This window comes from Lathyrus oleraceus, chromosome 5 (genome assembly GCF_024323335.1).
Source record: "Lathyrus oleraceus cultivar Zhongwan6 chromosome 5, CAAS_Psat_ZW6_1.0, whole genome shotgun sequence".
NCBI classification, from domain to species: Eukaryota; Viridiplantae; Streptophyta; class Magnoliopsida; order Fabales; family Fabaceae; genus Lathyrus; species Lathyrus oleraceus.
The window spans coordinates 460,733,895-460,805,983 of NC_066583.1; the positions used below are offsets into that span (position 1 = coordinate 460,733,895).

At 36.4% G+C, this 72,089-nt stretch overlaps 1 long non-coding RNA gene and 2 other non-coding genes across 3 annotated transcripts in view; all 3 read right to left on the reverse strand.

Annotated features, from left to right (window-relative positions):
• Positions 1–26,612: 26,612 nt before the first annotated feature.
• On the reverse strand, positions 26,613–26,684 carry TRNAQ-UUG (transfer RNA glutamine (anticodon UUG)). Its single transcript has one exon. It is a non-coding gene; the product is annotated as a tRNA-Gln (tRNA).
• A 2,616-nt stretch (positions 26,685–29,300) lies between these two features.
• TRNAQ-UUG (transfer RNA glutamine (anticodon UUG)) lies at positions 29,301–29,372 on the reverse strand. Its single transcript has one exon. It is a non-coding gene; the product is annotated as a tRNA-Gln (tRNA).
• A 40,355-nt stretch (positions 29,373–69,727) lies between these two features.
• The window catches only part of LOC127085437 (uncharacterized), an 8,894-nt gene continuing 6,532 nt past the window's right edge, over positions 69,728–72,089 (reverse strand). Inside the window, exon 3 of the long non-coding RNA XR_007789137.1 lies at positions 69,728–70,510. This is a non-coding gene — a long non-coding RNA (uncharacterized LOC127085437). The remainder of the gene's footprint in view (positions 70,511–72,089) is intronic.

Genomic DNA, 72,089 nt, shown 5'->3' on the forward strand with positions numbered 1-72,089 from the left:
GTTGTACTTTGAATTCATTATGGATTGTATTTTATTTTCACTTCATGCTACTTTATCGTGTATTTCGACGTTATTTATATATGACATTTTTGGACCATCTGGATTTATATACGTCATTTTTCTCATGTCGATTGTATGGTTTAAATCTCGTCACATAACGTTTATAAATCATCATCTGAATAAACATAAACAAAACATAACATGCATTGTTATGGTGTGTTACGGAGATGCGTCTCCGTAAAATAACCAGCGATGCATCTACTGTATAATATGCATGTCAAATGTCTTTTAAAGTTAATGCACATTGTATGACTTTTAAAATATTACAGATATGCATCTCTGGATCATTTAACATTTCAAGGTGCGTCCAGAGATGCATCTCCAGAATCTTGAGGCATTTAAGTATTTTTCACATGGTGTACTAGTAAGATATATGGTGCATTAAGAAATTCCCAAAAATAATAGGCGTAAATGCACTTTTGGCCCCCCTAATTTGGACATTTTAAACAATTGGTCTATCTATTATAAAATAAGATAGTGTGGTCTCTTAATTTTGATGGCATTTGAATTTTTGTGATCCCCTATCCAATTTTACTTATGTATCATCTTCATTAATGAAGTGACAGCTTGGCTTTGGATCCGTTTCAATAAATTTTACTTTTTTTTAATAAAATTAAATCATTATTTTATTTAAAAATACATTTAATAATTGTTTTTTATATTTATCAATTTATGTAAGATTATTAAATTTTGAAAGAAAAACAAACATTCTTCATTCACGTCCAGGTTTACCTTCATCTCTCCTCAAGAATCATAATTATCTTTTGTTCATCTCTCCTCAATCTCATAAGATTTTATTAACAACTTCATTATCTTCATTTTCACAACTCAAAAAACCCAGAAAACACAAATAAAATCAACGATACTATTTCATGACACTTCAACTAATGTAGCAGCGGTCATATGCCACTCATAAGAAATACGAGTTTCTGGTACTAGAACGATGCTAAGTTTGTAATTTCTGGGTTGATGATTGGAAAGAATGGAAGAGAGCAGGTTTTGGTGAAAGTTGGAAAGAATGGAAGAGATAATGGAAGGTTGGAAATTGTATTTGTCCATATGAAGGTTGTAATTATATTTGGTTGCTTGATTTTAACAACAGGATAATTGCAGGCTGTAATTATGAAAAGTTCTGGAAATAAAAAAAGTTCTGGAAACAAAAATAGTACTTCTAATAATGAGGATATTTAACATATATATTTTTATTTTCTTTAATTTTTCTTGTATTCTTTGCCTGCATTATTGCTACAACATTCAATTCACAAGTGATAGTGGCTAAATGAAAAACATTTTAAAATTAATTAAAGAAGATTAAAAGAATCATCTTCTCCATTATAAACTAAGATTCAAAGTTTCATGAAAAAAAGTCTATGTTTAATATTAAAAAGCATATATGGTGTCTCATCTTAATATCATATCACCATCGTTTACGACCATCATAAAAAATCTAATCTAACAAAGATCATGTCATTGTCACCATAAAAACTTGCACACATTCAATTGTGACGTAGATTCTCTAAATTGTTAGTAGAGAAATAATTTGAATAAAACTGAAGTGTGAAAAATTATATTTAATGTATTATAATTATATTCATTTTTAGTTTGGCAATATTAAAAAATAATAATTTTAATTAATTCTTTAGTCACAAACATTTATTCTATATTATTTTTTATAATAAATTAAAAAATATATAATAATAAATAAATTAATTGATTATGACAAACAATTTTTTTTAATATATGACTAGTTAAAAATTTCTTTAATGAGTAATTTTTAAATAAAAAGCTTACAAAAATATGAAAAAATAATAGTTGATATTTTTTAAGTTTTTTTTTTCATTTTTATGTTGACCATATGAAAAATAAAGACACTGGTTTTATTTTTTAGCCACATATAGGTATTCTGTATATAATTTTTATATTATATTATAATTTTTCTTATTTTTATTTAAAGAAAAGAAAAAAAATTAAAAGTAACTAATTAAATTAATGACAAATAATTTTTTCTATATAAATTGTAGGCTTTAACATTCATTTTTGGCGAGACAATAAAGTATGGTAAATTATAGTTGATTAAGTATAATTATTTTCTTATGTTGATAATATTATAAAATATTAAATTTAAGCTTTTTTATTTACATATATATTTTGTATTGGTCACAAAATACATGTGTGCGTGTTTCCCATACACGAACATGGAGACTCGGAGGTCTTAGTAGGTTTATAACAAAGTATGGTAATTAGAGCTTGTCCACGACGGCGAGAAGCCATGTACAGTGATGCTTTGAGGTGATTTATGAGACATCTTCACGTGAGGTGATAGGCTCTACTAATGGTTAGTGATGCTTAGTAGCAAGCGTATGATTACTTGTGGTCGTATGTTAAGCAACAATGAGAATTATGCTCTTTAGAGTATTAAGAATGTGTATTACTTGGGTTATGTCCCTTCTCTTTGAGAGGAGGTGTATTTATAGAGATCTCTAGGATCTAGGTTTTGAGTCACCCTAGTGGCGTCAACCCATCCCTTCTTCTCCGGGAGAGTTATTTGTGATGCCTCATACTGCTTTCAGGATTATCGACTGACCTCATAAACTAACACAGATCTTTCTAGCATGCTTTGTCCTTACTCACACGCTTTCCGAAAAACTTCCTAGAATGTCACCCATCCAAATACTACTCCAAGTCAATCATGCTTAACTATGGAGTTCATATTTGTCAGGCTACCGAAAAGAAGCTGCATCTTGTTGGTATAGGTAGTACCAATCAATCCTTATAAGAATCCCTTCAACCATGCGGTCTCAGACCTGCACAACCTCATGATTCCTCTCATTCCGATGTGAATCCGGGTGATCACTTCACATCCTCTTCGGCCTCGGGTGTTACAACCAATATCAACCCTCTTCGGTCTCGGGTGTTACAACCAATATCCACCATTTTCGGCCTCGGGTGTTACAACCAATATCTGCCCTCTTCGGCCTCGGGTGTTACATGTCCACCAGGTTCTGCTTGACCATATAGTATTGGGAGAGGTCTACTCTGATATGATTTGTAATCAGTCTGCTTTCAGGATTACCGACCGAACCCACAAACCAACACGGATCTTTTCAGCATGATTTTCCTCACTCACCCGTTTTCTGGTAAACTTCCCAGAAGGTCACTCATCCAAATACTACTCCAAGTCAAGCACGATTAACTATGGAGTTATTATTTGTTATGCTACTGAAAAGAAGATGCATCTTGTTGGTATATATAGTATCAATCAATCCTTATAAGTCCTCCTTCAATCATGCAGTCTTTATACCTACACAACCTCAAGATTCCTCTCATTCCGATGTAAATTCGGGCGATCACTCCATGCCCTCTTTGGCCTGGGGTGTTATAACCATTATCCGTCCTCTTCGGCCTCGGGTGTTACATGCCCATCAGGTTCCTCTTGGTTCGTCCCCGAACCATATCATAATGGGAGAGGTATACTCTAATACTATTTGTGACACCTCAGACTGCTTTCAGGATTATCGATTGACCCCACAAACCAACACGGGTCTTTCTAGCATGTTTTGTCCTTGCTCACACACTTTTTGGTAAACTTCCCAGAAGGTCACTAATCCAAATAATACTCCAAGTCAAGCGTATCTAACTATGGAGTTCTTATTTGTTAGGCTACCGAAAAAAAGGTGCATCTTGTTGGTATAGGTAGTACCAATCAATCCTTATAAGTCTTCCTTCAACCATGCAGTCTCATACCTATACAACCTCAGTATTCCTCTCATTTCGATGTGAATTCGGGTGACCACACCATGCCCTCTTCGGCCTCGGGTGTTACAACCACTCTTCGCCCTATTCGGCCTCAGGTGTTACATTATTGACCTCCTATATTTCAGGAGTTAGCGAATGCTCCAAATTTCTTGGTACGCACGTTAGGGTTTCCTCTGGGTTGGTTTTCGGTTCATCGCTCGGGCGATGTGAATCCTAGGCAAGGGAGGCATGGTTTAGGGCATCCGTAAAATATAACATTATACAATTCCTCAAGAATGAGGGATTTTCTAAGGGTGAAGTGTTTTTAAACTTTTGTAGCGCGCCTCTCCCCCTGTCACTAATTTCTCAATGCAAGGATAACTATGCTCATTTGGCGAGTCCATCAACTAGAGGCGCCTATTTACCATGGCCCTACATTGACAAGTCAACTTCCATATGTCCCATGTTAGCTAGAAAATTTTGGTCATAGATGTCAATCAATCCCCTTGTGTGTGCGTTTACCTTTATTTAATGTGATCAGTGATGGCCTATTTATTGAAACCTTAAACACTAGTGGCACCTGTCAGAAACGTGTTGAATTTTTCTAAAACATTGGGGGGATTCAGAGAGTATTTTATTCATTTCATTATAAAAGCCTTCTCTCTTAATTAACATTTACTCCATTTTACCCCTTTATCTGCAAGTTTGTCCAAATTATCTTTCTTTTTCATCTCTTTGCTCACAACCTTCTCTCAGGTATGAGTTCCTTCTTTTATTTTTTGTGTGATGTATTTTGTAAAGGTATGCCGGAGAAGAAACTTTTACGCTAGATGTAGAGCTTTAGGTAAATAGTCCCTTTTTGACGACTACGACGGTGGTGGTGACTTCTTTTTGTTCTAGTGTTTTCTCATAAACAAAATGTCCTCATTCTCCGTCGTGTCCAAGGATGCTGGCAACTTGTATCTAGTTCCTCTGAAGAATAAATTCATCTTTTTCTATCAAGAATAAATGTTTCTTCCTTAAAGGGTGAGGATCTGGTTGTCCTAAAGATTTGTTCGTCGTCGAAGAGGACGGTCTTGCCCGTTTCCTCAAAACCTCTTTCATCGTACCTATTCTTTTACCTCCCTGTTATCAAAGACATGAGAGTCCTTTTACCTCTTTCTCCCCTTTCTACGGAGATCTTAAGGATTCTTACTGTTGCTCCTTGACGATGATTTCACCTCACATATTGAAAAACGGAGGTAAAATTAGTGGACGCACCCTATTTTTTTTATAAAAAGATATACAATATATTTTGTCGGTTATTTGGAAAACCGAGGGGTAAACCTATTCAGTGTACATGTTTCGAATCCTAACAGTCTCAATTTATATTTTTATCTCATTAAAAGTGGCGCATTCTCGAATATTTTATTTTTAATTTAAAAGTATGCTACTTTTCACCTCGGTTTTCTTACCAACCAAGGTGAATATGTTTCTTTGATATATATATATATATATATATATATATATATATATATAACTTTAGCTTGTAGCATTTAGTTTCATTTATCTAAACAACACATACAGAACCCCTAACGAAGAGCCCTAAACAACGAGAGCCATAAACATCTTCAATACCAAGATGTTATGTGTTTAAGGCTCTCGTTTCTTCTTCAGATATCCAAATCATTTTCTTTTACTTCTTCTTCAGATATCTAGTACGTCAAACATCACTACTAATATTTTTTTCACATTGTTGTTGTTGTTATTGTAGCTATTGTTGTTGTTGTTGTTGTTGTTGTTGTTATTGTTGTTGTTGTTGTTGTATGAAATCCTATAGTTTTTGTTTTTGTTGTTGTTGTTAATGTTGTTTTTGTCGATGTTGTTGTTCTTGTTGTTGAGACCTTAAATCCTAGAAGTTGTTTATTGACGTTGTTGTTATTGATATTGTTGTTTTTATTGATGTTGTTGTGCTTGATATTGTGTTTTATGTTGTTGTTGTTTTCTTGTTTTTTTTTTTTGTTGATATTGATATTTAGATTATGTTTTTTATGATTTTTTGTGCATCTCTCATCTTGTTTCGTCTAGTTGAATTTATTATATCTAATATTGATTGTTCATTTCACTAACCCCTCTTTGAACATATAACCTAGTAAATTTATTTTGGAAATAATCATATGCAAAATTATGTCGTATCTGAAACTTATCTTACACTGATTAATGATTTTCTAGCATTCTGTAACTCATCATTCATCTCATGTTGTTTTATTGTTAAAATATCTCTAATACTTCTAGTTTTCGTTCAACTTTCTTCCATATTTATTCATTTTCCAAAGCATTAAATTTTATGCTTTCAAGAATGAATTAGTAGAAAAGACAGTGTTGAATAAAGAACTTGAAACATTGGAGAGATTTTAACCATAAAACAGTGTGAGAAGAATGATGAATCGCACAATGCTTCAAAATCATAATCAATGTAAGTTGTTATTCAAATATAACACAATTGTTCACATAATTATTTTCCTAATCAATTTTTAGAAGTTATATGTTCAGTATAAGGTTTAGTGAAATAAGCAATCCACATTAGATTTAATAAACTGGAAATTATTTTACCCCTCGGTTTTATGAGATAACCGAGATGAAAATATGGTATATCCGTTGGTGAAATTACAAAACTGAGGAGACATGTGTTTTCGCAATTTCATAATTCCAAAAAGATCTTCCTAGGGATCGAACCCAAGACCTTTTCACATACGCGTCGATTTTTTAAAAACCGAGTGGTAAAGTTTGCACATTTCATGACGTCTTTCGTTACCTCGCCTCTGTAGCCAAGGTTAAATGCATTTCGTGTAGGTTAAATTTTATTTTTCTAGTAGTGTTCCCAACTGTTTCCTAATAGTTTGAGCTATATTAGGGCCTTCGAGATGGTGTGTGAGGAGTTGGATATTACCCTGACTGCGGGGATCTTTTTCTCTGTACTTACCACCAACCCATCGAATGGTACTTGGGTGTCCCTAGGTAGTTAGTCGATAAGAAATACTTATCACTTCTCATTCCTGTCATTATAAGTATTGGAATGACAACTTTGTTCGGGTGATGGGGTGAGACGGTTCTATCGAGATGCTAGGATCTGATGGCGCCCCTTATTTCCTTTGTAATGGACAGATGAATTAGTGATAATCACGGGATATGGCCCATAGTTCCTTTCACTCGAGGAGAAGAGGATTATTTACTTCTTACTACAGTTCAATATTATAGACTGTTGAGAGGTGATTAATCTCTGGCGGGGGTGGCAGGCACTTTGTTGCCAATATATGTAAACGACTTTTTATCTCCTTTTGTTTGCAGACTTTTGTATTCCTTTTATGATCCGTGTACTGTTTTATAGATCAAATGGCAAGAACTCTAGCTGAGGAACATGTGCAAAGGTGGGAGAAACTCAAATCTGTCGAGGCATATATCATTAGTCCAAATATTCATCTTGAGGGCTTCATCCTCAAAATGCAAAAAAATATGTCGAGGAGACAACTTTGGATTCTCCAGATGCCAAGGCTCAGAAGTTGGAAGAGGGATAATCTTCTATTACCAACAAGATAGAGATAACGGTGCCCCTGGAAGTCGGGGTTCCTTCGGTCCCTATGACATGGTAGAATGATGTTGGTATTGACACCTTCCGATTACAATGCTCTTATCTCCCCTTCTCCAAAGAGTTTCCTGGTGTTTATCAAGCCCTATGCTCTAAGCCATTTTTGGCCATTGTGAACATGAAGGAAACCCTTATGCCGAGGGCACTCATGTTGCAGGAGGTAGACCAGGGAAGATGTGACAAAGTGGTAAAAATTCTAGAGGAGAAACTCAAAGAGCAGAGGATGCCTACAACGAGAGCCAAAGGTTGTTGGACTCACTCCAACAAGATTAGAAAAAATGGGAGAAATGGTTGGCGGACGTTCACGCAAAGGCAAAGGAAGTCTTTGTTGAGAAGAACTCTTTGCAAGATTCTTTGAATGTTACTCTCCTTCGCCGGAAATATTTGGAAAAGGATGTGTTGAAGCTAACCGACAAGGTCGTGTCTGCTTCTGGTGTCTAATTCAAGTGTGCTAAGGAGCAACTTCTATTCCTCTATCCCAACTTGGGTTTGAGTCTATTGGGTGTGAAGCGTGCTAAGGATGTGAAGGTTCTATTTTTATATTTTAATTTAAAATATAAAATATAATATAATAATAATAATGCAAAATTATATCAAAGGTCCTTTAAGTTTTTTTTTTGTAACAGGTTGATCTTTTAAGTTTTTTTTTTGTAACAGGTTGATCTTTTAAGTTTTTTTTGTAAGCACTTGGTCATTTAAGTTATCAAACCTGTGCACTGTTATCCTTTTTTAAAAGAGTGAATGTGCTAATTGTGGATGCACTTATTTTGAGTGGTATGAAAATGATGAAGTGCAACTAGAACTATAACAGTCAGACATTTCTAAATGTTTAAAATGTGAGAAAAAGGCAGAGAAATCACTCTAAAGGACCAAATTGCTACAAAAAGAACTCAAATGATCAACATATACAAAAAAAACTAATTTGAATAACCTCTAATATAATTTTATCTAATAATAATAATAATAATAATAATAATAATAATAATAATAATAATATTCATATTTATTTAAATATATCGATTTGGCAGACTTAAAAAAAAGTATGCTTACAATTTTGTAACTAAATAAACTTATAAAAAACTTAAATCTTTGTTATTTAAGAAAACAATCGATCTTACCTAAATCTATGTATACTAAAGTGTATTATTCTCATTCTTATAAATAGTTAAAACAAAATGATCAATTTGACAATTTAATTTAATTGAGAGGGAAATCTTTTCAAAATATTTATAATCTCGCTTATCTATTTGAAAGTGCAAATTACTTGAATGAAAATTATATTTTTTAGTTAAATGTGATTTTGTTTAAATACATTTTGGTGTTCCTATTTTATATAAAAATAATAATTTTAACCCTTTTATTTTAAACTTAGGATTTTAATCCATAATTTTACAATTATAGTTGTTTTAATCTCGACTCATATAATTAAATGATTATTGAACCAAAAGTGACAATTTTTTATCCCAAGAATGATAATGTTTTCTACTTTTTCTTCAAATTCAAAGTTAAAGTTAAAATTCCACACTATTGAACAACAACTCACCATAATAAAAGATGTCTCAAAATAATTGTGACTATTCTTTTAATTAGGAATGATAATGAGTATTTATCCGTAAATGCTTATGATTTCTTTCTTTTGATGTTTTTTTTTTTTTTTAGTCTTTCTATTTTAAAAATTACATTTCAAGTGGAGCATAGAAATGTTATGCGCAATGTTGTTTCTTATACTGATTGAATAAAGTATTGGTTGATGCAATAAATTACTGTTGTGGTGAAGTTCCCAAAAGTGGATAACAAAACGTGATAATGCTACTAATTAACTATAATAAGATTTAGAGGACATTTGTTACCTTCAGGATATGACCTTCTTTTTCTTACTGTTTGCCACCTGTAGCGTCCTTGTCTTTACCCACTGTTTGTATTCCACTTCGTTCTACTTCCTTTATCCACTATTTGAATTCCTCTTCAAGTGGAGAAGTGTACTGTGGCTTTGATTATTTAATTTTCAGTGTGTTTGTTGAGTTTCTTTAAAATGAAAGAGTTTTTTTTAAGAAAAACTGCATGTTGTGTTTGTTCAGAATGAAAGAGTCTCAAATCGGTATTGTTAAAGTTATATTTATGTTTTAAATAGTTTATAATACTCATCATTGTCAACTTATCAAAAATATTTTTTTGTCTCAATTATCATTGTCATGTATGTAAAATTGAAGGGGACCATCAATCTTAAGTGATGTAAAGTTTAGAGACCAAAAAATTGGTTTTTAAAATGGATTGACTAAAAGTTAAAAAATATCAAAATAGGTGGATCGAAAGTGCATTTAAGCCATAATATAATATGTATGATCCAGACTTATGCAAATATGCACCAAATGGGTGTAGCTAGATTTTGAGATATTAGTGAATATTTTCAAACATCTATGATAACGTAGCTTTTTTATAAAAAAATATTTATATGAAAAAAATTATAATTATCTAAAATTTATTTATCCTCTTTAAAATACGGGTAAAAATATTTTTTAAAAAATAATAAAATTTATTCTTTTTAATAAGCTAAAATTATAAACTAAAATACATCATATTTATTTAACTCAATAGCTCAAAGAAGCTCTCTATTCTTTTCAAGAACTTTTTGGATTGATCGTCTCAACCTGGTTCAACCGCTTATTTTCCTTCCTACTTGATGATCGTTCCACCTCGCTAGAAGTAGAGTTGTCAAATGGGATGGTATGTCCCAACCCGCTTTGGTCTGGTGGACCAACACATCAAAATGGGCTGGAGCGGTTCGGTCCGATTATTTTATGGGTTGTCAAAAATGAGTTCGGTCTCATTTCTAATGGGTTATGTGTCCTGATGGACCAGGTCGGTCCATATTTTAATATTATAGTTTTAATTTTATAAAAAGAAATGCAACAGACAAAAATCTATATAACATAAGTAGAGAGTAGTCATAAATTTAATCAAGTGTTGCTTAAATTATTCATTTAATCAACATCCATATAAATATGAATACCAAAAAAAAAGTCTATGTTAAAATAGAGAGTAACTCAATATTATCTCTAATATTTATAAAAAAATTCCTTCATCTCACCCATAACTTTGATTGTGTCATCTTGAAAACATATCTTCATCCTCTTTATCTTTTCTTTTTCACTTGAAAACGCTCTTATACAATCATATCTTAACTCAATTTTTTTTTCCTAAAATTAACTAACATTATTTTATAACTTTTTAATGGGTCAACATGAAGCCCGCTTGGACGGCCCCACCCAACCCATGAAAACGAAAGGCCCGATGGGCTGCACCAAAAAATATAGGGTTGTGTTTTTTTGAAGCTTTTTTGTGGCCTGACCCACACTAAAATATAAAGCTTGTGGGTGGCCCAATGGATTAGACCGATTTTGACATCTCTAGCTATAAGCAGTGTTGTCGTCGTTCGACATCTTAGTTGTTCCATTTTGGTGGTAGGAGTGTTCATCCCCTTATGGGCATGACTCGTTCTTCCTCCTCAGAAACACTGAGTGAACGCCCTGGTTTTCCACGTTGCAGGTGTTGTTGAGATCCTAATGTTTCATCCTTGAGTCTTTCAGGTGTCTTCGTTTCTAGGTTGCCTTATTCGTCTGATTACGATGAGTCTATTCATTTTTGTTGACCATTCTCCCATTGTTTTCCTATATTCTTGGTGCAATATATAATGTATGGATATTCCTACATCACCCGAAAATTCCAATAGGCAAAGATCTGCAGTCACTATACACCATTTACCTCATCTCTAAATACCCAATAACTCATATCTTGAAGATGATTCAGAAGATACCCATCAAGACTTGTAAAAAAGAGATACACAGAACTAGAAAAATCAATATCAACAGTAAAACATCATAAAATCAAGATGAGAACGGTGATGCGAGATTTTGTTTTTTGGACGATCAAGATGTAAAAAAATATTTCAAAGGCAATAACAATACGATTATCGGAAAAATCCTATCAGCTAAACCCATTCAGAAAAACTATCTCAATTTAGCCCTAGACAACATATGGTTTGATCCAACAGGGATCACTATATTAGAGTTTAAACCAAGCCTCTTCATAATTACTATGGACAATCCAGTGCGTAGAACTATGTGCTTGCAGGTTTAATTAGGAAGATATCAAAGTTCATAGACAAGCAAGATATGCATAGTCTTGATAACATCATGGTTTTGATGATGACAACACTTGAAGTAGTTGAAGTGTTTTATATGACAACATCTAAAGTTGTAACAACTCCTGAAGAGATTTTGATGACAAAGCATAAAGACAAGCAAACTAGTTCAAGAGGTCAAAGATGCTCTAAGTGGTTGATGAAGTTGTTCCTCCAAATCAAGCTATAGGATCAGGGTTTTATGATCACCGGTGATATTCTATGATGATGGCGCCTAACTTGAAGATATCTCAAGCCTCGTCTCTAAGAAGATTCAAGTGAAATGCTTATGTGATTGATTTATCCAGCAAATGACTTGAAAGAGAGGAAGTGTAAAAACATGTCTGATAGTGTTTGAGAAATCAATATTTTTCAAAAACACAATGGAGTTTTTGTAAAGTAGCATGGCTAAATCACACACTCACTAAAAAAAATTTAAGCCTCTATTTCTAAAAAAAAAATCACCTAAAATATTTTTGGAGCCTAGTCAGATGATTCGAGAACTGACAGATTGAGTAGGGCAAGTTTTTGAATTGTTTAATCGATAAGACCAGATGCCTAATCGAGTAGATAAGAAAAAATGAGTCTATAATCAATTATAATAGTGTCTTAATGAATAGTAATGTCTCTCTATAAAAACTTCTCAAATTGGGCACAAATAATCGATTATTTATGGTACCTAATCGATTAACCTTAGGGCCCTATCGACCAGGCAATCAATTTTGCGCATGGATCGTTTCCTTTTCAAACCATAAATTGATGTATAAGTAGAGGTTTTCCCCTTCACTTGTTCACATCTAAAAACATGAGATATCTTGCATTCCTCTCTCTTTCTCTTTCTGAAGTCACACATATTATTGATTGTGTTTTTTGTTATTGGCTATGTAACTTTTCTACATTGATAATGTGTAAAAATTGTTAGATATAATTCATTTTCATTTGAGTTCCATTTAGAGTTAATTTGAATTACGTTTCAGATTTAGAACTTGTATTTAAACTGAATGTTAGTTTCAGTTTCCAATTCACAGTGTAATCATTTTTAGTTAGAAGTTAGTTACAACTTTTTTCTCTTATCTTTCTTCCATCTTCATCTTCTTCCTCTTGTGCACTAACAATTGGTATCTAGAGCTCCGATTCATATCCATGGGAAACACCAAGAGAAACACGAGTGAACGTGAGGCGTGTGTGATTGATTTTAGTTCTGAAATTCACAGTGAACTAAAGTTCGAAATCATAATAGAATCACATTTCTTGATTCTGAGGGATCGAGAAACACAAATGTTTTGTGAGATATGAGTGAATTCTTGCATAAGATTGAAGATGAATGGTGGAAACGGTACCTTGAGTATGAAGCTTTCAGTCTTTGATGGAGAGAATTGGAATCGATGGATGATTCATATGTGTGTGTTATTTGGAGCTTAAGATGTTCTTGATCTTGTCAATGACAATTATGCAGTTGTTGCAGCAGATGCAACTGAAGCACATAGGAACATACATAGAAAGGTGAGGAAGAAGGATCATAAAGCTTTGGTCTACATACATCGATGTATGGATGTGAATGTGTTTGTGAAGATCGCTTAGCCGACGATGTCAAAGGTTATGTGGGACACACTGGTATGGTGCTATGACGGTGATGCATTAGTGAAGAAGGTGAAGCTTCAGTATCTACGTAAGCAGTATGAGAATCTCAACATGAAGAATAAGGAAAAGGTCCCATATTACATCTCTAGAGTGATTCTGATCACAAATGTGATGAAATCTTGTGGAGATACTCTCTCTAAACAAGTAATCATTGAAAAGGTACTGAAATCACTTACTCCTTAGTTTAATTACATTTTTGTAGGAATTGAAAACTCTAAGGACCTTAGCACCATGAGAATTGAAGAGCTTTATAGTAGTCTAAAGGCACAAGAGTTGCATCTGACTGAGAGAAACTCTAAAATAAAGGTAGAGCAGGCTCTGAAAGCATCTTCTAGAAATAAGAGTCAGAAGCATTCTTGGTCAGAGGCCAAGAAGATACATGGTGGTGGTTATCAGAAGTCATAAGTCTCTAACTTTTATGAGAAGAAACATCAGAAGGGAAATGAGAAGTTTGACAAGAATAAGGTTCAATGCTACTGTTGTAAGAAGTTTGGTCACTTTGTTGCTAACTGTTGGTCATATAAGGAAAGGAAATTAGAACAAGCAAATATAGCCAGAGAAGAGTATAATGATGAACTTGTATTATTGATGGCTTCTAAATTTAATGGTGGATATTTGGTAGATTGGTGGTATATGGACACTGACTACTCAAATCACCTAACTGGAAACAAACAATGGATGATTAATTTTGACTCTTGAAAGAGGAAAAAAATCATATATGGTGATGATAAGTATTTGAATGCTAAAGGAATGGGAAATGTCAAGGTCAGAGTGAAGAATGGCAAAACTTTCTGATCAAAGATGTTTGGTATGTTCCTGGCATGAAGAGAAATCTAATGAATGCATGTCAGCTAATTAAGAAAGGTTTATTAATTACTATGAAGGACAATCTCTTGAAGTTGTATGATTCTGATAAGAAGTCGATTATGCAGTCTTAACAAAGAAGTAACGGAACATTCAGGGTGAATAGGGAAACAATTGAAACTAAATGCCTTAGTGAAGAAGGTATTGAAGGTGATAGCGAGTTATGGCACAAGAGATTGGGGAATTTGAACTTCAGAAGCTTATGGCAACTGAGTTCTAAGAAACTGGTACATGGCATTCCTAATATTGTGAAGCCTAAGAGGTCATTTGTGGTAAGCAACCTAGATTTCCATTTACATCAAAAGTGGCTCCAAGAGCAAAATATGTTTTAGGAGTAGTGTATTCTAATGTATGTGGACCATTTGAAGTACCTCACTTGGAGGAAATAATTTCTTTGTTTCATTTATGGATGAGTTCACAAGAATGACATAGGTAACACTCATTAAGTTTAAGCATGAGGTGTTTTTTAGAAGTTCAAGGTGAAGGCTGAAAAACAAAATGGTCAGAAGCTGAAAATTCTCAGAACTGATGGTGGAGGTGAGTACAACTCTACATAGTTCAAGAAATTATTTGAGGAGAATGGAATTAATCATGAAGTTACTACACTCCTTAACACAATGGTCTTGCTTAAAGAAAAAATAGACATTTACTTGATATGACAAGGAGCATGCTGAAGGAGAAGAAGCTCCCTCACACCTTGTGGGGAGAAGTTGTTGCTACTGCAGCATATGTGCCCAACAAATGTCCAATTAAGAAGCTGAAGGAAATAGTTCCTTTTGAGAAGTGGATTGGAGATAAGAAAAGTGTGATCCATCTACTGGTGTTTGGTTCTATTTGTTATAAACATGTACCAGATGCTAAGAGAAGGAAGTTGGATGATAGAAGCATAGTCATGTTGCTTGTAGGGTACTACAGCACAAGTGCTTATAAGCTTTATTGTTCTGTCACTAACAAAGTTGAATTCATCATTGATGTCATTGTGAAATAATTTGAAGAGTGGGATTGAAACAAGTCTCAATCCAACTCTGGTGCAGTGTTAACACCTGAGTTAACTTCTGAAGATATTTCATCTCTGAAGAAGATTCTGAGTCTGAAGATGAGTCAAATTCTGAAGGTGACTCTAATGTTGAAGAAGAGTGTGACTCTGAAGGTGAAACTGATTCCAGTCCAGGTTATGGTGTTGATCTTGGATATGATGGTAATCATGCCTCTGAAGGTGGCCATGCCTCTAAAGGTGGACCAGACTCTGAAGGTAGCTCAACATCTGATATTGTTCCAGCATCTGAAGAAAATTTTGAACAAGTTTAGAGACCACAAAGAATCATACAAATACCAAGAAGATTTGAAGAGTTTGACATGTTACAAGATACTGAGATAGACCCTGAAGGGAAGTCATTCAGTGTGCCATATTGGTAGACTCTGAACAAGTAAGTACTAAAGAGGCTGTCAAGAAGAAAGTGTGCCCGATGGCCATGAAATAAGAACTTGAAGCTATAGAAAGAAACAAGACTTGGGATTTGAATGAGCTTTTAGATAACAAGAAATACATTAGTGTGAGATGGTTTTACAAGGTGAAACTAAAGCGAGATGGATCAATTGGTAAACACAAAGTAGAGCTAGTAGCTAGAGGATTTCTACAGAAATCTGGACTAGATTACTTTGAGGTGTTTGCTCATGTAGCTAGACATGAAACAATTAGATTGGTGATTGCTATAGCTGCTAACAGGAATTGGCCTCTGATGCATTTAGATGTGAAGTCTGCATTTCTGAATGGTCCTTTACAAGAGAAAGTTTATGTTGGTGTAAGCCCTAGAGGCCAATACTTTTGGTACTTGTATTGAATTATTTATTAATAATAAAAGGCTTTTTCTTTATTATGTTTGTTTAATAAAGTCCCTAGAATAGCTAGCTCGTTTAATGTATCAAGTGTGACTTAATCATGAGATCCCATTAAACATAAGGACACTATTCCTAAAGTATTTGTAGTCGAGCTTTATTGTGAAGTGGGATAACATTAAAGCGTTAGGACTATTATGTATATAGAGTGATGATCATATCTCATGGATCATGGATAAGGAGTTATCAAGTCTTAAACATAGGTATGAATATTACGAGTAATATTTATACGGGATTGACCCGCTATGAGAATACTATATAGAATGTTATGCAAAGTGTCATAAGTTATTCTCAGGGTGATAATGGTGTATACCACCCTTCGACCTGAAACCACTATGGACCCTAGATGTAGAGTCGAGTGCCTTATTGTTGATCAAACATTATCCGTAACTGGATGACCATAAAGACAACTGATGGGTACTCCACGAAGCATGCTGAAGGACATGAGTGACCTAGATAGAATTTGCCCATCCTGCGTAACAGGATAAATGTCTATGGGCCCAATATTGAACTGGACAAGGATGACACGGTTTATGCCTTGTGTTCAATATAGACATAAGGGCAAAAGGGTAATTGTACACATAAGTATTATCCCAAAAGGATTTGTCATATCACATGACATTTTCGTGTCTTGGGTAGCAGTGATGTGTAGCTAGTTACCGCTCACTCTTTATTATGTTAAATACGTGATTTAATATAATTGCCAATGCTGCGAAAACCTACAGGGTCACACACAAAAGGACGGATTGATGAGAGATAGAGTAACTAAGGAACACCGTAAGGTACGATGCACTTAAGTGAATTGTAGAACATCGTAAGGTACGATGTACTTAAGTAGAATATGAAATATGGTAAGGTACCATGCGCTTAAGTGATTTTGGCATATTATAAGATATGGGCCACATACACTTAACTGGGTTTTTTAGCTTGCAGCCCACACAAGTGGTTCTAATAATAGAACCCTTGTGCAGAAGCATTTGTGTAGTTGTAATTTCGTTTCTCTCTCTCTCTCTCTCTCTCTCTCTCTCTCTCTTTCTCTCTCTCTCTCTCTCTCTCTCTCTCTCTCTCTCTCTCACTCACTCAAAGCCTTCATTCGTAGCAGCTAGCACTGAGATTGAAGGAATCCGTTCGTGTGGACTGAGTAAAGGTGTTGTCACCATTCAACGTTCGTGATCACTCTGTAGATCTGCATCAAAGGTTTCAATCGTCACAAGAGGTAACGATTCTATCACTGATCATGTCCATTCGTAAGGATCACTAAAGGAGAATTTTTTTAAATTCCCATGCATTTTAGATCGCTCTTCTCCATCAGTGGTATCAGAGCCGCTTACGAAACCATGCATCTGATAGCTGTTTATTTTCTATATTAATATGATTAAAAGACAAAATGAATCAAAGAATAAACGAGTAATTAAATTTGGCATCATGTGTGTACGATTTGGATGATTGATGTTGACTATACTTCGGAATCTAATGTTAGTATGGTGAAGCAGCGATACATTGATCATCCATAGGTTACGCAATTGAGATCGATCAAATTATATATATGATATAAGTAATCCTAATGCAAAATACGGTATATATGATATACTATTTCTGTTTCGTTCATTCAAACACTTAATGGTTGTTTTCCTTTGAGCGATCAATGGTTATTTGCTTCTTGATCCGACATTAGTATGGTGAAGCAATGTCGTGTTGATCAATCATACTGAATTAACAATCAAGGTGTGTTTGACAGTCTGAAATTAGTGCATTAGGGTTCATGACAGCACAAGGGTTGTGTTGTCAAAGAGTTATGTGATTAGGGTTGTGACTATGCAAGAGTTGTGCTTTAAAGTATCAAGTGTTGATGCGAAAAACAACGTCGATTTCAAATGACCGGTCAACAGAACCACCATCTGCTGACCGGGTAGCGGAACCCCCGTTCGTTGACCGGGCAGCGGACCCCCGACTAACTCTGCATAGTGTGATCGATCGCCGAAATTTAATTTGGTTTTAATTAATTAACAAAATTTAAATTAATAATAATAATAATGTGTTTATTGTTATTGTCTTGTGGTGATCGGTTATGGCTTTAGTTTTCCTTTATTTTGTTTTGGGATTTTAAAATACGACATGCGTGTCGTGCCTCTCTTTTAATCTCTTAATGTAACTTCTTTTCTCATCTCACTCCCTCGTATGTAAAACGAGTTTCTTTTATATAATGTAATGTTATGAAGAAAGAGAAGAATACAATATCAAAGGAGGACAACCTTGAAGATCTTGCTTGGAGAAGCTTAGATCGTTATTAGGTTAGCTTAGGTTATCTCATTGGCTTGGGAGAACAATTGCGCTAGGGGCCATAACTGTTTCATTATGTATGTTGATGCATGTGAATGTATGTTGATGCATGTGAGATACGATTTATATGATAAATAAGCCGGTGAGATCAGAATAATTGCAAATTCCCTCAAATTAAATATTAAGTTTATGCTTTCCAAGTTTTAGCACTCATTAAGACTAATATCGAATAATGTAGGTTTCGCCTACGCGAGGTGCATATTCTATATTAGTAAGGTGCGATGGGATAATTGTAATATCCAATTGCTAAAACAATGGGTCAAACTTAACTAAATAAATTATAATAAGATTATATATGTTTAGAAGCAAGAGTTGGGAATGATCCATGTGATGGATTGGAATAAGGAGTTATTCACCCAACTAAAATATTCGAGAGTTGTATTAGATACAATTGGAAGGAGTTCCTACCTAAATAATCTAGTTTTGTGTAATCCGCCTACGTGGACTTAAAACAAATTGAAATGTGTATCTCGATCCACTAGAAAATCTTCCAACGGGATTTTCCGAATCAAATGGTGAGGGTCATTTATTTTGAGTAAAATAGTGGGAGAATATTTAATTAACGGCCTAATTAAATATGTTATTGATACTTATATTTTCATTATTTCATGTAGATTACCATGACAACAAACACCTCTAACAACATTTTGCGATCAATCCTTGACAAGGAAAAATTGTCTAGGACAAATTTTTTGGATTGGCACCGAAATCTGAGGATTATCCTCAAACATGATAGAAAGTTGTATGTCTTGGAGAAACCTGTTCCTGAAGAGGAACCTCCTAGTTTTGCACCTAAGGCAGAAAGAGATGCTTATAATAAACATGTCGATGATGCCAATGAAACTACTTGCCTCATGCTAGCTACCATGAACTCAGAGTTGCAAAAGCAACATGAGAACATGGCAGCGTTTGATATGATCGAACACCTGAAGATGGTCTATCAAGAGCAAGCAAGGCATGAAAGGTTTGAAGTTTAAAAAGCCCTTTTTCAAGGCAAGTTAGCTGAGGGAGCCCCTGTAGGTCCCCATGTGCTCAAGATGATTGGGTATGTGGACAAACTTGAGAGGTTGGGTTTTCCCCTAGGAAAGGAACTTGCGATTGATTTGATCTTGCAATCATTGTCAGATAGATTCAGTCAATTTATCCTTAATTTCAATATGAATGATATGGATAAATCTCTTCCTGAACTGCTAGCCATGTTAAAAACTGCTGAGTAGAATCTGAAGTCAAAAGGGAAGTTCATTCTGATGATCAGAAATGGAAAAAGACGGAACAAAAGACCCACCAAGCAGGGTGATAAAGGGAAAGGCAAGGAAGTTGCCAAACCCAAACCCATTGTTGCTGCTTTGAAGCCTAGTGGAGGCATAGCAAAGGAAGGCACCTGCTTCCATTGCGGTAAGACCGGACACTGGAAGAGAAACTGCCCAAAGTACCTGAAAGATAAGAAGAATGGAGTAGAGACTTCAACTTCAGGTATTTTTGTTATTGAAATTAATTTATCTACTTCTGCATCATGGGTATTAGATACTGGATGTGCTTCTCACATTTGTATTAATGTGCAGGGGCTAAAAAGGAGTAGAGATTTGGCAAAAGGTGAAGTTGGCCTACGAGTTGGAAATGGAGCAAAGGTTGCTGCTTTAGCCGTAGGAACTTATGTATTGACTTTACCTAATGGTTTAATAATTCAGTTAGAGAATTGTTATTATGTACCTGCAATTAGCAGAAATATTATTTCTGTTTCTTGTTTAGACAAGTTTGGTTTTTCATTTATAATAAAGAACAATTGTTGCTCCATTTATTTGAATGGTATATTCTATGCTACTGCGCAAATGAACAATGGATTATACGTCCTTGATCTTGAAATGTCAATTTATAACATTAATACTAAAAGGGTGAAACCTAATGAGTTAAATCTAACTTACCTTTGGCATTGTCGATTAGGCCACATAAATGAGAAACGCATTTTCAAACTCCATAAAGATGGATTCTTTGACTCTTTTGATTATGAATCATATGAGACATGCAGATCTTGTTTAATTGGAAAGATGACAAAGTCTCCATTCACAGGAAAAGGTGAAAGAGCTAATGATATTTTGTCCCTCATACATACTGATGTATGTGGACCATTGAACATACCAGTCAAAGGAGGTTTTCAGTACTTCATCACATTTGCTGATGATTTCAGTATATATGGTTATGTGTATTTAATGAAACACAAATCAGAGTCCTTTGAAAAGTTCAAGGAATTCAAGAATGAAGTACAAAACCAAATAGGTAAGAATATTAAAACTCTTCGATCAGATCGAGGTGGTGAGTATTTAAGCCTAGGGTTTAATGACCATCTGAAAGAGTGTGGGATCCTATCCCAACTTACTCCTCCTAGAACACCTCAATGGAACGGTGTATCTGAGAGAAGAAATTGAACCTTGTTAGACATGGTCCGATCCATGATGAGTCACGCCGATCTTCCAAACTCCTTTTGGAGACATGCACTATTGATAGCAGCTTATACACTTAACTGTGTTCCATCCAAAAAGGTTGAGAAGACACCATATGAGTTATGGAGTGGTAAGAAACCACATATGTCTTACATGAAGATTTGGGGTTGCGAAGTTTATGTGAAACGACAAATTTCAACTAAGCTTGAGCCCAAATCTGACAAATGCTTATTTGTGGGGTGTCCTAAAGAAACAAGAGGGTATTACTTCTACAATTCTTCTGAGGGCAAAGTGTTTGTCGCTTGAACTGGAGTTTTCCTAGAAAAGGATTTTATTTCCAAAGGAATCAGTGGGAGGAAAGTAGAGCTTGAAGAAATTCAAGAATCACAAATCATTGATACACCTATGGAGGAATTAGAGAAGGAAACACAAGTAGTTGTGGAAGAGCAACCTGCTCAAGTAGAACAAGACCAACGTAGGTCAAGCAGGATATGTCACCTACCTAAGAGATATGCATATCTCATAACTGATCAAGGTGATGTATTACTCATGGATCAAGATGAGCTTGTGACCTACCAAGAGGCCATAACTGGTCCCGAGTTTGAGAAGTGGCTAGAAGCCATGAAATCTGAAATGGATTCCACGTACGCAAACCAAGTTTGGACCTTGGTAGAGCCTCTTGTAGGAGTTAACCCTATAGGATGCAAGTGCGTCTTCAAAAAGAAGACTGGCATGAATGGTAAGGTACATACCTATAAGGCAAGACTGGTTACAAAAGGATATAAACAAATTCATGGGGTTGACTATGATGAAACCTTTTCACCAGTTGCAATGCTTAAATCTGTTCGGATTTTACTTGCTATCGCTGCATATCATGATTATGAAATATGGAAAATAGATGTCAAAACTGCTTTCCTTAATGGGAATCTTCTTGAGGATATGTACATGACACAACTTGAAGGATTTGACATACCAGAAGAAGCCCAAAAGATATGTAAGTTACAAAGATCAATCTATGGATTGAAGCAAGCTTCCAGAAGCTGGAATCTTCGTTTTGATGAAACAACAAAACAATATGGATTCATCAAGAATGAAGATGAGCCTTGTGTCTACAAGAAGGTTAGTGGGAGCATGATCGTCTTCCTAGTATTATATGTAGATGTCATATTACTCATTGGAAACGATGTCCCTACCATACAACAAGTAAAGTCTTGGTTGGAGAAATGCTTTTCTATGAAGGACCTGGGTGAAGCAGCCTATATATTAGGAATCAGGATCTATAGAGATAGATCACAAAAACTGCTTGGCCTAAGTTAGAGTACATACATTGACAAAGTGCTAAGATGCTTTAATATGCATGATTCCAAGAAAAGATTCATACCTATGCAACATGGCTTGTGTCTATCAAAAACATAATCCCTTTTAACTAAGGAAGAAAGGGATCACAGGAATAAGATTCCATATGCATCTGCAATAGGATTTATCATGTATGCCATGTTATGTACTCGATCAAATGTCTCGTATGCTTTAAGTGCAATGAGTAGGTACCAATCTGATCCCGTTGATGCTCATTGGGTAGCTGTCAAGAATATCATTAAGTATTTAAGAAGGACTAAGGATTCATTCTTGATATATGGAGGTCAGGAAGAGCTTGTTGTAATTGGATACACCGATGCTAGCTTCCAGGCAAATAAGGATGACTTTAGATCGCAATCTGGTTATGTGTTTTGCTTAAATGGTGGCGCTGTAAGCTGGAAAAGTTCAAAGCAAGACACAGTTGCTGATTCTACAACCGAGGTTGAGTATATTGCTGCCTCAAGTGCAGTAAAGGAAGTTGTTTGGATCAAAAAGTTCATTAGTGAACATGGCATAGTTCCTAGAATTGTGGATCCCATTGATTTTTATTGTGATAACAATGGTGCTATCGCACAAGCTAAGGAGTCTAGATCTCACCAATGATCCAAACACATACTTAGGCGTTATCACCTTATTCGAGAGATAATAGATAGAGGAGATGTGAAAGTATGCAGAGTACCTACACTTGACAATATTGTTGACCCACTGACAAAGCCTCTTGCGCAGCAGAAGAATGATGGCCATACTAGATCTATGGGCATTAGGGGTATGCCTGATTGGCTCTAGTGCTAGTGGGATATTGTTGGTGTAAGCCCTAGAGGCCAATACTTTTGGTACTTGTATCGAATTATTTATTAATAATAAAAGGCTTTTTCTTTATTATGTTTGTTTAATAAAGTCCCTAGAATAGCTAGTCTGTTTAATGTATCAAGTGTGACTTAATCATGAGATCCCATTAAACATAAGGACACTATTCTTAAAGTATCCGTAGTCGAGTTTATTGTGAAGTGGGATAACATTAAAGCATTAAGACTATTATGTATATAGACTGATGATCACATCTCATGGATCATGGATAAGGAGTTATCAAGTCTTAAACATAGGTATGAATATTAAGAGTAATATTTATACTGGATTGACCCTCTATGAGAATACTATATAGAATGTTATGCAAAGTGTCATAAGTTATTCTCATGGTGATAATGGTGTATACCACCCTTCGACCTGAAACCACTATAGACCCTAGATGTAGAGTCGAGTGCCTTATTATTGATCAAACGTTGTCCGTAACTGGATGACCATAAAGATAGTTGAGGGGTACTCCACGAAGCATGCTGAGGGACATGAGTGACCTAGATGGAATTTGCCCATCCAGTGTAACAGGCTAAATGTCTACGGGCCCAATATTGAACTGGACAAGGATGACACGGTTTATGCCTTGTGTTCAATATAGACAGAAGGGCGAAATGGTAATTACACACATAAGTATTATCATAAAAGGGTTTGTCAGATCATATGACATTTTCGTGTCTTGGGTAGAGTAACTAAGGAACACCATAAGGTACGGTGCACTTAAGTGAATTGTAGAACATTGTAAGGTACATTGTACTTAAGTAGAATATGAAATATGGTAAGGTATCACGTGCTTAAGTGATTTTGGCATATTATAAGATATGGGCCACATACACTTAAGTGGGCTTTTTAGCTTGCAACCTACACAAGTGGTTCTATAAATAGAACCCTTGTGCAGAAGCATTTGTGCAGTTGTAATTTCGTTTATCTCTCTCTCTCTCTCTCTCTCTCTCTCTCTCTCTCACACACACACACACACTCACTCAAAGCCTTCATTCATAACAGCTAGCTCTGAGATTGAAGGAATCCGTTCGTGTGGGCTAAGTATAGGCGTTGTCATCATTCAACGTTCGTGATCGCTCCGTAGATCTGCATCAAAGGTTTCAATCTCCATAAGAGGTAACAATTCTATCACTGATCATGTCCATTCGTAAGGATCACTAAAGGAGATTTTTTTTAAATTCCGTTGCGTTTTGGATCGCTCTTCTCCATCAGTTTATGTATCACAACTACCTGGATTTGTGAAAAATAATCAAAAAGGGATGGTGTACAAGTTGCATAAAGCCATGTATGGAATGAAACCAGATCCTAGAGCTTGGAATTTGAAAATTGATTCATTTTTTAAGTTTCAAGGGTTTAAAAAATGTGAGATGGAGTATTATGTTTATGTTCATCATACATATGATAGCAATATGATTATGATGTGTCTCTATGTTGATGATATATTGCTAATAGGGAGTTGTTTAGATGAGATAACTAAGTTCAAGAAGGTGTTAATGAATGAGTTTGAGATGACTGATCAAGGAATGATAGTATATTTTCTAGGGATGTAGTTGTTGTACTCTGGTAAGAGTATAATCTTGCATCAACTGAAGTATAAACTTGAGCTTTTGAAAAGATTTGAGCCGGTGAATTACAAGTTTGCAATCACACTTCCTAAAACAAATGACAAGTTGGATTTTAATGTTGGAGGTGATGATGTAGATGCTACAACTTTTAAACATTTTGCAGGCTCATTAAGATATCTCTGCAATACCAGACTTGATATCTTCTATGCAGTTGGAATAGTGAGTAGGTTTATGAACAAATAAAAGTGGTCACATTACCAAGTTGCTGTCAGGATACTGAGGTATATTAAGAGGACTGTGAAGTATGGAGTTTTGTTCCCTTCTGGTGCTGAATTTGATTCAGAGATGATATGTTATTCAGACTCTAATTGATGTGGATATAGAGTTGACAACAGAAATACTTCTGAATATTTCTTCAAATATATGAGATGTCCCATTTCTTGGTGCTCCAAGAATCAACCAGTGGTTGCATTGTCAATCTGTGAAGCTGAGTATATTACGGGTGCTTTGACTATTTGTCAAGCTGTTTGGATTCTGAACTTGCTACAGGATCTGAAGATCAAGGTGAGCAAACTTGTGAAATTGATGATTGACAACAAATAAGGTATAAGTCTTGCCAAGAATACAGTGTTGCATGGAAGAAGCAAACACATTGGCACAAAGTTTTATTTTCTGAGAAATTAGGTTCAGAATGAGGTGCTTGAAGTCGCTTATTGTAGCACTCATAAGCAGCTAACAGATGCGTTGACCAAATCAATCAAGATTGAACAATTTATTTAGTTGAGGGATGAAATTGGTATTGTTTATTTTGATTAGCTAAATATGAATTAAGGGGAGGTGTTAGATATAATTTATTTTCATTTGAGTTTCATTTAGAATTAATTTGAATTACATTTCAAATTTAGAACTTGTATTTAAACTAAATGTTAGTTTCAGTTTTCAATTAATTCACATTGTAATCATTTTCAGTTAGAAGTTAGTTACAACTTTTCACTCTTCTCTCTCTTCTACCTTCATCATCTTTATTTTCTTTCTCTTGTGCACCAACAAAAATTAAACTCGTGATACATAAATTTTATTAAGAAATTAATTTTATGAGTATTTCGAATCAAAAACTAAAAAACTAAAAATGAATTTCAAAAGTGTTTCAAAACAACAAATTCAAATATAGTCTAGAAATTGTAATTTCCAATTGATTCATCTATTAAGTCAATATTCATAACAAACCATTTCCATTTATAAACTCAAGGTAAATCAGTATTATCAATCCCATATCACAAAAAAATAACAATTTGTTCAAATTGCACTACATTACAACGATATAAAGTTGCTATAGCCACTACAATATCACATTATGCTAAATAAATATTGCAAAACATTAGTAATTTGTTAAATTTTGCTATGATTTAGTGTCTATATATCAACTATTTAATTTTGACAATACTATGTAAGTATGCATGTCATTCTTCAGTTTGATTATATTCTCCATATTATCCATGTCACTATTATCAACATTATCAAATCAAGTGGTTACTTCCTTGAGGGTTGAGGTGTTATCATTTTAAGTAATTTTGTTAAGTTTACCATTTTTCTAATGAGATGTAAATAACACAAACAAAACTAATATGTATCATGATATGGGAATCCATTAACTTTGAAGAGGCTTCTACCTCACTTTTCCCTTGAACTATAGGATTCTTAACAACTAGCTTTGCAAAGATGCAACCACCACTCTAACTATCCATCGACGAATCATAATCGGTAAAACCAAGCAAAAGCACTGGTGAATGATACCACAAGGTGACAACACGACTAGTGAGGAGCTATTTTTCCCTAGATCTAATGAAGTTCGATAATCAAAAATCCGCAACCTTCAATATTCCTTCACGTTCCGTGAGTGAGAGTACTCAAAGCAGATAACAATTGCTTCATATAGCACCTAATCTGCAAAACAAACATGCATTGATGAACATCATTTCCATTTGTGTAAGGGTATAACTACTAATTGGTATAACTACTAATTAGAAAGTTAAAAACAAAGAATAAACACTAAAAATAGGTCCTACCGGGAGTCGAACCCAGGTCGCTGGATTCAAAGTCCAGAGTGCTAACCACTACACCATAGAACCCAATCATGATATTAGTTAAATATAAATAGTCAAAATTAATAAATATTTTATAAGAATAGAAGTTGAATGGGTGCTGTTTTCACAAAGACTAAAAATATTTCTACCTTTTTTAATGATTTCAAAACTAAGCAGAAAAACTGAGAGCAAAGATACAAAACATTAATAAAACCGATTTTTTCATTTTTGAAAACCTACACTTAACATGTTTATAATTAAGGTATTTGCACGTGATTAAAGGATCACTTAATTGATTTGTATAAATACCGAAATACTCTTATTATAATCATTATATGCTTTGCAAATGACTATGGAGGTAGGAAAAAATTTGATGTATAAACACATCATTGCAGCCTATGGCATTATCTCTTCACAAACTACCTATAGTGACCGGTGGTCAAAAAATATGCCACATAATTCTCCAATGACAATTTAATAACACTAATTTCAAGATAAATAACCGTAGAAAAGATATTTAATCCAAAGAATAGTAAATAAAAAGACTAGTCTTACCTTGCATCCTTCACCAACCTTTGTTTTGCGTCGATTTCCTTGTTAGGCAGGTACATCAGCACGCTTGATGGGTCACATGCATAAGGTTGTATTTTGAAACACTGAAAGTGATAAGGTAATAGTATCATAACACTAAAACAGTTTTTCAGAACATATTCCAATGATGAGTAGTCTTGGGTTGTATTAAGGCCTAACATAAGAAAAAGGATTTGATTAGCATTTATGAATACCCCTAAAATTAAATGACCAATCTCGTTAAGACAACTCAGTTGGTAACTTTGTAGGGACATCAGGTCTAGGAGCGTGAGTTCTTGTTCATCTTTAATAAAGTGAACTAGGCTACTTACCAAAAAAATTAAACGACCAAAGTGGATTATCTAGTTTAATACGGACAAACAAAGGAAATTAACAATATTATATAAAAATTTAATTCATATACTCTTTCAGGGTAAAGTTTTTTTAAACCATCAATCAAGCATAATCGTCCGATCATTAAAAATATTTGATTTTTATCATAACTACTTCTAAAATTATTGATTGTGTTTTGTTGTTAACAATGTTTGAATTTTTACCCTGATAGTGTATCAAAACTAAACATGTGATAAGTCTATTCTATCCAGAAATTAGTTTTTTGAGTATTTCCAATCAACAACAGAATAAACAACATTACATGAATTCTGAACAATTCCAAAATCAGAGCAACCTACCTCTGACAATAAAGCAGATTGACAGTTCCACGTTTGTTAGGTTCAGTATAGAGAAGAGTTTGTAGCAAATGTATATTGGTTGGAGGCAAATCTTTAAAGTACTCTCGGAAGAAACCAACACACGGTTGTCCCGCCTTAATCAAAGTTGCACTAGAAAACTCATCTTTTTTCCATCAGGTGGGGAGCCACAAATCTTGAAAATTTTATGTAATTGTCCCACCTGCATATATTTTAAGGAAAAATTTATTCATCTATATATTTAGACTGAATCACTTCCTTTTATAAAACACAATGTAAATCAGTATTGTTAATGGTAGATCACAAAAAAAAAAACAATTTGTTCAAATTTCACTAGGTTACAATGCTATAAAGTTATAGCTAGCTCTATTTGACAACACTTCATACTAAATATTGAAGAACAACAGTGGTTTGTTAAATTTTGGTTATAGCGCTATAGTATCTTGATATCATCTATTTGAACACCGATGTAAATAAGTATCTCATTCTTCAGTTTGATTATATTCCCCATATTATCCATCCCACTACAATCAACATTATCAAATTAAGTTGCTACAATGAGGTGTTATAATTTTTTTACACATTACCAAAGTTAATTTAAGCTTTAGAGAAGTAATTTGATTAAGTTTACCCTTTTCTAATCGGATGCAAATAACACGAACCAAACTAATATGCATCAAAATATATGAATCCATTAACTTGAAAGAGGCTACTACCTCAATTTTCCCATGAAGTATAAGATTCCTAAGAAGTAGCTCTATAAAGATGCAGCCAACATTCCAAATATCCACGGACGAATCATAATCAGTTGAACCAAGCAAAAGCACTAAAGGGTGATACCATAAGGTGATAACACACCTAGTAAGGGGCTCTTTTATCTCAGATCTAATGAATTTCCCTAAACCAAAATCTGTAACCTTTGATGTCCCGACACATCATTCCTTCATTATACACCAAAAGATTTGATCCTTTGATGTCGCTGTGCATCACGCCTCGCAAGTGAAAATACTCAATGGCAAATAACAATTGCTTCATATTACACTTAATCTGCAAAACAAGCATGCAATGCTCAATATTATTCACATTAGTGTAAGGTTATATTTGCTTATTTAGAAAGTTTTAAAACTAAGAACATCTATTATAAAGGTACTAAATTGTATTCTGCAACCGCATTACATATTACTAGTCTTTACAACTACATTATGAGTTCGTGATCGCAACATTTTTCTCTTAATATAAAAATTACAATATACCAACAACGGAAACCATAACTAAAATTTAAAAAATTTCTCATTATAATTATTTTTGTAGTGCTTAACTAAAAAAGGGTCCTTCCACCAATGTCTGAGCAAAACTCAGACGTAAGAGGTGAATTCAAAATAGGTCCTACCGAGAGTCAAACCCAGGTCACTGGATTCAAAGTCCAGAGTGCTAACCACTATACCATAGAACCCAATTGTAATATTTGTTAAATATAAATAGTCAAAATAAACAATCATTTTATAAGAATAGAAGTTGAATGAGTGATATTTTATAAAGACAACATACTTCTACCTTTTTTAATGATTTCAAAACTAAGTAGAAAAGCGAGAGCAAAGAGACAGAACATTGATTAAACCAATTGTTTCATTTGTGGAAACCATACACTTGATATGTTTATAATTAAGGTATTTGCACATAATCAAAATATCACTTAATTGATGTGTATAAATATTGAAATGCTCATATTATAATCATTATACGTTTTACAAATTACTATAAACATGTCATAAATAATCTAGCAAATATCAAATTATGTTAATTAGTTTAGGGGTATATTTGGAAGAAAATACCAATATGTATTGGATTTCTAAAACACCAAAAGCTTTGAAACATTACTCAAATGTTTAACCAACTATTATTTTGGAATGGAGAAAGTATCTTTCTGAAACCATGAGACAGTTCACCAGATGTGACGCTCATTCCTTTCTAAGAGCTCGTAAAGTCAAGATATACTAATTGACATTTTTATTTCCACTATAACCTTGGGCATGATTAACATCATTGATTTTGATAAGGTATATTAGAATTAGATTAGACAAAGAAATATGAGAATTTATAAAGCATTTAATGATTGGAGTACGAGTATTTAACTACAAATGAAAATTCTTGCCAACTTACAAACACACCCTCGAGTCATCAACTGTTCTTGCAACTGGTACTCATCAAAAGCATTAAATGAGTATTTTCGGTTGAGCCTACTCTATGGATTTTCCTTTAAAGAGTTACAAATTTCAACTAGGTCATGATGGCCTCTAGAGTTGGTGTTTCTCCCACAAAACTCTAAGAAGAATTATCAGGATGAAAATGGAGAAAGTAAGATAGACCCATGGCTTACTTGGTTGTTTCATTGTTTCAATTTGAGGAACTCGTCAATGAAGCATAATCGCCAGAGCATTAAAAATATTTGATTTTTACCATAACTACTTCTAGAATCACACACATTATTGATTGTGTTTTTTTGTTAACAATGTCAAACATTTTACACAGATAATGTATCAAAACTAAGCTCATGATACGTATATTCTATCCAAAACTTAGTTTGCTGAGTATTTCAAATCAACAAATAACATGAATTCTCAACAAATTCTAAAATCAAAGCAACCTACCTCTGACGATAGAGCAGATGTGGCAGTTAGGATCAATGGAGAGAAGAGTTTGTAGCAAATGTACATTGGTTGGAGGTAAATCTTTAAAGTACTCTCGGAAGCAACCAATACATGGTTGTCCCAGTTTAATCAAAGTTGCACTAGAAAATTAATTATTTTTCCATCAGGTGGGGAGCCACAAATCTTGAAAATTTTATGTAATTGTCCCACCTGCATATATTTTTTAAAAATATTCATCTATATATTCAGACCGAATCACTTCCTTATATAAAACACAACGTAAATCAATATTATCAATTTTAGATCGCGAAAAATAACAATTTGTTCAAATTTCACTATGTTGGTTACAATGTTGTAAGGTTATAGCTAGCTCTATTTGACAAGACTTCATACTAAATACACCACCCGATCACTATTATAAATAACTTTTACTTTTTTGGTACATTTGACTATCAATATATCTAGTTCATATATAGAATAAATATATTAATGGTCAAATGTATCAAAAAAGTCAAATTTACTTATAATAGTGACTAGATAGTGTATTGAAGAACAATAGTAGTTTGTTAAATTTGGAATATAGCGCTATAGTGTCTCTATATTAGCTTTTTGACAACACTAATGTAAATAAGTATCAAATTTTTCCGTTTGATCGAATTCCCCATATTATCCTTGTCACTACAATCATCAGCATTATCAAACTAAGTTGCTACGATGATGTGTTATAATTTTTTTCGGTAAACGAAATGGTAATAATCACTAGAAACTCGCACACACAACCGTGAATATCAGGGTTCAAACCGATGACGCTCAGGACTAGCTAAGTTAATTTAAGCTTCATATCAAATAAGTAATTTCTACAATGAAATATTATGGTGAAAAGTTTTACTAATTTTGTATGAAATGATAAATTTGTAAAACCACATCCTACAACAACTTTCAAAATTCCTTAATTTAGAACTATCGGGATTTCTATATATGTGGATATAAAAAATAAATAAACAAATATATAATAGTAACAATGGTGAACCTTCTTGAATTTGTGAAAGTTATCGGCGCGAAGAGGAACGCAACTACGATGCTAAGTCAAGCCGGTCAATCAACGGCTACGTATTCAAGCTGAAACTCAATGATTCGCAACAAACACCAGTTGAACTCGTCCTCCGTGACTCGTTGACTCTAGTTTCTAACGCGGTTGAGATTTCATTCGACGGCGTCACCAATGGTGGTTGCTTCCAACGACGGGTTTTGATTTTGAGTTGCAGGTTTTTATAGAAAAGGAAGTGGGAAAATAATTTCAGATGATTGGTAGAAAAGGAATTTTGTATTTGTTGCTCAGTTGTTAGTGACTGTTAACTATTTTTCTTTTTGGCTTTTAGTTGTCGCGATAACTGCGGAATTAAACTAGTCTTTTTGTGGTAATTATCCAAGGAGTGAGATTTGTAAAATATTTAAATAAAAAATAGTAATTATTTGGCTTAAATATAAGGCAAAATTTTGATTTTGGTTTTGAATTTTTTTGATGAAGGTTTTATATGTTATTTTTTAATGATAGTTTTTGACGTCAAACTTCTATTAAAAAAAATTATGTGGCAAATGTTGTTGATCTGAAACTTATTTTTTAATATTTCGTTATGATAAATTATTTACATGTAAAAGTGCAATATGAGGGTTTTAAAATAAGGGATAAAATCCAAAATTTATTTAATTTTACAACTTCTCCCTCTCTTCAATAGTGTTGCCTTCTTTTTTTCTCTCTTCAAAATAGTTGTTGTCTTCTTCCTGTGCACATTCATCTATGAGTACATCCTCAATTGGTAACTTTAATCTATTTTAAATCTTAGTTTGTGGTAACTTTAATCCGTTTCATATTCTAGTTTGAGTTTACTGAAAATGTTCATCTTAAACTCCAATGAAAATGTTCATTTCAAAGGCCACGATACTATTCAAAGAAAAAAAATTGTTTGAATTTTTTTTTGGATTTTTATGAAGGTTGGGGATGAAGATATGAACACAAATCCAGAATTCTCGATAAAATAATATTTTTGTCAATGTAAGTTGACACGTTTTTTGTTTTAGTCATGTAATGTAAATATTTTTTTGGTTTTAGTCCCTAATTCTGAGTTTGTGTTCATACCTTCATCTCCAACCTTCATACAAACTCACATTTTTTCAAATCAATGAGAACATGTTTTTTTTTCAAAGTTTGGATAATGTGTATAATTTTGAAATTAAGGTTTTAATTTTGGGGGTTTGGATGAAGATTTATGGTTTTGTGTGACGGAGAAGATGGCGATGATAAGTCGATTGAAATATATTTTTGGAATCATTGAATAGAGGTTGACGATGAATTTGGCAAGGTGTTCTTGGTTTGCTTAGTTGAAGGTGAAAGGAAAATCGAGTTTGAGTATTATTGAGTTATTGGGTTGTTGAATGAACATGAATGATGAAGGTTTGAAGAAATTCAATATCTTAGGTTTAAGATGATGGTGGTGAAGAGAGAAGTGGGAGATTGAGAAAGTTGAAAAGAGAGGAATTAATGGAAATGAATACTAACCTTGTTATTTTGATTATTTGAAAACAAAATCAACTAATGTGTATTCAACGAATGACCAATGAAGATGCAACATGCTCATAAACAAATATATATGTTCTCATTGATTAGAAAAAATTATGGATTTGTATGAAGGTTGGAGATCAAGATATGAACACAAACTCAAAGTTAGGGATTAAAACCAAAAACAGATTTAGATTTCAAGGATTAAAACCAAAAGCTCGCCAACTTACATGGACGGAAATATTTTTTATCCAAAATTATAGATTTGTGTTCGTGTCTTCATCCCAACCTTCATACAAACCCATAATTTTTTCAAACCGAAAATTTATTCTTTCGAAATGGTTTTGATCAGGAATTGAGAGAGTTTGAAGGTGAGAAAAAATGGAGGTTGGAGATAGAGTTTGAAGGTGAGAAAAAATGGAGGTTGAAGATGAATCGAAGAAGAATAAGTTTTGTAAAATTACTTTCTTTTTTTTATTTCGTCCACTCATATCATATCACCGATGTCACATCACTAGACATTTGACACCTCCGTTTTTTTTAATTCATAGTTGATGTTATGGACTAAAATCAAACAAAACTTAACATATAAAGACCTCATCCAAAAAAATTTAAGGATTAAAATCAAAAACACGTCAACTAAATCAAAAGATTATTTAAATTTAAAAAGTATATATGGCCAATCCTCTTTATGTAGGACAAAGATTTTAGTGACTTTGCTTAGTAATTTTAGTTATCAATTTATTCTCACACATAAATATCATATCGTCTATCTATCTATCTATCTATCTATCTATCTATCTATCTATCTATATATATATATATATATATATATATATATATATATATATATATATATATATATATATATATATATATATATATATATATATATTAACTATTCAGATATGTTAGTTATTTAATACTACAAATCCCATAAATATTAGTTGTTTAACTTTTATGTAACACTGTTTTAACTCTTTTTTTAATTATTCACGTATATTAGTTATTTAAAAAATAAACTTTTTTATATAGAGTTAGAGGAATACAATTTGATGAAAATTATCGTACTCAATTAAAAATGAATAATTATTAAATTAGTTTTGATATTTTAAACATTTAAACATGACATTGCAAGTAAAAGAAAATGTAATTAAATGAAATAATATTTTTATATTTTTTAAATTGAACGCACACATCTTAAAAAAATATTTGTACAAATAAATCATTAATTTGTGCCTTAGAGGCGCGCACATGTTAATTGTAACTATATTTTATTTATATTAGGTATTTTAAGAGTTAATTATGAAATTCAATAATAAAATTTAAATAAAACTATTTGATATGTCTTGTTAATGTAAAAATTTTATACGGGTGTATCTCGTTCATGATTGATATTTTAAATATGATTAAAGTATGAGTTATATTTATAAAAAATTTAAATGTTATAATAAATTGATGGGGTAAAATATTTTTATATTTAAGTGAATATCAATTAAATTTAAAAAAATAATAATAAATAGTTAAAATATATTAATTAAATTAATAATAACCAGCTGGAATAAAACGATCAAATTTAAGAGAGAAATAAATTTTCTCAAAACATTCTCAAAGTAAATTTTAGAGAAATAAAACTATTTGAACGTGCAAAAGTGTTACATAAATTAAAAGACAAATTTGATACTATTCTATTGAAACTCTGAATTTTTTTAGTTAATTTTTATTTTAAATATTTTAGTGTTCTTATTTTATCTGAAACTTCATTTTAATTCTTCTATTTTAAAATTTTAAAATACGATCCACAATTTCACACATTGTAGCAATTTTAATCTAACTTAAAATATTTAGTCTAAAATATTTATTATTGTGTCAAAAGTGGCTATTCTTTTATTCCAAAATTTGATACTATTTGTTATTTTATCTTCAAATCTAAAGTAAACAAATTCAAATCTCATAACACATATATTTAAATGAATAAATACAAATTTATTTGATCTCTCCATCTCACACGTATCTAGCACCATGGTCCGCATGCATGTAAAGTAGTGTGATGTTTGAGGGGCCTCATAGAAAAACATTAGGAACATCAAAAACATTAGCATGTTGGACTTTTGGAGCTTTTGAGGCCGTATGGGCAGCAACAAGGGACTCATGTTTCCAGGAGGATGATGCCTGAGACACGTGAACTTTGAAAGACGTTGCTCCTACGTCAAATGAGGTGATACCAATGTTTGGATGAGAGGTCTAGTTTTTTCCTTTGAACAGAAGCATATTGAGTTATTCTACCATGTCTTAATCATTCTTGATTGTCAAATATTTTACCTTTAATTAAACAAATAAAATCATATCATAATCAATTAAGTCTAACACATTAGATAGAAATGATAAAACCAAACAAGTTATGCATATAAGGAAATTCGAAAGTTAACTTCCGTATTAGGCAAAACCAGGAAAATGCAAAAACAAATCATGTCCTAAGCTCTAAACTTCAAATTTCAAAAAATATAAATTCACGTCTCACTAAACAACTTACTATGCGTCCTAATATTACCATAAATAACTTATTATGCGTTTAACTTCAAACTAATCCATCACAAAACAAAAACAAAAAAAGTAAAAATGAAATTTACCAAACATGATAAGTGGATGATTTTCGATTGAATAAAGTAATGTACTAGGATTGAGTGCAATGTACTAGGATTGAGTGCAATGAAGTAAAAGATGTGATAAAAACTTGAAAAGTGATGTAAATGAAATTTGCTCACGAGCTCTATTTTAGGTTGTGAATAAACTTTATAAAATGAAGAAGGAAGAAAGACAGTTTGATACGTTAGGCTTGAACATTAACCTAGGTAAAAAATACAAACATTAATCTCTGGAAAAAAATATGAACATACCTCCAAATTTGTTTCAATTTATTCTTTGACTTAAGTTTAAGACTTAACTATGATTGCATTTTAGATGCATACGAGTTTGAAGTTTAAATTTTAGAAGTATTTATTAGGTTTTTTCTAAGATTTTTCTAAGATGACAAAGCACCACTAAAGAAATGAACATAATCAATCAATTCTATTTATTGTAAATAATATAATTTTTGTATAGATATACTTCGGATGAATATAGTAATACACATAATTAAATAGTATACATAAAGATATTAGTGAATATTTTAACTATCTGAAATAAAAACTAAGAAATAAAATATCATGGTATCATATAGAAATAAAACGCAATATTTTCATAAAAGTATATACTTTGAATTTTATATATATAAATTTATATGGTCATTGCATTGGATTTGGATATTCATTAACCTCGGAAATTACAGATATTTATTCAAAAATTTAAAATTATATATTTGGAATCATAGAAAACAAATAAAATTTTATTTTTTATATATTTTAGAAAACATGAAAATTAATTGAAATATTTTAAAGTTAAATACCATTTTCTTGTTATATTGAATTAAGTTATACATGTTTTGTACTTTTTAATTAAGGTTTTGTTAGAATTCATGAATTAGAGTCTTATTTGTTTTAACTTTAAAAAAATAGATTTTTTTATATTTAAAAAATAATAATTTTTATATAAATGTTTTTAAAATATTATAATTTTTTTGTAATTTTTTTTCTAAATTAAAAGACTAATTTTGACATCCTATAACATAAACATACTTTATTAAAAATCAAAAACATATTTGAAATCTTAAATTTTAAAAAAGTTGTATCTCAATAAAAAAAATTAAAAGCTATTTGAAATATCTTCAAAATTAAGTGATTTTTTAAAATTTTGATATAAAAAAAAAATTCAATAAAATCATAAAATATTTAAAATTACATTTTAATAATATTTTTTCAAATCAAATTTTTATTTAAAAATTTAATGAAAAGTTTTTTTATAATTTTTTTATACAAAAATGGAAATAGATCTTCTCCGGCGTTTGTATTGATGATCAAATGGATCAAAAATCATGAAAAATAAATAAATAAGTCAAATCAATTTTGAGGTAAAAAATAAATAAATAAAGGGATGAGATTAATGGCAGAATGGCAGCAAGAAACAAACAACAGCCGAGATCCAGAACCTATAAAAATATATAAAACTATAAAAATTATTTTTAAGAAAAACTAAAACAAACTATAAAAATTATTTTTTTTAAAAACTAAAACAAACGACCATAAATTGGAGTCAAGTGGTCCAATCTTAAAATTTAAGAAAATGGCATTAAAATTTTATTCTAATTTCAATTAAATTATTTACTAATAGACGGTGTATTTGGGTTTTTTTATCCAAATAATCCACTTTTTCAAGAAAATTTTCAAAATACCCCAAGTTTCAAAAAAAATCCCAAAATAACCCACTTTTAGGAGGAGTCGCCAATTGAATTGGAGACTCCTCTTAAAACTTGAATGGAGGCCGCCCTAGCCAATCTAATTGGCGCATATGTGTAGGTTTTAAGAGGAGTCACCAATTCAATTGGAGACTCCTCCTAAAAGTCTCAAATTACAAAACCTTCAACATAAAAGTTGTAGATCTTTTCAAGACAATGAATTTGGACTTAAATTTTGCATCATTTGGATTTTTGATAAGAAAGTTATGGGCACTTGAAGTTGGACTTTTTCACATTTCAATGACTTTGGTCCAAAATGACCTATAATGTTTTGTATTATCACATGTGTTTATGTTAAGATTATGGAATTTTGTCCAACATAACAATTGAAGTAGACATATCAAACTTTCAATGCATTTGATCCCACCTCAAAATCATGAAAAATGAAGGAGTTAGGTCCTTGGGAAGTTGACCCAAAATTAGGGTTTCAGTCAAAATGACCTATAATATTTTGAAATGAATGATGACCTTCCAAGATTCAAATCAATTTTTTATGAACATGAAAGTTGTTCATATGGTTCTTAAGAATATTTTTGCTCTTGGGGTTATCTTCATTTTACAAACACATCATAAGTGGGGTCATCTTCAATTGGAGATTCCTCCTAAAATGCATTTTTTTGTGTTTTATGGTATAAGTGAAAGATAAATTTGATATAATATGACTTGATATTAATAAAGTTTGAAGTTTACACAAATAAACTTAATGGTGATGACAGGGATCACCTAACCGACCTCCGGTCCCACATCTTCATCATTATACAGTGTCAACGTTCACTGCAACGGTGAAACATTCGAGTCTGAGCTACATGGTTTTTGTTTTCGAAACACTGATACCATTAGAATCACGATCAAGAGAAATGCAACCTTCTTGAATTTGAAAAAAAGAATACAATCCTTTATAGGATCGGGTATTGTGTCAAAGATCACATATCAAAATCCAATATTTTTTGAGAATGGTCAATGCAAGTATTTCCCCCTTAAGGTACGAGACGATGAAGATATTGAATACATGTTTGTTAGTCATGAACATCCAGGCTGCAACTGTATCGAGTTGTACATTACTCTACAACCATGTATACCATCTCAACAGTCTCAACTAACCGATCAGGATGAAACTGGTGAAGATGATGCACAATGGTCAGATGAACTCAACCCAGAAGCAGCAGCAGAAGTCGACGTTGTTGATGAAGAAGAAGAAGAGACCGAGATACAGATTGATCACATGCTAAACAACGACGATGAAGATGATGATCAACCACCACCAATACCTCCTAGTCATGTCTACAATCCGCATCAACATATGATAAATATGGATCTTCACGACGATGAAACATTATAACAGTGTTTTCTATAATCCGTATTCGAGATCAGAAGGCGAATTAAAGGTGGGAGACATGTTTCGTACCAAAGAAGAATGTGTTCTGGCAATCAAAAAATTCCACATGAACAATTCTGCTGACTTTACAGTGAAACGCACTGATTCTAGAAGGTATGTTATCGAATGTCGTAACATGCTTTGTAAGTTTCGTTTGGCTGCGTCTTACAAGAAGAAAAACGACTCTTGGGAGATTGCTTCAATAGACCCACCGCACAGTTGCATTGCAACTAACGTTGAACAAGATCACCGTAAACTAAGCGCAGCTTTGATATGTCAAGACATTCTGCCATTGGTAAATAAAGACCCATCAGTGAAGGTGAGTATAATTATATCCCATATCAGAACAACATATAATTATACTCCATCTTACAAGAAAGCCTGGATTGCAAGGACAAAGGCTGTTGAACAGGTTTTCGGCAACTGGGAGGATTCATTCAAGGAATTGCCACGGTTTTTATGGGCACTAAAAACATATATCCCAGGAACTATGGTAATTATGGAGACAGTGCTAGCAATGATGCCTGACGGAACCTGTGCTACAGGTAATAGAATATTTCACCGTCTCTTTTGGGCATTTGACCCGTGCATCAAAGGTTTCGCATTTTGCAAACCTATTATTCAAATTGATGGCACTTGGTTATACGGAAAATATAAGGGTACTTTGCTCATGGCGGTTGCACAAGACGGTAACAACAATGTCTTTCCCATTGCCTTTGCTCTTATTGAAGGTGAAACGGCTGGTGGATGGGGTTTCTTTCTTCGACATCTTAGAACGCATGTGGCTCCACAAGCCAATCTCTGTTTGATTTCTGATAGACATGCTGCCATTGAGAGTGCCTATAACAACCATGACAACGGATGGCATGATCCTCCTTCTACACATGTCTACTGTATCAGACACATTGCACAAAACTTCATGCGTGCTATAAAAGATAAGAATCTTCGCAAGAAGGTGGTGAATGTTGGGTATGCTTTAACTCAACCGTCATTTCAATATTATCGTGATGAAATTAGACTGTCTAATGAAGACGCAGGGAGATGGATAAATAACATACCAGTAGAGCAGTGGACAAGGGCATTTGACGGTGGTTGTCGATGGGGCCACATGACAACAAACATTGTGGAATGCATGAACGGGGTTTTCAAAGGAATTCGAAATCTGTCGATAACCGCCTTGGTAAGATCAACCTATTATAGGTTGGCTTCTATGTTCGCAACCAGAGGTGAAAATGGAGTGCAGTGTTAATGTCCGGGAAAGTATTCAGTGAGTGTTGCATGAAGGTCATGAAAGAGGAGAGCATCAAAGCTACCACACACGCTGTAACAGTCTTTGACCGTCATAGACAAAATTTCAGCGTCCAGGAAACAATGGGCAACAACGAGGGGAGACCAAATTTAGCCTACGCTGTTAGACTAAACAGAAGTTGGTGCGATTGTGGAAAATTTCAGGCCTTCCGCATACCTTGCTCCCATGTCATTGCAGCATGCGCTTATACTCGTCAAGACGCTTACAACCATTTATCTGATGTGTACAAGGCCAACACCATCATGAATGTATATACTCAAAGCTTCTCAGTACTACCAATGGAGGATTATTGGCCTCCATATGAAGGAGATATTGTTTGGCACAATGACGAGATGCGTAGAAAGAAGAAAGGAAGGCCAAACATCACACGTATCAGAACAGAGATGGATTCCATAGATAAAATGATAAGATTATGTAGTATCTGTCGTCAACCAGGACACAACAAAAACAACTATCCCAATCAAGGAGCATCATCTAGGTCTTAAGCTTTTTGTAACATTGTATTTCTGTAACATTCAATTATTATATATCATTAAGTTCTTGTTACAACGAGTTTCACAACAAACATCAGTACAAAACATCTGAAAACATAAATATTTCTAACTGATTACAACAATCAAATTGATGTCGTCTCGACCGAACATCATTTCCCTAGCATCCTTATCAGTCTTCATTCGCACCCAACCAAAGATACTGTCAAGTCTCTCAATACTTCTGATTTTTTCCCCTTCTGGTATTTTCCCATCTAGCCATCGAACCAGCTCCCTCTTCAGTTGATCGAACGTGGTGATGTTCCAAAACAGCATCAGCATTTGAGATTTGTCTCTCGCATAAATCACCTTTCCGTATCGGCGACGAACACCAAACATGATATCCAAATGATTATATGAGATGTGGAACAATTGGTCACACAATGCATCTATTTATAAGACAAAAAATGCATTTAGGGAGAAGTCTCCAATTGAATTGGCGACTCCTCTTAAAACCTACACATAGGCGCCAATTGGATTGGCTAGGGCACCTGCCCTAGCCAATCCAATTGGTGCCTCCATTCAAGTTTTAAGAGGAGTCTCCATATGAAGAACTTTCATGTTCATCAAAAATCCATTTGAAACTTAGAAGGTCATCATTTATTTCAAAACATTATAGGTCATTTTGACTGAAACCCTAATTTTAGGTCAACGTCCCAAGGACCTAACTCACTCATTTTTTATGATTTTGAGGTGGGACGAAGTGAATTGGAAATTTTAAGATGTCTACTTCAATTGTTATGTTGGATAAAATTTCATAATTCTAAAAGAAACACATGTGATACTTGTAAAGTAAAAGAGATAAGGAAAGGGAAAGATACACAAAGATATATAGTGCTTTGTCATTCGTCCTCGCTTTACCTACGTGCACTCTTTAATGGATGATGCCATCGGAACTTAATCATGGTCTTCCACTATTTTGATAAAATGTTTACAGGGATTTGATTACAAAGAACTATCATACGATAAATCCCTCTGATGATGCAAACCCTAAACTACTAACAAAATACAAGATCCCTCAAGATATTGATCTAATAACCTCGATATCCACAATAACCTACTCCAAGTATTCGTGTATGGCAATCTTTCTGATCCCACTGACTTCTTGTCTGAGTGATTACCATTAATTGAGAGTATATTGGACAACTCCCAACTTTGTCTACAAGCAATATTTCTCCAATTCCACCAAAGAAGGACAAGTTCCTACTCCGTCTTATGGACTGTTGATACTTGATCTTTCCAAAGTCTTCCTTGGAGTATAATGAAAGCTCTCATCTTGATAGACAACAACTCAATGCCAAACTGCACCCGGGAAATGATACTTGCACCTGTTACAAAAAAAACTAGCTACACATAAAAATATTAGATACCCTAATATATCACTAGTCTCCCTTAAATTCAATCTTTAGATGAGGGTCCAAAATCAAAGGAAAAATACTAAGGATGAAGATGGTGAACAATGCCAGATAATTTCAACAACCACTGGCATTATGAGTTGTTAATCAAGTAATTCAATTTTGATGAATGATGAACACACACACAAAATGTTAAATCAAGTTTCTAGATTAGTGGGTCTTGGTTCTTGATTGTTATCAGGAGCTTGATCAATTTTCAACAAGATTGATCAACTCATTCTCCAATTCACACAAGAACAACAATCAAATTTATGCAACAAAAAAGGATAAAGAATTGGCATGGATTCTGTTGAAATGTATATTTCGTGTCGGGTTTTTGTTATCGTATCCACAGAGATTGTAAGATATCACCGCCGTTCGATGGTTGTTTTAATCTTAACTTAATGTGACAATAGGGTTTTGGTTTTAATCAAGGTATCTTGCATAAAAAGTAATAAATTGCGGTAAAAGTTATGGTTTGATTAAATGAGAAATATTATCAAAGTTAGGTTTCAATGATCACTTTGTATGTATTTGCTCGGTCAACAATCTTATAAACTCCTTTAGATGATAAATCATTTCACAAAGTCCTCTCAATATGTTTCTCTCGAACACCTATTGTGAGTTTTGCCATTTTGATCCATTGTTTCTCTCGAACACAATCTATCAAAATGACAACTTTTGGTTCAACCTTATGGTGAACAAAATCATTCGTTACTATCTCTAGCTAACAAACAAGTTTGGATGAAAACCTAGGTCAAGAGTCGGTAAACATCTCTCGATCATAAACCAACACAAAGAGTTTTAAATAGAAACAAAGTTTTCATCATATATTTACCGTTAAAGAGTTTACATATGAGGATCTTTACATTTACACACAAAGCTAGTAATCACCTACATCTAACCTTGACAAATGGATGACTTAGCTACTCATTTTCATGGTAGCTTGGTCGGCAAGTAAGGAAAGAAGGTTGATCAACATCCAAGTCGAATAATCGAAGTTGGATGGGAATCCACCTTCTTTTTGTAGAAGATGGTTCTAAGATGAAGAGAAAATCAAAACTAGGGCATAAAGATCCCAAGAACAATGCTGCAAAAATATCTAGAAGAAAGTACAAAAATGGAAAAAGTTGGTAAAAATGAGGTATGGTGCTCAAAAGTGGCACCTGCTACTTATAGACCTCAGCTGGTCTGTCATGTTCGCTAGGCGAGCAGAATGGCTCGCCTAGCGAGGGTCTAAAATGGGCACAAAAGGCCCCTGCGCCCAGAGAAAACAGGGCCTGCTGAACTGTGATGTTCGCCTAGCGAACATACCTTCGCCTAGCGAAGGACACGCCTCAACCTTCGCCCCAGCGAGGTTGAGAGGTTTTGCTACTGGAATGCTCGTTGGGGACTCGCTAGAGCTTCGCCTAGCGAGTGAGTGCTGGCTGCAATTTTTCACCAAAACAGAATGAATTCGCTACCACATTCGCCTTGAGCTCGCCTAGCGAATTAATTTGCTAATTTACTGGAGCTTTTCGCCAGGAACTCGCCTAGCGAACCAATGCTTCGCCACAACCTCGCCTAGCGAACAGGCTGATGAAATGTGTAACACCCTTCTAAAATACCCCAAATGTTTTAATAATAAAACAACCACAATTAAATCACACATATCAGAGTAATCATGCATCTCAAGGGTGTCACATAACGACTTCTTCACAAAAGTCAATATAAAATCAGTCATGCTCAATTTTATTCAACATAAAACTTCTTTAACAATACGCAGCGGATAAAATATTTCAACATCTGTAATTCATCAAAATTAACATTTATTCAACAATTCAAACATTCCGTCCCGATGTTACATCTATCAGAGCATGACCCTCTAACCACACTAGACTTCAAGCACTAGCTTCTATTCGACTCACTGCTCGTTACCTGAAAAATATAGCTGTAAGGGTGAGTTCCTCAATCGATATAACAAATATTATAATTTATCATGTTATGTTAAGTAATTCTACACGTTAATCACCCTAATTATATCATGCATTAGGCAACGGCACAGTCAACTCAATTATCATATTCAAACATAACGTAAAGGCAACTCAATAACAACATAAAATGCAACTCAATGAGACTCGACTCTTCATGCATGTGGTACCATTTGGAGTAAAACTCCCAACTTAAAATCATTGCCAGTTTAGTGGGCATCAAGGCATAAGCCTTCAACTTTCAACTTAAAATTTTGCCAATCCAGGCCAACGTGGTGTGAGCAAAAGCCCCATAATTTTGCCAATCCAGGCCAACGTGGTGTGAGACGAAGCTCCGACTTAATGCATATGAATGTATATGTCATGTACGACTTGAAACTTCAACAACAATATAACAACGACAACATAACAGCTTTTTCAACAACAACAACTTAAAATCAACTTTGGCTCATCGGCCTACAATTCAGTATTTTCAACGAAGCAACTTATATTCAACTTTTCACCATATCTACATCAACTTTTCACACATAACCCAATAATTTATTCATCGAAATTAACTACAATAGGCCAGCTACCAATTGCATTCACAACATAAAATCAACTATTTTTCCATACTGCAAAGACTCTGTTCAACTGGAGGGAGTTGGCGCAAAGGCCCCTTGCGTCGACGCATGGGGTCGACGCTTAACTTCACGGGTCGGCGCCAAAATGCCTTGCGTCGACGCATGCAGTCGGCGCATGTCCCACGGGTCAGCGCACGCCGACCCTATGGTCGACCGCTCGCGCGCAGACTCAGTTTTTTCTGAGTCATTCCAAAGTTCTGTTAGCTTCACGCAGATCAGGTTTTCCGGCCGCTTCCGCATCTAAAACCCTTTCTAAGAAAACCTAATTTGTCTTTAATTTAGTAGTGCCGAATCAAGTTTTTAATCGGGATTCGTGCCATAGTCTAACATTTACGACCCACACAGCTATCAATTCAATTTACAGTTTTTAACACGGTTTATTCAACGTCAATTTCAGCATATACAGTCCCAATTAGGGTTAATTTAACGGCTTATCACTACCCATGACATGTTAATCTATAATACCCATTAACCGACGATAAACCCCCCTTACCTGAGATAATCCGGCAATTCTCTAAGCTTCAGCTTTTCCGTTCCTCAACCGTGCTTTTCGGCTCTTTGCCCTTTTTCCTCTTCTCTGCAGCTTCTCTGAGTTTCACGTGAAATTTCTTTGTTAAGAATGAAACCCTTTTCTTTATTCCCACTTATATATATATTCCAATTATTATTATTCCAAAATAATAATAATAATAAATAATAATAATAATCCAATAATCCAATTTATTTAATTAAATTAATAATTATATTATCAACTTAATTAAATAATTCTTTTTTTCTTTTCTTCATTTGGGGTGTTACAACTCTCCCCCACTAAAAGAGTTTTCGTCCTCGAAAACATACCTCAAGCAAATAACTCTGGATAGGACTCTTTCATCTGACTCTCCAGTTCCCAAGTCACATTGCCACCTGCTGGTCCTCCCCAAGCTACTTTCACCAAGGCAATCTCTTTACCCCGCAACTGCTTCAACTCTCGATCCTCAATCCTCATAGGTGATGTTTCAATAGTCAGGTTATCTCTCACCTGTACATCATCTACTTGGATCACATGCGACGGATCATGAATATACCTCCTCAACTGAGACACATGAAAAACCTCATGCAAATTCGCAAGTGACGGCGGTAAAGCGATACGATAGGCTACTTCTCCTATCCTCTCCAAAATCTGATAAGGACCAATAAATCGCGGTGTCAACTTCTTCGACTTCAAAGCTCGACCAACACCAGTTATCGGAGTGACACGAAGAAACACATGATCCCCCTCTTGGAACTCAAGTGACTTCCTCCTCTTATCATGATAACTCTTCTGACGACTCTGAGCAATTCTCATCTTCTCCTGAATCATCTTAATCCTTTCCGTAGTTTGTCGAATAATCTCCGGTCCAATCACAACACTCTCACCGGACTCATACCAACATAACGGTGTCCGACATCTCCTACCATACAAAGCTTCAAACGGTGCCATACCAATACTCGAATGAAAACTATTGTTGTAGGTAAACTCAATCAACGGTAAATAACAATCCCAACCACCTCCTTTTTCCAAAACACAAGCTCTCAAAAGATCCTCTAATGACTGAATCGTCCTCTCAGTCTGACCGTCAGTCTGCGGATGATATGCAGAACTCAATCTCAGCTTAGTTCCCAAAGCTCTCTGCAAACCTTCCCAGAATTTCGATGTAAATCTAGGATCTCTGTCCGAAACAATACTCGACGGAATACCATGCAGACTTACAATCTTCTCAATATACAACTCAGCCAATTTTTCTAACGGATAATCCATTCTAATCGGAATGAAATGAGCCGACTTTGTCAATCTGTCAACAATCACCCAAATAGCTTCAAAATTCTTAATTGTCCTCGGTAAACCAGAAACAAAATCCATACTAATACTATCCCATTTCCACTCTGGAATCGCCAACGGTTGCATTAGCCCAGACGGCTTCTGATGCTCAATCTTTGACTTCTGACAAGTCAAACAAGAATAAACAAAGCTCGCGATTTCTCTTTTCATTCCCGGCCACCAAAATAACTTCTTCAAATCATGATACATCTTCGTGGCTCCAGGATGAATACTCAACCCACTACGATGTCCTTCTTCAAGAATACTCTTCTTAAGCTCGGTAACATCCGGAATACACACCCGATTACCAAATTTCAAAACACCATTCTCATCAACTCTGAATTCGCCACCTTGACCTTGATTCACTAGAGTCAACTTATCAACCAAAAGCATATCAGATTTCTGACCCTCTCTGATCTCATCCAGAATACCACTTGTCAACTTCAACATTCCCAATTTAACACTATTGTGAGTACTCTCACACACCAAACTCAAGTCTCTAAACTGTTCAATTAAATCCAACTCCTTAACCATTAGCATAGACATATGCAATGATTTCCGACTCAACGCATCAGCCACTACATTTGCTTTACCCGGATGGTAATTCAAACCAAAGTCATAATCCTTCAGAAACTCTAACCATCTCCTCTGTCTCATATTCAGCTCTTTCTGATCAAACAAATACTTTAAACTTTTATGGTCACTGAAAACTTCGAATCTTGACCCATACAAGTAATGCCTCCATAACTTCAGAACAAATACCACAGCTGCCAACTCTAAATCATGCGTCGGATAGTTCCTCTCATGAACCCTCAGCTGTCTTGAAGCATAAGCTATAACCTGCTTATTCTGCATCAACACACCACCCAAACCCAACAATGAAGCATCACAGTAAACTTCAAATGATTCCGACGAACTCGGTAATGTCAGAATAGGAGCAGTAGTTAACCTTCTCTTTAACTCTTGGAAACCTTCTTCACATTTTGAGTCCCAAACAAATGCTTGCCCCTTTCTAGTCAACATCGTCAACGGTAACGCCAACTTAGAAAATCCCTCAATGAACTTCCTATAATAACCAGCCAAACCAAGAAAACTTCGAATCTCAGCAACAGACTTCGGAGCTTCCCACTTAGATACCGCTTCTATCTTAGAAGGATCAACAGCCACACCACCTCTTGAAATCACATGACCAAGAAAACTTACCTCTTCTAACCAAAATTCGCACTTGGACAATTTAGCAAATAACTTCTTTTCTCGTAGGACTTCTAAAACCACTCTCAAATGCTCAGCATGCTCTTCTTCCGATTTCGAATACACCAAAATATCATCAATAAATACCACAACAAACTTGTCTAGGTATGGATGGAAAATCCTATTCATATACTCCATAAATACTCCAGGTGCATTAGTTACACCAAAAGGCATTACAGAATACTCATAATGTCCATACCTTGTCCTGAAAGCAGTCTTCTGAATATCCTCAGTCTTCACACGTATCTGATGATACCCAGATCTCAAATCTATCTTGCTGAACACACTTGCACCAACCAACTGATCCATCAAATCATCAATCCTCGGCAAAGGATACCGATTCTTGATCGTCACTTTATTCAGTTGTCTGTAATCCACACACAACCTCATAGTACCTTCTTTCTTCTTAACCAACAGCACTGGCGCACCCCACGGTGACACACTCGGACGAATAAATTTCTTATCCAACAGATCTTCCAACTGACTCTTCAATTCAGTTAACTCAACAGCAGACATACGGTACGGAGCCATCGATATCGGTCTAGTACCAGGTACCAAATCAATCGAAAACTCAACTTCACGCTCTGGCGGCAATTCATTCACTTCTTCAGGAAACACATCAGGAAAATCACACACCACTGCTAGATCGCCAATCACCAGTTTATCTTTAGCCTCCAGAGTCGCTAACAGCATAAACAACTCCGCCCCATCTGCTACTTCCTCATTCACCTGCCTGGCTGATAGAAACAAACTCTTTCCTTCTTCAATCTCAGGAAATATCACAGTCTTATCAAAACAGTTGATAGAAACTCGGTTAAACACCAACCAGTTCATTCCCAAAATCACATCAATCTGCACTAGTGGAAGACACACAAGGTCTATCCCAAAGTCTCTACCAAAAATACTCAAAGGACAACTCAAGCAAACTGAAGTAGTAGTCACTGAACCCTTTGCAGGAGTATCAATCACCATACTACCATACATCTCAGATATCTCTAACTTAAGTTTCACAGCACAATCCAAAGATATAAAGGAATGAGTAGCACCTGTGTCAATAATAGCTACAAGAGGAAAGCCATTAATATAACACGTACCTCGGATCAAACGATCATCTGCAGAAGTCTCAGAACCCGATAAAGCAAAGACCTTGCCTCCTGACTGATTCCCTTTCTTCGGCTTCCGACACTGACTTCCAATATGCCCTTCTTCGCCACAATTAAAACAAATCACTTCCTTGTGCTTGCAATCAGCTATTGCATGCCCAGTCTTACCACAGCGAAAACACCTCTTCACTTCAGCAGTACATACATTACTCTTATGACCAGCCTGACCACATTTGAAGCAAACTATACCAGTAGGAGCACCTCCCCTACTAGTCCTCTGAGCCGGATGTAGCGGTGTATTCGTCGCTATATGATCTATCGATTAAATCATAAGCTAAGAGATACATGAAAATTTTCGAGTCGCCACCGCACTTTTATTTATCCAAAGGATTGGCTAAAAAGCGAACAAAAGCCTAAGAAGTTTTACACGTAGAAAACTAATAAAAAGATCAGAGAGTCTGGGTAAGGGGTAAATTACGCAATGGGAAGGTGTTAGGCACCCACTACGTCCTAGGTACTCCTAGGGAGCCCTTTTCACACTTGTTATGCAAAATTATTATTTATTATGACAAAATATTGTGCAAACATGATTGGGATGATGGGAAAAGAATATACATTTTATAATGTTATTGGGTATTGGGTTCGAACGGATGAACCCGTTGCCTACGTACCTTCCATCAAAGGTAAGGATCAGAACGCCGTAGTTCGGCTAAAAGATTTCCAAAAGTGGGTTAGGTTCAATTTTAAACACAAACCCTAGGTCTTACGTTATCCACGGGAGAAAACTCAACCTTATACAAACAACAACGTCCACCATGTGAGAACAGCTTCAACTGGCCAGAGAGGGGTTAACCCTATAATAGGCGAGGAAGACTTACAATTCAATCACTAAAGACAGAAGGTGAGATTAACATCAACCACTAAGATAAATCAAACCTATAGCTCATGTATGAAAAGATTAATGGACAAAGCCAAAACAAGTGAATGAGTGGAGTTACTGATTATGATTATGAAAATGAAGTCAAAATATGATTAAGATCAATTCAAATAAGTATTATGAAATGAAGTTTGGAAAAAGGTCAAGGACTTGAGTCCAGGTTTTTAGTTAGAAAAACATGAAGATGTTTGCACAACACTTATGTCAAAATTTAAAAGGTATAGTGTGAAAAGGTTCTAAGACGTAATGAATGATGAATGGATGAGGGATGGATAGTAAAACTTCTTAGAAGGTTCACTTCTTGAAATCATATAGCAGATGATTCAAGTGTGTCCTTTGGAATAGCAGTTAATAATAACAAACAAACAAAGCAAAGGCGGATATCGGATGCCAATCAATGGTCTTATACCAATCTCCTAAAACAAAACGGGATATCAGAAGCCACTCAATGGTCTTACACTAATCTCCACAGGAAAAGAAATAAAAGCGGATACCGGATACCAACAAATGGATTTACACCAGTCTCCTAAAATAGAACAGGATATCAGATGCCACTCAATGGACTTACACCGATCTCCTCAAAAGAAAAACAAAGATGAAATATGGAAGTTAACTGCCAATCTATCTGGACTTAGGTTAACTCCACAGTATGCTCACAGGAAATCCAATGCCACATCACAGGGACTTACAATGGATCCTCACATACAAGAACAAGAGCAACAATATGATCACAGGTATGCAAATGCCAACTTACAGGGACTTATAATTGCAACCTCTCACACAAACAGATAAACAAACTATGATCACAGGAAAGCAGATGCCAACTTACAGGGACTTATAACTGCAACCTCACATACAAGAACAAAAGCAACAATATGATCACAGGAAAGCAGATGCCAACTTACAGGGACTTATAACTGCAACCTCACATACAAACCAAACAGATCAAATCATGATCACAGGATAACAGATGCCAACTTACAGGGACTTATAACTGCAACCTCACATACAAACGGATAAACAGAAGATATGAGTGACCAATGAGGTCTTACACTCTATCCTTCCATATCATAGGAGCAAAGGCCAAAAGAGATGGACTTACAATTGTCCTCAATGGGCAAACAACAATGATAACATCACAAAACAAATGAGATGATCATGCACTAATGGCAATTGATGATGATGATAAATGCATAGCATATGGGCAAGCAAGTACATATGAAGCAATCAATCAATCAATGAATAACAAACAGCACACTCTATAGCCAAACAATGGGGGGCTCACACAAGAGGGTTTGACTTTAACAGCCCACTGTAATAGGTAAGTGTCGCTCTTAACCTGGCCATTGAGGGGCTCAGGTGAAGCAGATGAAAAGGAGATGAGGGGTGTGCCTCATTGCTTCAATCTCAGATCAGAGAGAGCATCAAAGAAAGTGTGGGAGTTCAGAAAGTAGGAACTCTCTCCACATTATTGACTCGATTAGATCTTGGGTATTTATCTCATTGCTTCAACCAGGTACTGGGAGCAAAGAGAGGACACACTGAATAGTGGGGGATAGATTTCTTATCCCTACCTTCCACCAATTGCCTTACTTGAAGGACTTTTCCTGCTTGGGACAATTTTAAACAAACACAGGCATTGCCTCTTAAGGAGGACTTCAGACAGTTTGCCCGGTCAAATAACAGACCGGGTCTCCAGACTACATGAAGAAGAAGTATTTATACCTCAAAGCAAATGCTAAAAAGCAAAGCAAGCAAGCAAGTTCAAAGAACTTAAGCAACTAAAGCACCTGCAAAAGTCAAACTCATTAGCAAACAAGTCGACAGTCAAAAGCAAAAGAAAATGAACCAATGGTCACACAGAGGGACCAATTGTGCAAGGCACAAAGACTCAAGTATGAGTCACCTACAAAACAAGAGTTAGCATGTGGCAAACAATCAAATTCAATCACATTTGAGTGATCCTTAAAGCATGGGTGCTGAACCTGAAACAGACAGCTCAATTGTAAGCTTACAAGACCACTAGGGCTAGCCTAGGGTCGAAGATGAAAGAAAAAGGCCAAGGCAGCAAGCAATATTCAATCAAAGTCAAAATCAATCATGTAGGAAGGTAAACACAATTGGATTCAAACTTATATCATGCATCAAGGTCATTTCATATGCAAAAGAATGCAAAGCATAGCAAAGGAAGCATGCAAAAGTCAACAGCAAAGACTTCAATCAAAAGTCAACTCAAACATTTTCAAAAATCATGAAATAAATCACACTCAATCCTAACATCTAACATGGTATACATGCAAAATTTCATGGCATTTGGATGAGAGGAAGGCAGTCAATGAAATTCATGAAGTTAAACCAAATTCAAGTAAGCATGGTGAAAGTCAACAAACATAGGTCAACTTCAAAAAATCATATCAATTTGAAAACAGAAGAGAAATGAATGAAATTAACACCAATGCAAAGCTTGAGATGTCTAGTTATCACATATGAAATTTCATGGTCATGTGATAAGATTTGAGAATTTCACAAAAGATTTGGCAATGTGTATCACATGAAGTCAACAAATGAACAAGCATGGAAGAAAATTCTCACATAAATGGAAAACAGCAAGATTAATTCCAAGAAGATTCATACATGAAATAGACATACAAAGGATGATTCATGCAAAATTTGGGGTCAATTGGATAAGAGGAAACATGTGAACAAAATTAGGGAAAATGCATGATCATGTTGTGACACCAAATGCAACACATGACTTCAAAAAATCATAACTCTCAGTCCACAAATGATAAATGCACAAACTTTATATGGAAATGAAGGTCAATGTGTGTAGATCAACCACAAAAAATTTCAAGCTCATTGGATGCAACATGAGAATTTCACAATTGGAATGGCAATGTGTATCAATTTGGCATACTTGTCAAAAAAATAATTATCAATGAAAAACCAGCCAATGGAAAATTAATTAAAATTCACCATAAAATAGAAGACATCTTTGTGATCATTATGCAAAAAAAATCATAATTTTTGAGTGAAAATTGAATGAGAAAATAATTGGTGAAGTTGAGTGATAATTGGATGCAAAATTTGAACAAAAGGCATGGAATATTGGTCAAAGGAAGGGTCAACGATGGCAAATGTGTAATTCTGCAGTCACTTATTGAAGTGCTGCGTTTTGGCCCTACAAAACGAAATGTTTTGATTGGCTCTCAGCCAATAAAACAGTAACATGGCCAATGGTTCAAAAAATCTGGTTTTCACATAAACCCTTAGGGTTTCTAACAGCAGCCAAAGCATTGCTCAATGTTATCATCATGAAACAAAACAAACAAAAGCATGGCAAATTGGTATCATGTCCAGCTCATAAGAGCAAGCTTCAAGCAACATCCTACGACCGACCAAGCAAGCAAATAAACGCATATCATTTAGCAGCATACAACCATACAAACTTCATGCAAATTCTGAGCAACAACAGCAACATTCATGGCAAGGTTCACTCATCAAGCAATCAACAGCATTCAAATGCAATTCATGAGGGTTTTTTAAACTGCAGTGAGGTTTCATAACAGCAAACAAAATAAACGACAGCACATAACAGCATGACATTGGCACAGCAGTAGGTCCATACATTATCATGCAACCATTATGCAAACACTAAGGTGGTAACAATGTCATTCATGACATGAACAACAAAACAAACACAAGCAGGAAAAGGTTATGGGCATGGTTTCCTAGACTGCAGCAAGTAATCATCATCCAAGTCCATCATAAAAATCAACAGGTTTTGAGCAAAAACACATAACAGCAGTCAATCAACTTGAGTTTTATGGGTTTTCATGCAATACTAGGTTTCTCATATAGCATACAATCCCAACAAGATCATGAGCAAATTCTGGACAAGGAAGTTTTGCAAGACAGCAGTATGATGTCATCATCATAATCATGGTTTATTAACAGCATGGCCAAGGCATTTTCATTCAAACATCTACACAGAACTCGACCAGCATACAACAGCATTGCATTACCAACCAACACAGCATAAGCATACTTTATGAGATTTTCTTGACAAAGTAATTGGTTCAGCAGCACTCATCATATCCAGCCATATCAAACAAAAATGATTCAACCAAAACACACAACATAAGCATGAAAACCTAGGCATATTAAGATAGCAAAATAGCAGCAGGGTTTTATTAGCATGGTATAGCATCATGGTTTAACAACATCCAATCGAATTCAATCAACAAACACACAACAGCCTGTAATACATGACATGTGGTTTTCCTGGGGAAGTTCAAAACAGCAGGGCAAGCTTCATGATATTTCCAGCAAGTTCATCATCTTACAAATAAATTCCAACATACACACACAGCAGCATGGCAATGGTTCACGCGTAGCATCAACATCATGCAGCAAATACAAACAACCATAGCATTCAACATATCATCCAATCATCAATCATCATGTAATCATCATCATTAAGCAAGAAGCAAGACAAACTCAATGTGCTTTATGTCAAAAGCACCAAAACAACACAAGCAGGAACATTACTATGCAGGGTTCCCTAAATTGCAGCAAGCAATCATCATCATGTTTCATGGCTCATCAACATCAAACAAGTTTTGAGCAACACAACCAACAGTCTAGCATAATGTACATCAAGCAACAGCAACATACCACATAACTCTCATGGATTTCCTAGGCATGGTCATAAGGTTCAAAAACTGCATCAGGGTTTAGCAGGCAGTTGGTTCAGCAACAAACAAACATGAGCATGAAATTCTGGACAGGATGGTTTGAACAACAGCATAAAGTCATCATCAGTTTACAGCATGGCCAGTTAGCATAGCAACAAGTACAAACAACAATATTCAACACAACTCACATGTTTTCATGGCAATGGTTAGGTTTGAACAGCAGGGCAATGGAAATCAATCATAATCAATTGAGATTCAGCATAGTAGCAAAGTATTCATGTGTTCATCAAACATCCCAACAAAACAAACAACAGCACAAAACAGCATGGATATTATGAGCAAGTTTAGGAGATTTCAAACGGTAAGGCATAGCACAGTATGACAGCACATTCATGTTTATCATCATCAAAGCATCAACCATAAAACAATGCAATGTAACCTCATCACTAAGTAATATCAGCTAACAACCAAACCAACACAAACATGGGAAATCTAGGCATAGTTCTAGGGTTTGAGCATAACTGCATATATTCATCATCATAAGCTCGAAAAAATCAATGTGCTCAGAAATCAAAATCACATATGCTAACAACATCCTCATACACCAAACAGAAAGAATGTAGTGTCCACTTCCTCTAATTCATCATGATTAAAGCAGCTCGAGCAAAACAAGCATGGACACAAAAATTTGCAAAGCAGATCTATCACTCAATGCAAAACCATATTACATGAAACAAATTGCAGTGGCACAAACATACCAAAACCTATCTAAAACATCTTGTAATTTGGTGAATGGTGCAGATTGAGTTACTTACTTGTTTTGGAAGAAAATGTGGAGCAGAGCTGCTTTGATGGTTACAAGCTCAAACAGATGAAGCCCTTAGTTTGGAATGATGGTTGGAGGGTAGCTTGAAGCTCAGCAACTCTTAGAAATCCCAGAACCGAAAACTACCATTGTTGGACTCATGAAAATGCAGACCTTGCAATGCTATTCCAGTCAGTATCTTATGATCAGGAATGACTCTTAATGGTGGTTAGATGATGGAAACATGAAGGAATGTTCAAGTGGTTTGGAGATTTCGAGCAAAAATTGCCAAAGGCCACAAATGCAAAAATGAGAGAGTGAGCTTTTCTGGTTGGTGGCTGCTTAGAACTAGGGTTGGAAACAGAAAATGAAGGCTTAAATATCATCTGTTAATCATCATTTAATCATGTGGTAAATTGGTTTTGTGTGTAATGGTCATTTTGCAAATTGCTAATTGTGGAACAAGTGAAAATGGTGGGTGTGTTTGTCTGCACAAATGGGCTGGAAAGGCTGCTAGCAGGCCAAACACAATGCTGCTTGTGGTTGTACAGAAAATGCTGTACTATATTTGCTTTTGTGAAGCCAATTGCCAATTTTGTCAATTTTGCAATTTGATTCAAAATGATGGGAAAATGGTGGTATGATGATGGTTTTAGGCTTGGAACAAATCATAAATGATATATGGAACATTTCCCAATTGGCAAAATGGTGAAAAAGTCCATAAATCAAAAAGTCAAAGTTTGGTCAAACTTTGAATTTTGAAGGAATTGGTCCAAAAATGCCATTTTGAATGGTAGGGTTTTAGGTCATGAAATTTATATTTTTGGAAAGAGGATGAAAAATGTGGTTTGTAGGAAAAAACCCCACCAAATTTGGCCTTATGGTTTGAGAGTTATGGCTTGTTGAAGTTCAAAAATTGGTGAAAATGATTTGATCATATCTTGACAACCACACATGGGATTTTGGTGTTCTTGGACTTTTTGAAAATGGGAAGACAAGATCTTCAACTTTCATGTTGGGCAAAAATTCATTTGAAGCTTGTATCATGATGTAAGTTTAAGATCAAGAAGTTTTCATTTTTGGCAGTTGAAATTACAGGTCCACTTTCTATTTCTGGAAAATTTTCTGATTGGCTTGATTTTCTTCCATGATGAGGTTTGGCATGATAGATGAGGCTTATACAAGCATGAATGAACTCCTTCAGATCAATTCTATCCATCAAATTCTTGATTAAATCAACAGTTGACCAAGTTTGACTGTCTGTTGACTTTTCTAGGGTTTTGAGTGACTGGACCACTTCTGATGAATTCCAAACCCTAATTCTTTGAGAACTTGTCTTCAAATGATGTTTCAAGATGTATGAACTTGTGATTATTGATCATGATGCCCAAATTCCACAAGAATGGCCATCATCCATTGCTTTGACTGATCAATGACTGACTTTGACCTAATTGCTGATGATTGCTTCCACTGCAAGCAACAAGGTTAAACAGACAATATTTTTGTACTTTTTGAATGATAAACATATGAAAGCAAAGATATACAAATGCAAAGTATGCTTGGTGATCAAGAAACAAACCCACAAGGCAAATCAACCCACTAGGAGGGAAGCAAAGGCATGCAATGATCCTTGAGGTTATGATATGAATGATATGGGCCATGAGGGATCTTAGGGCCCAAAATTGGGGTCTTACAGATGCCCCTATTTAAGGTCATTCTAGCTGGAGAGGTGAAGTTTAGAAATCTTCATCTCGACGCGGTAGAATGGACTTAAATAACAGTAATGAGACAAATTTTGGTCCCTAAGAGACCTCATGATGCAAATGTATGCGTGCAAAAGACACAAATTCTGTGGGGAATATGATTCACACAGAAGAAGAAGACGATCCATCGGAGTAGTACACTCACCAGGAACAGAGACTCTAATAAGACTCTATGGGGATAATAAAAGAAAAAGAAATGCGTGAACAATACACGACTCCAAACTGGGGAAGATAAAACTGACATAACGTGAACAAGACACGACTCTGATTAGGAAAACAGAAAACAGACTGGAGAACTCACTGGGGAGTGAAGGACTCACACTGGGGAAAAGAATTCCAAATGGAAAATAAATCCATTGGAGGGACACAAGCTGACTCCTGGAGAGAAGCAACAGAAAGTTCCACTGGGGAAGCAACAAAGAAATGAGATGTTACCAGGCATACGGGTAACAAACTCAGAGAAAATCTGACTCCACAGGGGGACCGAGGTCATAATAGGGAGCAGAAAGGAGGGAACACCAAGGATACCGGTTACTGGGTATATAATAGGTGACCGACCAAAGCGTGAATTGGATTTCACTTCCAAAACACTCATCATCCTGAAGAGAGCGAAAAGCAAACTTGTTTATAGGATGGACATTCAATTCCACAAGGAAAATGAATCTTACTCTGAGGGGAAAACAATCAAAAGATTGACTCAAGAGCGAACGAGATATAATATCCATTACCGTCAGAACGTGGATAGAATACTCAGATGAGACATATTATTCATTACCGGCAGACCGTGAATAACATACTCGAAAGGAAAATTATCCTGAACCGGTTACTGGGTTGTTTATAGGATAAAATCCGAAGACGTGAATTGGTTTTCACTTCCAAAACACTCATCATCCAAAAGGAGGGCTTGAAAAAGCAAATCGACTTACAGGATGGGCATTCGAATCCACAAGGGGAAAACGAATCTTACTCAAATGGGGACACAAACCCAAAGAGTGCATGAGATATAATATCCATTACCGGCAGACCGTGGATAAGATACTCGCATGAGATATATTATCTATTACCGTCAGAACGTAGATAATAAACTCGCATGGTAAGAAACACCAGAGATACCGGTTACTGGGTATATAATAGGTGATCTACCGAAACGTGAATTGGTTTTCACTTCCAAAACACTCATCATCCAAAACGCAAACTGGTTAAAGGATGGCTATTCGATTCTACAAAGAATACGAATCTTGCTCAGTTGGGGAAAATCAACAAAGGATTTCAACTAAAGAGCGCGTGAGATACATTATTCATTACCGGCAGACCGTGAATAATATACTCGAAAGGAAAAGACACCCGAGGTACCGGTTACTGGGTATATAATAGGTGACTAACCAAAAAGAGAGACAATCGATACCAAGCATACGGGTAAACGAAAGACAACTCAAAGGGATAAATTGCAAGCATCCGGCAATTATCCAACAATCAAAGAAATATTCGACTCCACAAAGGGAAAAAACGAATCTTACTCGACTGGGGAAACACGAAAGGCTTCGACAGAAGAATGCATGAGATATACTATTCATTACCGGCAGACCGTGAATAATATACTCGCATGGAAGATTATCCACAACCGGTTACTGGGTTAATAAAGGATAAATCAACCGAACAGAAAGGCATCGGGATACCAAATCAGGTATATAAGGATGACCAATCAAAAAGGGAGCAACAGACATTACCGACACAAGGGTAAATGAAAGGCGAACTGCTGAGGATAAATTGCAAGCATCCGGCAATTATCCAAAGAAGAAAAGCTGGGGATGCACTGATAAACAACCAATGATCCGGGGAACAAATCACTAGCATACGGTGAAAAGACCCACTGGGGATAAAATTGCTAGCATACGGCAATTATCCACAAAACTTGCTGAGGATATAAGTGCTGATCTGAGCAACTTATACAAGCAAAGGAAAATCATCATCAAATATTGGATGAAGATAACCACAAAATTAGGGTTTACATCTACCGAATACGGGGTAGAAGACCAAAAACTCCGCGTGGGGATAGAACCAATCATAAATCCGCACGGGAAACCAAAATAGGGTTTATAACAAACCACAAACTGCTGAAAAGCAGGAAAATAGGATTTACAACTACCGGGATGAGGTAGAAAACCAAAACTCTGGCCGGAGAATAAAAGGTGTATAACCACAAATTCTGTTAAGAAAGCCAGGAAAAGATAGGACTTACAACTACCGGTTATGAGGGTAGAGGCCCAAAACACATTCCGCTGGGGAACAACCCACTGGGAAGTACAAGATATCTGACAAGTAGCCAATTCGGGAACAATCCGAAAAGACAGACTGAATAAAGACACACCTTAATGAGGATATAACTCATATAGGAAAATCCATCCCAATATACATGTTGGGAGGAAACGGAAGAAACCGTCATCCACGAGGAATATCTCAGTGGGGAACTGCAGAAGGGAAGACAACATTTTCTGCTTATGGGGCTGACTCTATATGGAGAGATTTTAAACACCCGACATCTGCTTGGGGGATCTGTAAAGAGATCTATATCACCATAGCAGGAGACACGACAAACAAAAGATACACGGCAAAAAATGCAACATGAATATCTGAATGTTTATGAATATGCATGAATATGCGTGATCTATGTTTGATGAATGCTGACAAAACAGACAACTCTAACACAAACAGGTTCAGGAACAAACGTCCGGTATTATACTTCCAGGGGAAATAAACCAACTGGAGAGCCAATCTGTGGAGATCCACATGCTGTAAAGCAAAGATCTGCAAGTACCGCTGAAGAAGCAGCAAGTCAGAGATATCAGGAAACAACCCAATCAGGGTACAGAAAGTCACAACGGGCAAAGCAGCCACCAAGACGAATCTGTAGGGGAACAAGAGAAGTCCCAAAGTATATCTGCAAGGGATCCCAGTGTCAACTGAGAAACAAAGGGTGCATAAGCACGAACTGCCGTAGAAGCAAATCCACACAACTCCACTGGGGAACAACCCACTGAGGGAGAATGATATCATCCAAATAGAATCAAACTGCATAAGCAACTCTACTGGGGAGAACTGTCGGCTACTCTCTTGGGGACAAACCACTGAGGGAGGACAGATCAAACAAGTATATTCTGCAACGGACCACTCCACTTGGGGAGGATACAACAAACTGATCACAACAAGTAGATTCTGCAATACCAGTCACTCTACTGAGGATCACAAACAGTCAGGAAATCAAATCCGTTCACTGGAGGCCAAAGCCATCATCCGACCATACTGGGGATGAAGAGTATTCAACAGGCGAAACTGCCACAACAAACTCTGCAGACTAAGCTGAGGAAAAGATGGTTGTAAATACTGGGATGTCAACCCAATCAACCACGGAGTAGGAAAATAAATCCTGCCTGCTGAAGAGAAAAACTCTGATGGAGAGATAGCAAAAATTCCACAGACGACTTCGCCGGGGAAAAGGTAAAGTACCGGGTATCAAACCACTGACTTACCGAGTCTTCAAAAAGACAACCATGCTGAGGAAACAGACAATTCCTGCTGGCACACTGCATGGGGAAAAGCGGTAACAACTCTTGCAACCCTGGTGGGGATATTAATAACAGCTCTACTCGCGACTCCGAGGGGAGTATCAGACAATCAGTTACCCATGACTGCGCTGAGGAGACAAATAAAGTCTGGGGATATGGACCCACTAGAGAAAGTGACGGGGCACCAAGATGACAAACCATCAATCACCGAAACTTCCATTAGAAAACACCCATGCTAGGGGGAAAACTGCTGCTGGAGAAACGAAGTCTTCAACAACACACTTGCGATTGTACTGGGGAACAGCCCCAACAACTACTCTGCTTGAGGAACAACCCCAACAAAGATCTGAAGAAAGAAGATACCACCAAACCAGGAATATGAACCAATGTCTTACCTGTTGGGAATCATGCCACCCTCGGGAGAGCACTGAGATATTCTTGAGTATCCTTTCAATCTTGTGAATGTTCACTTTGTTTAAAACAAAAATTTGAAAAATTTGATTTGTTTAAAACAATGACATTTTATCAATTTAAAACATGCAAAACATTTGTTGAATTGAAACAAATAAGAGTGCAAATAATTGGATAAAAAGCTCAAATTGATTTGATAGAATGGTAGTCTGCAAATGGCAAGACTCCATAGATCTGTACAAATTTGAAATCAGTGATATATATTGGAAGAGGGCTACATTGAACATAATGATCCTTTCTCTACCAATTTGAATCTCGATGTATCCGAAGCTTCAGTTGACGACGAATCGAGAATCTGCTGACGAAATGACGACTGATGAACCAGAAAGTCTTGTCAGGATGCAGTTACTTGCCAAATCCCTAACTTTTGCCTAGATTGCCCCAGAGTGAGGTACTCAATCTAGCGGGATGCAAATATATCTCTTTTTTCAAGTCTCTAATTTTTGCCTGAATTACCCTTGCGGGTTCTCCACCGAGACGCTCATTTTTGCCTAAGCCGCCCTTTCGGGTTTTCAACTTAGCGAGCTATTCTGTTTTTTTCATTTCATTTTTTTTCATTTGCATATACTTTTTTTTATTAGGCAAAGTATCTCTTAACTGCATCTGAATTCACAGGACGAGTGAAATCCTCCCCATCCATTGTTGTAAGCATCAAAGCTCCGCCTGAAAAGGCTCTCTTAACAACATATGGACCCTCGTAGTTTGGAGTCCACTTGCCCCTGGAATCGGGCGCGAAAGACAAAACTTTCTTGAGCACAAGGTCACCTTCTCGGAACACACGAGGCTTGACCTTCTTGTCGAATGCTTTCTTCATTCTCTGCTGATACAACTGACCATGGCACATGGCAGTTAATCTCTTCTCTTCAATCAAATTCAGTTGGTCGTAACGACTCTGAATCCATTCAGCATCAGTCAACTTGGCTTCCATCAAGACTCGCATTGATGGGATCTCCACCTCTACTGGGAGAACGGCTTCCATGCCATAAACAAGAGAGAAAGGGGTTGCCCCTGTTGAAGTGCGTACAGACGTACGGTATCCATGCAAAGCAAATGGCAGCATCTCATGCCAATCTTTGTAGGTGACAGTCATCTTCTGGATAATTCTCTTGATATTCTTGTTAGCAGCTTCAACAGCCCCATTCATCTTAGGTCTGTAAGGAGAGGAATTATGGTGTGCAATCTTGAATTCAGCGCACAACTCATCCATCATCTTGTTATTCAGATTGGATCCATTATCAGTAATGATCCTCTCTGGCACACCATAACGGCAAATCAGCTGATTCTTGATAAACTTCACAACCACCTGTCTGGTTACATTCGCGTACGAAGCGGCTTCAACCCATTTGGTGAAGTAATCAATTGCTACGAGAATAAATCGATGTCCATTGGACGCTTTCGGCTCAATCATGCCGATCATGTCGATTCCCCACATAGAGAAAGGCCATGGTGATGAAATCACATTCAGGAGTGTCGGAGGAATATGAATCTTATCCGCATAAATTTGACACTTGTGACATTTCTTCACATACTTGCAACAGTCAGACTCCATTGTCAGCCAATAGTAGCCTGCTCTCAACATCTTCTTAGCCATGGCATGTCCATTGGAATGAGTACCAAATGAACCCTCATGGACCTCAGTCATCAATAGGTTTGCTTCGTGTCTATCCACGCATCTGAGCAAAACCATATCAAAATTTCTTTTATACAGCACTTCACCACTGAGGTAGAAACTGCCTGACAACCTTCTCAAAGTTTTCCTATCTTTCACAGATGCCCCAGGCGGGTAGACCTGGTTCTGGAGGAAATTCTTGATATCAAAATACCAAGGCTTGTCATCTTTCACTTCTTCAATTGCAAATATGTGAGCGGGTCTATCCAAGCGCATCACAGTAATGTTGGGAACATCATTCCACCATCTGACAACAATCATGGAAGCAAGCGTAGCAAGGGCATCTGCCATCCGATTATCCTCTCGAGGAATATGATAAAATTCAACTTCTGTAAAGAAAGTTGAAATTCTCCTTGCATAATCTCTGTATGGGATGAGACCTGGTTGATTTGTCTCCCATTCACCTTTGATCTGATTGACAACCAAAGCTGAATCACCATAGACATCAAGATACTTGATTCTCAAGTCAATGCATTCTTCAAGTCCCATAATACAGGCTTCATACTCCGCCATGTTATTCGTGCATTTGAAAGTTAGCCTTGCTGTAAACGGAATGTGCGAACCCTGGGGATTAACAATTACTGCCCCAATTCCATTTCCATATTGATTAACAGCGCCATCAAACACCATCGTCCATCTGGAACCAGGTTCTGGACCTTCATCAAGTGTAGGCTCATCGCAATCTTTCATTTCAAATACAGAATTTCCTCGTCAGGGAAGTCATACTGAACAGACTGATGATCTTCAATTGGCTGGTGCGCTAAATGGTCAGCCAAGATACTACCTTTGATAGCTTTCTGAGCTCGATACTCAATATCATACTCAGACAACAACATCTGCCAACGGGCAATCCTCCCAGTTAAAGCAGGCTTCTCGAAGATATACTTAATTGGATCCATTCTGGATATCAACCAAGTTGTATGATTTATCATGTACTGGCGCAAACGCTTAGCTGCCCAAGCTAAAGCACAGCACGTCTTCTCAAGCATAGAGTACCGAGACTCACAATCAGTAAACTTCTTACTGAGGTAGTATATAGCAAACTCCTTCTTCCCTGATTCATCTTGTTGACCGAGTACACAACCCATCGAGTCTTCAAGAACTGTCAAGTACATAATCAGAGGTCTTCCTTCTACTGGCGGAGACAAAATCGGAGGTTCAGACAGATAATCCTTGATACTGTCGAAAGCTTTCTGGCAATCCTCGGTCCAATCATGAGACTGATCTTTCCGGAGGAGCTTGAATATCGGCGCACATGTGGCAGTCATGTGGGATATAAATCTGGAAATGTAGTTCAAGCGGCCAAGAAAACCTCGGACTTGCTTCTCAGTTTTGGGTGCGGGCATCTCTTGTATTGCTTTGACCTTTGCAGGATCAACCTCAATACCTCTTTCACTTACCACAAAACCCAACAACTTTCCGGAACGGACTCCAAAAGTACATTTGTTCGGATTCAGACGAAGCTGGAATTTCCTCAAACGCTGAAAAAGCTTCAACAAATGCTCAATATGCTCAACTTCCGTTCGGGACTTAGCAATCATATCATCAACATAGACTTCTATCTCCTTGTGCATCATATCATGAAACAAGGTAGTCATAGCTCGTTGATACGTGGCTCCGGCGTTCTTCAAACCGAAGGGCATCACTCGATAACAGAATGTTCCCCAAGGTGTGATGAATGTTGTCTTCTCCATATCCTCTGGTGCCATCTTGATTTGATTATATCCGGAAAATCCGTCCATAAAGGAAAAGACTTTGAATTTAGCTGTATTGTCTACCAACATGTCAATGTGTGGTAGAGGAAAATCATCTTTTGGGCTAGCTTTATTCAAATCTCTGTAATCAACGCACATACGGACTTTTCCGTCCTTCTTAGGAACAGGCACAATGTTGGCCACCCATTGAGGATATGTCGAAGTCACCAGAAACCCCGCATCAATTTGCTTCTGAACTTCCTCTTTGATCTTCACTGCCATATCTGGATGAGTTCTTCTGAGCTTCTGCTTCACAGGCACGCACTCAGGCTTCAAAGGCAGGAAATGTTGCACAATATCTGTATCTAAACCCGGCATGTCTTCATAGGACCAAGCAAAGATATCTGAATATTCTCGTAGCAAGCTGATCAAATCTTCCTTAACAGACTCTTCAAGAAGTGCCCCAATCTTCACCAGGCGCTCACAATCTTCAGATCCCAAGTTGACTGTTTCCAAGTCTTCGAGATGCGGCTGAATGATCTTCTCTTCGTGCTCAAGGAGACGGGTGATCTCATCAGGAATCTCTTCAACGTCATCTTCCTCTGCCTCAAATACAGGGAATTCAAAATTGGGAGATGGCGTTGGATCATTATGTTCAATGGGTTTTAGGATCAACCTGCATAATGATTTTGGTTAAGAAAAACTTCAGAATTTAAACAAGCAAATCATTATGCAGATGAAAAATGTTGCTTTTACAGCTTTTATTTTTGTTTTTATGGTTTTTTGTGATCACTGATTTCATAAAGAAAAGCAAAAAGTGAAAACAAAGGAAAAACAAATGTTTTGACAATGCAAAAATTGAATGAAAATATCATTGTATATATGCTTTGCCAACAATGTCATCACTTCTCCTTTTGGCATGGGAGAAGGGTTTTAAACAAAATGAACAATTACTCTGATCTATGGATAACTGTAGGAACATCCACAGCGACCCAATTGTGGCAGACACCACCAGGAATAACAAAATTGTTCAAGTCTTCTGCATCTTCTTCTTCAATGATAGCAGCAGCTTCCTCTTCTGCAGGTTGATCAGCATGAATGAATCCTCCACTGGTGAACAGACCTTGCTCATTGAATGCCCCAGAACCAAAGCCAATGCCAGCCCGGGATCGATTATCTTCAAGTTCAAGCACTTTCCCTAATCCAGCAACTGCACCACATTCAATGGCCAGCTTAGCATCACGGTAGGAAGTGAATGAAGGAGACTTCTTCTCGATTGGTTTATCAATAGATAAAGCTTGAAACTGAGTTCCAACTTCATCCTCTGCATCAATGTACGAGAAAGAAGATAAATTACTGACCAGGAGAGCCTTTTCTCCCCCTACTACAACCAATTTCTTGTTTTTCACAAACTTCAGCTTTTGGTGTAGGGTGGATGTCACGGCGCCAGCCTCGTGAATCCATGGTCTGCCCAAGAGACAGCTGTATGATGGGTGAATATCCATTACTTGAAAAGTGATCTGGAAATCACTTGGTCCAATTTTGATTGGGAGATCCACTTCCCCAATCACGGTCTTGCGCGACCCATCAAAAGCTTTAACAACAACCCCACTCTGCCTCATAGGAGGACCTTGATATGACAATCGTGAGAGTGTGGATTTTGGCAATACATTAAGGGACGATCCAGTGTCCACCAGCACATTGGACATTGCATCAGATTTGCAATTCATAGAGATATGTAAAGCCATGTTGTGGTCTCTTCCCTCCTCAGGGAGATCAGCGTCACAAAAGCTCAGAGTGTTGCAAGCGGTAATGTTTGCAACAATGCTATCAAATTGTTCCAAGGTGACGTCGTGATCAACGTACGCCAGGTCCAAGACTTTCTGCAGAGATTCCCGATGAGGCTCTGAATTCAGCAAAGAGAAAGAATGGAGATCTTGGAGGGCGTGTGTAGAAGCTGGTCTACAATATTGTACTCACTCTTTCTGATGAGCCTCAGCATCTCATCAGATTCTTCATCAACAATGCCACTCGGGCCATCTGAAGAAACAGGAGTCTTTTGTACAGACGAGGAGGGTTTGGCAACATCAAGTGCCGGATTCTGAACATTCACAGCAGTCCCCACAGGGTGCACAACAGATTCAGAAGCAACAGCCTTAGCAGGCGCAGAAAAGACACGACCACTGCGGGTCAACCCACTAACATCAGCGATAGTGGTCACGGAAGTAGACGGCAAGGGACAGCAACCCCATCCTGGACAGCAACAGGATTGTATCTGAAAGGTACACAGCTTTATCAGATGAATACGGCACAGGGCCGGCTGGTTTGATAATCAAAGGCGAAGCTTTAGGCTTGTTGCTATTGTAACGAATAACAACGGGCTCTGGCAACTTGAACACCGGGAGATAACACTCACTTCGGGCTCAACAACATCCACATTGCGATTCTGGAGAATCTCAATGGTACCTTCATTCAACAACTTCTGCAGTTCACAGCGAACTTGATCACAACCCAAGCGGTTAACAGAACAGACGCGGCACTTATCGTGGTTATGCTCCAAATAACTGTGCTGACACAGCATTCTATGTAAATCAACCAACGATGCCGGATATGACTGATGTATTTCACCTTGTACTTCCCAAGGTCTTCCTGGATCATATTCACAGACTTCCCATGCGAAGGCAATGGGTTCCTGGTAACATTCGGGTTGGAGTCTTCAAAACTCAGAATTCCGCTTCTCATAAGGTCTTGAACCTTATTCTTCAGCGGGAAACAGTTCTCAACGTTGTGGCCCGGAGCACCGGAATGGTAGACACAATGCTGGTCTGGTTTGTACCACCATTGCGGGTTGGCAGGAATTGCAGGAGGATCCCTGGGTGAAACCAACTTCCTCTCCAACAAGGAGGGATAAAGCTCTGTATATGTCATCGGAATCGGGTCGAAGCTGACCTTCTTCCTATCATAGTTCACATTTGCTTGGTTGGTTGTACTTCCACGAGGCTGGTAAGCCTGTTGCTGTGGACGTTGCTGTTGCTGTTGATATTGCGGTTGTGGATATTGCTGCTGATGCTGATACTGTTGAGCATTATCCTTGAATACAGGCGCCACACTAGCTACCTGATGCTGATGTTTGGAATGATGTGCAGGCTTCCTCTGAACAGAGGGTCTTCGATGCTTGGGCTGAGACTGCACAGCATGAGCTTCACCTTCTTTCCTCTTAAACGCTCCATAACGCTTAGAGGAAGAACCATCATCTTTTGCTAACCGTCCTTCACGGACACCTTCTTCAAGACGCATCCCCATGTTCACCATCTCGGTGAAATCAGAGGGAGCGCTGGCCACCATTCTCTCATAGTAAAATGACCCAAGAGTCTTCAGAAAGATCTTGGTCATCTCCTTCTCTTCTAATGGTGGAGTGATTTGAGCTGCCAGCTCACGCCATCTCTGGGCGTACTCCTTGAACGTCTCTTTGTCCTTTTGTGACATAGACCTGAGTTGATCTCTGTCAGGCGCCATGTCAACGTTGTATTTATATTGCTTGACGAAAGCTTCGCCAAGGTCGTTGAAAGATCGGATGTTGACGCTGTCCAGGCTCATGTACCAACGGAGAGCAGCACCAGACAAACTGTCTTGGAAGTAGTGGATCAAGAGTTGATCGTTGTCTGTCTGCGTGGACATCTTTCTGGCATACATGACCAAGTGTGCCAAAGGACAAGTGTTCCCTTTATATTTTTCAAAGTCTGGGACCTTGAATTTAACTGGTATCTTAACACCGGGAACTAGACAAAGTTCGGCTGCTGACTTGCCGAAGAGATCTTTGCCTCTAAGAGTTCTCAATTCCTTTCTCAGCTCAAGGAATTGATCGTTCATCGCATCCATTTTCTCATGTACATCTGAGCCCTCAGACGCTTCAGAGTGATAAATGGTGTCGTCTACCCTCGGCATGGTATGCACGACAGGAGGAACAGGTATAGGGACCGGGCTAGATGCCGGCATTTGAGCAAAAGTAGGAGCTGGCAGATCAGGCATAAAGCCGGGAGGCATCCCCCAAGGAAAACCGGGAGGCATGGCATTAGGCTGATGGGCACTGACAGGCACCGACGAAGTAGCTATCTCAGATATAACCGTCCGCTGAACCGGAGTTGCTGGCTGTTGAGGAGCAGGCTGATTCTGGGCAGCAAGAAGTTGCTCCATCAGAGCGCCAAGTCTGGCGACTTCATCTCTCAAACTCTGGTTCTCTTGTTCCAACTGCTCCATAATCCTTGCAGAGTTGACCCTTGTATAATACCGGTGAGTCAGCTTGTCTTCAAAATAAATGAAGAGCAGAGGTTAGAACCGGAAGACCAGAAAAAAATGGGTACCTGTTTATGCAGGAATGATGCATGAAATGCTTGTGCAAATGCTTTGTTTTCAAGGAACCCTTAGGGTGTTGCTTGCAATATTTTGAATTTTTAAACATTTTGATTGCTCATGGAAAATATTTCATTCAAAATATTAGACAAAGAAGTACAGCATTTTTAAATATTACAAAGAGAAAAGGTAAATAACATCCTATGGATCCCTATTAGCTCGGGATGCTGGAAGACGAGAAGTGTACAACTTCTTGATCTCTCTCTCATAGGCAGCCTCCATATCAGCCTTCTCCTTTGCAAGTTGATCATACTTCCTTTTCCAGAATTTGGAAGACTGAGGAAACAGAGAAGTCCAAGTGTCGTTTGGATCATCGATCACTCGGTGCTCGAGAAATTCAATCATATCATCTTTCTCCTTGAGCTGCTGCAGCAATTCCTCTCTCTCGCGGATCCAGGCACGCGAAAGGTCTTCTTCTCTCAACTCCTCTACACGTTGGGTAGGGAGGGTTGAAGGCCCAGCCACATCCAACAGTGTAGGTCTCGGATGATCGTATGACATCAAGTAGGTAGCAGCCCTCTGTCTGACCCAAGAGGTATATGGCTCCAAAGCAATGCAGTTCTTTGGACCCAATTCATTCCTACTCTTTATGCGAATATTGCGCCAAGCGCGGACAAATCTGGCTTTCAGGCCTTGGGGATCTTTACCCTCCTGAAAGAATACACCTTCTAACAGAATGTTATGGGGTTTATCCTTTAGGGGGAACCCAAGCTGACGACGTGCAAGCGTAGGATTGTAGGTAATCCCACCACATGTACCAAGAAGAGGCACATTGGGGAATTCACCACAAGAATTAATGATCTGAACGGTATCGTACACGCGATCATACCAGGTGATATCATCATTGGTGAGAGACATGAGTCTCTGAGACCACCGTAGACATCCCTTGTTCTCCTTGAAAGCAACTGTCTGCGGCAAGTGCGAAATAAACCACTTGTACAGCAGGGGTAAACAGCAGACAATGACTCCTCCATTCTTCATATTCCTCAGATGCAAGGAAACATATGCATCACCCAACAAGGTCGGAACCGGATTAAGAACTGAAAAGATCCTAATGGCATTCATATCGACGAACTTGTCAAAGTTGGGAAACAGCACCAATCCATAGATAAGCAAAACGAACAGAGCCTCAAAGGCATCCTCACTCATGGCCTTCCCATAGAAAGTGGCTTGAGCAATGAGGAACTCGGAAGGAAAACCCTGAATTCCGCCTTTGGTAGTCAGATTAGCTCTAATCAGATCTTCATCTATGTGCAACAAGCTGGAAATCTCTCGAGCAGATGGAATACTCTCTAAGCCACTGAACGGCACTTGATCCAGAATAGGAATCCCAATAAGGTGAGAGTATTCTTCCAAAGTTGGCAACAACTGGAAGTCCGGAAATAAGAAGCAATGATAGAGCGGATCATAGAACTGAGCAAGAGTGCTCATCAATCCCTCATCCACTTGAGTAGTCAGCAACGGCAGAAGCTTCCCATATCGAGCCTTGAAACCCAAGGGATCTAATACATATGATGTCAGATTCCTTAACTCTTTTACATCAGGCTGCTTAAAGCTGTACTTCTTTGTATGCCTTTTCGGTCTTTCCATGTCTGAAAATTTTGCAAATAACCCTTTAAGTTCCTTGAAAATTTCTCTTTTGATGACATGAATGCGGATGAATGCGTGAATGCATGAATGCAACAAACACACTCAAGGATCAAACAAAGCACACCAAACAAAGGTCGTGGGAAAGCTCTATGTATCCCTAATATCAATCATCCATTTTGGTGGATTTAGGTTTTCACCTTATCGACACCCAAGTTCCATTGATATTAACGGTACATGAACCGGTTCAGACATTCTTAATATCAACCAGCCGCTTTGATGGATTTTAGGTTTTACACCTGATCCGGGATCCATTGATATTAACAATGTTTGAACGACTCAACCACGAATCACGGGTTTGTTGAGAGTCACGAGCATGGAGTCTCGGTTAAGAACCACCCAAAGGGAGTGTACTAGGGTTTAAACCTGCCAGACATGTTCTATCAGAGGTTCCCATAATCATCGTTCCATCTTCGAATATTATCGGAGGAACGAATACTCGTATTCCAAGAATATTCTCAAGAGAAACTCTTATGAGTGTAGTATCGCGTGACAATCGTATCAGAACTGACATCTGAACGACCTCCGCACTACGGTCCTAAAAATAGGCCAAGATGGGTTTGGTAAACTAAGGTCCTTGGCTTCTGCGGAACATGATTGAAAGAATAATGCCTAACCACAAATAACTTGTGTGACATTATTAGTTCAACATGACCTCCACCAAGTGAATGGTCTCGCAAGTCAACTGGCTAAGGACTACTCCACACCAGTCAACAAGACTATGCCATTCTCCTATCCTAGAGTGCACTCGAGTTCGGGTATAGAACTCATCTCACAGATCACCAAAGCAAACAGCAAATGTATATCAAGCAATTCACACATTACAATCAATACAGTCATCCCAAATTGTACAAAAATATGTCAGATAAAGAATAATAACATATATCACAACAAGGGTGAAAAGTAGGCAATACAACCAGAGATTCTGGTGAGATATCCCCAGCAGAGTCGCCACTTTTCTGTAGCGGTGTATTCGTCGCTATATGATCTATCGATTAAATCATAAGCTAAGAGATACATGAAAATTTTCGAGTCGCCACCGCACTTTTATTTATCCAAAGGATTGGCTAAAAAGCGAACAAAAGCCTAAGAAGTTTTACACGTAGAAAACTAATAAAAAGATCAGAGAGTCTGGGTAAGGGGTAAATTACGCAATGGGAAGGTGTTAGGCACCCACTACGTCCTAGGTACTCCTAGGGAGCCCTTTTCACACTTGTTATGCAAAATTATTATTTATTATGACAAAATATTGTGCAAACATGATTGGGATGATGGGAAAAGAATATACATTTTATAATGTTATTGGGTATTGGGTTCGAACGGATGAACCCGTTGCCTACGTACCTTCCATCAAAGGTAAGGATCAGAACGCCGTAGTTCGGCTAAAAGATTTCCAAAAGTGGGTTAGGTTCAATTTTAAACACAAACCCTAGGTCTTACGTTATCCACGGGAGAAAACTCAACCTTATACAAACAACAACGTCCACCATGTGAGAACAGCTTCAACTGGCCAGAGAGGGGTTA